Source organism: Mus musculus, chromosome 6, assembly GCF_000001635.26.
Source record: "Mus musculus strain C57BL/6J chromosome 6, GRCm38.p6 C57BL/6J".
NCBI classification, from domain to species: domain Eukaryota; kingdom Metazoa; phylum Chordata; class Mammalia; order Rodentia; family Muridae; genus Mus; species Mus musculus.
In genome coordinates this window covers 141,518,058-141,590,146 of record NC_000072.6, presented here as the reverse complement: position 1 = coordinate 141,590,146, position 72,089 = coordinate 141,518,058, and the positions used below count along the sequence as shown (strand labels likewise).

General features: G+C 40.2%; 1 protein-coding gene and 1 pseudogene across 3 annotated transcripts; both read right to left on the bottom strand.

The window, feature by feature from the left end:
- Window positions 1-19,969: 19,969 nt before the first annotated feature.
- On the bottom strand, window positions 19,970-65,793 carry Slco1c1 (solute carrier organic anion transporter family, member 1c1). 3 transcript variants are annotated; one of them, NR_149743.1, is made up of 15 exons: window positions 65,405-65,793; window positions 58,541-58,693; window positions 57,364-57,505; window positions 50,835-50,967; window positions 49,964-50,097; window positions 47,909-48,055; window positions 45,316-45,414; window positions 43,225-43,470; window positions 42,213-42,377; window positions 34,960-35,155; window positions 30,241-30,365; window positions 26,937-27,121; window positions 25,568-25,632; window positions 22,576-22,693; window positions 19,970-20,841 (listed from the first exon to the last, which is right to left on the bottom strand). NR_149743.1 is itself a non-coding variant. In NM_021471.3 (15 exons), the coding sequence occupies exons 2-15, from the start codon at window positions 58,667-58,669 to the stop codon at window positions 20,619-20,621; spliced, it is 2,148 nt and encodes a 715-aa protein (NP_067446.1). In that variant the 5' UTR covers window positions 58,670-58,693; window positions 65,405-65,793; the 3' UTR covers window positions 19,970-20,618. The 3 variants fall into 3 exon arrangements, 2 of the variants coding, with proteins under 2 accessions (NP_067446.1, NP_001171243.1); NM_021471.3 differs by having other exon boundaries at window positions 30,241-30,406; NM_001177772.2 differs by having other exon boundaries at window positions 22,576-22,690; window positions 30,241-30,406.
- Window positions 65,794-68,002: 2,209 nt separating this feature from the next.
- Window positions 68,003-70,334, bottom strand: Gm52854 (annotated as a pseudogene).
- Window positions 70,335-72,089: the final 1,755 nt, after the last annotated feature.

Sequence of the window (72,089 nt, the reverse complement as noted above, 5' to 3'; positions counted from 1 at the left end):
AGGCTACAGGTGTTAATAACCCAAGCCAGCAGTCTTTTACCCTCAGAAAGAGCAAGAAAGTTTTTAGGACTTCTTAGAAGTTATCATTAGCAGTTTAGTATAATTAGAGAGCTAGAAAGCCCCAGATCCTCAGACTTTAAAGCCATCACCAGAGTCCTACTCTGTGACTCCTTGGCCTCGACCTGGGGGCTCCTGGCATAGATAGAAGATTAACTCAGAGAAATAAGTAGCCTTCCTATACATGAATGATAAATGAGTTGAGAAAGAAGTAAGGCAAACAACACCCTTCACAATAGCAACAAATAATTTAAAATATCTTCTTGTAACTCTAACCAAGCAAGTAAAAGACCTGTATGATAAGAACTTCAAGTCTTTGAAGAAAAAAATTGGGCATGATATCAGAAGACTGAACTATCTCCCATGTTCATGGATTCATAGGATCACCATGGTAAAAATGACCATCATATCAAAAGGAATCTACAGATGCAACAGGATCCCATCAAAATTCTAAAACAATTCTTTATAGGACTTGAAAAAGTGATACTCAACTTCATATGGAAAAACAAAAAATCCAGGATAGCTAAAATAATTATGTACAGTAAAAGAACTTCCCTGATTTAAAGCTCTACTACAGAGTTATGGTAAAATACACACACACACACACACACACACACACACACACACACAGAGAGAGAGAGAGAGAGAGAGAGAGAGAGAGAGAGAGAGAGAGAGAGAGAGAGAGAGAATGAATATTGGTAGAATAGAAACAAAGACCTAGACATAAATCCACACCTATTTTTGACAAAGAAGGCAAAACAACTCAAAAAACCATCTTCAATAAATGGTGCTGGTCTAACTGGATGTCTGCATGTAGAAGAATGAAGGCCCAGTCCAGTGAGCAGAGGGATGAAGATATGAAGATATCTCTCTCTCTCTCTCTTTCTCTTTCTCTCTCTCTCTCTCTCTCTCTCTCTCTCTCTCTCTCTCTCTCTCTCTCTCTCTCTCTCTCTCTCTCTCTCTCTCTCTCCCTCTCTCTCCTTTCTGTTTCCTCCCATCTACAAGACAAGTTCTTCAAGTTCATAAAGATAAACTGGGGAACAATTATCACAGGGATTCAGGAGTGTTGAGAAGTGGTCAGGTGTCTAAAATGCTTTTGCACCCAAGGAGAGCAGAAGGGTTAACACATACTGACTTGGTGATGTCATAGGCACACATTAGATAAGGTTTTGAGGAGGTCCACACAAGGCAGGAGCAGGGGATAGGTCGAAGAGAAGAGGAATGCCTTGTGCTTTTCTTGTGGGTAAGGATCCATGGAGGTAAGTATCTTTTCCAATTGAAATCTTTCCTTCAATGGGACAAATCTTCTTAGGGGGATTAAGATCTGTTATGGGGAGGGGGTTTTGTGGGCATTCATTCCTCCAATGCCCTATCTCTCCACATTTGAAGCAGATTCCTTCTGTTTTTTACTACTGCTTCAAATGCCTGAGCCACAGATGTAATCCTGAGTGATGTGGTTCCTATATCTTGGTTTGTCACAGTCTGCCTATAGTGGTTGTCCACCTGGAGACCCTGCCAGGCCAGTCTGGGTACAAATATCATGCCTTCCCACACAATGGTTTTAAGAAGATCTCTGGTGTGGGGTTGGGGATTTTTCTTTCCAGACTTGTGTTCTAGATCTGAGAATAAAATCAAATACACACACACACATACACACACACACACACACACACACACACACAGAGAGAGAGAGAGAGAGAGAGAGAGAGAGAGAGAGAGAGAGAGAGAGAATGAGAATGGAGGAGGTTGGGTCTTGTGAACCTGGGAGTGGGATGAGACTATCTCAAGCTTGGGTTGCACTGAGGCATACCTGTTGATAATACCCTGCTAGCTGTGTTGCCTGTTATGCTCTATTGGAAAAGTCTTTCTGGCCAAAGAATTCATCAAAGCCTGAAGAGTTCATCTACTAATAGGGCCTCCCATTCCAAGAACAATTGGGCCAGGCAGGAAGGAGCAGCAAATATCCCTCCAACCTTGGGACGTATTAGGTAGTCAATATGGCTCTGTAGGATTTTGTCCAGGGTGCATGGATGCCATCTTCCTTCATTGCCTGCATGAGTTCTTTTAGGCCCAAGGCTTGGAATGGGTACCAGTTGAGTGGTTTTGTTCTATAGGGATTAATATTAATGGGGAATGCTCACGTGTTTTAGGGTTCTAGTTCCATATTAGAGTCCTGGGTAGCATAGGAGTTGGAGTTTGTTTTTGCAAGGAAGTCACAAAAATTACAAAGTTTCTGTGTGGTAGATGGTTGGGAATAGAGGACTATAGCATTTAGTGGTGGTTGTTGTTGTTGTTGTTGTTGTTTGTCTAAGAATTTTGTAGGTTTTGGCTTTTGTGGCTCAGGGAAAGGGGAGGAGAGATATCTATCTCTGGTTGGGTGAGGAAGATGGAGTAGAGGGAGAGGCTGGTGGAAGCTCACTTGTTTTTCTAATTGAGCCCTGTTCTTGGGTGAGGGAGGGAGCAGGTGGAGCAGATGATTTATTTAGAATTACCTCTGAGGGATAAGGAGGTAAGGGTGGGTAAATGGATTTTATTTCCCTTATTAGTTGGGTAAGGGCTGTGAGATCTGAAATAGGTAGTCTTTAGGACCTTCATCTGGCTGAGGGGGCTCAGGGGCTGTGTTGCTATCAGCCTGTTCTATTTTAGATGGCCATAGGCATTGCTTAGTTGTAGTTAAGATCAGCAAAATAAATAAATAAATAAATAAATAAATAAATAAATAAATAAATAAATAAATCATGGGAGGGGGAATCTTACCAGGCTTCCTCTCATGGTCCAGTCCCACAAGGAGGGAGTTGAGGGAAGGAAGGCTTAAGTAGAGATGGAACTGGGTAGATGGGCACACAAAGGGTATATTGGCCACTTTTCTGTTGTGTTAAAACATTCTGATCAAAAGAAGCTTCAAGAAGAAATGGTTTGTTTTGGTTTTTTGGTTCCCAGGGAATAGAGTCCAACATAACGAGGGGAGGCATGGTTGGGAAGCCATATTTCCACACACACATATGAGAAAAGAGACAGAAACGGAAGCGGAGTGAGGCCATCAACTCACAAAGCCCATCCTCAATTATGTACTTTCTTCAGCAAAGCTACTCATCCTAAAGGTTCTATAATGTTCCCAATGTACAGTAAACTGGGTCCCAACTGCAAAATACCTGAGCCCATGGAGTTCATGGAGTTCATTTCTCATTCAGACTACCTCAAAGTGGCAAGGAATTAAAGGAAGCTAAGTGTGTATGATAAAACACATGGACACTTGAGAGAGAGAGAGAGACAGAGACAGAGACAGAGAGACAGAGACAGAGAGACAGAGACAGAGACAGAGACAGAGACAGAGAGACAAAGAATAACCTGTATGTCTGGGCAATGCTACTTCTAAAAGCCAAATTTATTAACCAAAAGCCCTCATGCCTAGTATAACATAGCTTATACTTAGAATAAGATACCCCATAGGCTTCCAAAACAGTATAGATACTTGCCACTCATTTTGGTAGACCGATAGAATTAGTTTACGTTTGCTCATACTTGGTCACCATAGAGATTGGTGATCAAGTTTGGTGAATCTTCTTGAATTAACAAGAAAACAATGTTAGGATGCAGATCATCTTTTCTAATTCTAAGTGTAGAATCCCTGAGAAGAATTCCAGGAAATGATCACTAGTGTGCATGTTCATGTGACTATATGAATATATATATATATATATACATATGTGTGTGTGTGTGTTTATAAACCCATGTCTGCATACATCTAAGTGAACTCCTATTTCTTGCTCTCTGCATGTCTGATCCATGAGTGACCTGCTTACATTCAGCTCCTTAATGGGACATCATGAGCAGAAGTCAATAGTATGGTATTTTGAGGTTTTAAGTAGCTCTGTGATAAATTTCATATTTGTTTATAATACCTCCTTCTCTTTCTTTGTCTAGTATGTATTAGAAATTTTATTTTTAAACCACTGATACTATGTTTGGGAAAAATGACTTCCAGACTGATATGTTTTAACTGAAGACACATTGAAGACAGTTATTTCACCAACAACAACACCTGGCTCATACTTCAATGAACTAACTTCTGCTTGCCCACTGGCTTCCTGTTGATGCAGAAGGAAGCTCTTCATGGGTAGCAAAGGAAAGGACCTATGGTAAATATGCTAAATAGCTCACATGTGTTGCTGTGAGAATGGAGCCTGGGATTAAAAGGAGGATTAATGGTTAGCATAGCAAGGTCTGGATCACTGAGGAAGTTGAAGAAAGTTGTGTACAAGATACTACAGATAAGAGAAGTGGCAAAGCTTTGGTCCACTTAGAGCAGGTCAACCCCCACTGCCACCTCAACCACACTGTGTGAAGCCCTTAAAGGAACATAGGTAAAGCACAATTGTCCATTCTTATATCCTGTCTCAAGCACAGATAATTGTAGCAAATATACTTGTAAGTAAATATGGTTACTCACCATTTCTAGACATCTTCTCCTAGAACACTCTTCCCCAGACCACCTCATAGGCAATGAAATAAGTATAAGACAGCCAAGGAAGACTACACTACAGCATCATGATTGTGATGCAGTTAGCACACTGTAGTGGTAAAGTTACAGGCTAATTATGCACATATGAAAACAACACAATCTAGTTACCAGCCAGAGAGAAAGCCATAAGGTGGTTGGTAACATCCCTAGCTGGTAATAGTAGCCATCACATAGCAAATAAAAACACATAGCACATAAAACACAAATCAGAGATGGAGATGGAGTCCTTCAGAACATAGCTGTCTCCTTGGCTGGGTCAGGTGGACACATAAAGAGCTTCTGGGCTTTCCATTGCATCAGCCCATGACTCACCTCTGGCCTCCATACACATTGACACACATAGGTAGACATATATATTATTCTCCCACCCACCACCCCCTACACACACACACACACACACACACACACACACACACACACACACACAATATTTCCTTTATCCCAGGCTAATGTCATTGTGACTTACCCTCTATTCTATTTCAGGGTTGAAGTGTTTTTCAATATTTGTGAAGGCCAGATGCAAACAGCACTGTGGGGGATGGTTTCCTTTTCTTACAATGAAATCCAGATGTGAAACAGCAGTGCAGCGTATTACTTCCTTACAGTGAAATCCAGATGTGAAAAACAGCAGTGCAGATGACAATTTCCTTACACTGAAATCCAGATGTGAAGTGGGATTGCAGGGGACAATTTCCTTACAGTGTGTCTTAGTTAGGGTTTTACTGCTGTGAACAGACACCATGACCATGGCAACACTTATAAGGACAACATTTAATTGGGTCTGGCTTATAGGTTCAGAGGTTCAGTTCATTATCATCAAGGTAGGGAGCATGGCAGCATCCAGGCAGGCATGCTGTAGGAGGAGACAAGAATTCTACATTTTGTTCCAAAGTCAAATAGAAGACTGGCTCCCAGGCAGCAGGAACAAGGGCCCTAAAGCCCACACCCACAGTAACATACCTACTTCAACAAGGCCACTACTACTCCAACAAGGCCTTACCTCCTAATAGTGCTACTCCCTGGGCCAAGCGTATACAAGCAATCACACAATGAAATCCAGTTGGACTCACTTAATATTTGGTAAGAGGGGTCGCCATCTTGGTTCCAGGACTCAGCAGAACTTAGGAAATTAGTCTGAACAGGTTAGAGGGTGCGCCAGAGAACCAGACAGCTTCTGGGACAGGCAGAAGCACAGAGCCGCTGAGGCAGCACCCTTGGCGGGCCGCAGACAGCCGGCCACCATCCGGATCAGAGGACAGGTGTCCGCCTGGCTTGGGAGGCAACCTCAGCCTCAGCAGCAGCGGTCACCATCTGGGTTCCGGGACTCCGCGGGACCTAGGAAATTAGTCTGAACAGGTTAGAGGGTGCGCCAGAGAACCGGACAGCTGCTGGGACAGGCGGAAGCACAGAGCCGCTGAGGCAGTACCCTTTGCAGGCTGCAGAAGCCGGCCACCTTCCTGACCAGAGGATAGGTGTCCGCCTGGCTCGGGAGGCGGCCTCAGCCTCAGGAGCAGCGGTCGCCATCTTGGTTCCAGGACTCCCTGGAACTTAGGAATTTAGTCTGCACAGGTGAGAGTCTGCACCACAGAAGCTGACAGCTTCTGGGAACTGCCAAAGCAACACAGCTTCTGAGAGAGGCCCTGTTTTGGGCCTTCTTCTTCGACCAGGAGGAGGTCCAAAAACAAGATATCTGCGCACCTTCCCTGTAAGAGAGCTTGCCAGCAGAGAGTGCTCTGAGCACTGAAACTCAGAAGAGAGAATCTGTCTCCCAGGTCTGCTGAGAGACGGTAACAGAATCACCAGAAGAACAATCTCTAAACAGAGTCAACTATAACTACTAACTCCAGAGATTACCAGATGGCGAAAGGTAAACGTAGGAATCCTACTAACAGGAACCAAGACCACTCACCATCATCAGAACCCAGCACTCCCACTTCGCCCAGTCCAGGGCACCCCAACACACCCGAAAACCTAGACCTAGATTTAAAAGCATATCTCATGATGATGGTAGAGGACATCAAGAAGGACTTTAATAAATCACTTAAGGAAATACAGGAGAACACTGCTAAAGAGTTACAAGTCCTTAAAGAAAAACAGGAAAACACAATCAAACAGGTAGAAGTCCTTACAGAAAAAGAGGAAAAAACATACAAACAGGTGATGGAAATGAACAAAACCATACTAGACCTAAAAAGGGAAGTAGACACAATAAAGAAAACTCAAAGTGAGGCAACACTGGAGATAGAAACCCTAGGAAAGAAATCTGGAACCATAGATTTGAGCATCAGCAACAGAATACAAGAGATGGAAGAGAGAATATCAGGTGCAGAAGATTCCATAGAGAACATCGGCACAACAATCAAAGAAAATGGAAAATGCAAAAAGATCCTAACTCAAAATATCCAGGAAATCCAGGACACAATGAGAAGACTAAACCTACGGATAATAGGAGTGGATGAGAATGAAGATTTTCAACTCAAAGGACCAGCAAACATCTTCAACAAAATTATTGAAGAAAACTTCCCAAATATAAAGAAAGAGATACCTATGAACATACAAGAAGCCTACAGAACTCCAAATAGACTGGACCAGAAAAGAAATTCCTCCCAACACATAATAATCAGAACAACAAATGAACTAAATAAAGATAGAATACTAAAAGCAGTAAGGGAAAAAGGTCAAGTAACATACAAAGGCAAGCCTATCAGAATTACACCAGATTTTTCACCAGAGACTATGAAAGCCAGAAGAGCCTGGACAGATGTTATACAGACACTAAGAGAACACAAATTCCAGCCCAGGGTACTGTAACCAGCCAAACTCTCAATTACCATAGATGGAGAAACCAAAGTATTCCACGACAAAACCAAATTCACACATTATCTCTCCACGAATCCAGCCCTTCAAAGGTTAATAACAGAAAAAAACCAATACAAGAACGGGAACAATGCCCTAGAAAAACAAGAAGGTAATCCCTCAACAAACCTAAAAGAAGACAGCCACAAGAACAGAATGCCAACTTTAACAACAAAAATAACAGGAAGCAACAATTACTTTTCCTTAATATCTCTTAACATCAATGGTCTCAACTCCCCAATAAAAAGACATAGACTAACAGACTGGCTACACAAACAAGACCCAACATTTTGCTGTTTACAGGAGACACATCTCAGAGAAAAAGATAGACACTACCTCAGAATAAAAGGCTGGAAAACAATTTTCCAAGCAAATGGTATGAAGAAACAAGCTGGAGTAGCCATCCTAATATCTGATAAGATTGACTTCCAACCCAAAGTCATCAAAAAAGACAAGGAGGGGCACTTCGTTCTCATCAAAGGTAAAATCCTCCAAGAGGAACTCTCAATTCTGAATATCTATGCTCCAAATACAAGGGCAGCCACATTCATTAAAGAAACTTTAGTAAAGCTCAAAGCACACATTGCACCTCACACAATAATAGTGGGAGACTTCAACACACCACTTTCACCAATGGACAGATCATGGAAACAGAAACTAAACAGGGACACACTGAAACTAACAGAAGTGATGAAACAAATGGATCTGACAGATATCTACAGAACATTTTATCCTAAAACAAAAGGATATACCTTCTTCTCAGCACCTCATGGTACCTTCTCCAAAATTGACCACATAATAGGTCACAAAACAGGCCTCAACAGATTCAAAAATATTGAAATTGTCCCATGTATCCTATCAGATCACCATGCACTAAGGCTGATCTTCAATAACAAAAAAAATAACAGAAAGCCAACACTCACGTGGAAACTGAACAACACTCTTCTCAATGATACCTTGGTCAAGGAAGGAATAAAGAAAGAAATTAAAGACTTTTTAGAGTTTAATGAAAATGAAGCCACAACGTACCCAAACCTTTGGGACACAATGAAAGCATTTCTAAGAGGGAAACTCATAGCTCTGAGTGCCTCCAAGAAGAAACAGGAGAGAGCACATAAGAGCAGCTTGACAACACATCTAAAAGCTCTAGAAAAAAAGGAAGCAAATTCACCCAAGAGGAGTAGACGGCAGGAAATAATCAAACTCAGGGGTGAAATCAACCAAGTGGAAACAAGAAGAACTATTCAAAGAATTAACCAAACGAGGAGTTGGTTCTTTGAGAAAATCAACAAGATAGATAAACCCTTAGCTAGACTCACTAAAGGGCACAGAGACAAAATCCTAATTAACAAAATCAGAACTGAAAAGGGAGACATAACAACAGATCCTGAAGAAATCCAAAACACCATCAGATCCTTCTACAAAAGGCTATACTCAACAAAACTGGAAAACCTGGACGAAATGGACAAATTTCTGGACAGATACCAGGTACCAAAGTTGAATCAGGATCAAGTTGACCTTCTAAACAGTCCCATATCCCCTAAAGAAATAGAAGCAGTTATAAATAGTCTCCCAGCCAAAAAAAGCCCAGGACCAGACGGGTTTAGTGCAGAGTTCTATCAGACCTTCAAAGAAGATCTAATCCCAGTTCTGCACAAACTTTTTCACAAGATAGAAGTAGAAGGTACTCTACCCAACTCATTTTATGAAGCCACTATTACTCTGATACCTAAACCACAGAAAGATCCAACAAAGATAGAGAACTTCAGACCAATTTCTCTTATGAATATCGATGCAAAAATCCTCAATAAAATTCTCGCTAACCGAATCCAAGAACACATTAAAGCAATCATCCATCCTGACCAAGTAGGTTTTATTCCAGGGATGCAGGGATGGTTTAATATACGAAAATCCATCAATGTAATACACTATATAAACAAACTCAAAGACAAAAACCACATGATCATCTCGTTAGATGCAGAAAAAGCATTTGACAAGATCCAACACCCATTCATGATAAAAGTTCTGGAAAGATCAGGAATTCAAGGCCCATACCTAAACATGATAAAAGCAATCTACAGCAAACCAGTAGCCAACATCAAAGTAAATGGAGAGAAGCTGGAAGCAATCCCACTAAAATCAGGGACTAGACAAGGCTGCCCACTTTCTCCCTACCTTTTCAACATAGTACTTGAAGTATTAGCCAGAGCAATTCGACAACAAAAGTAGATCAAGGGAATACAAATTGGAAAGGAGGAAGTCAAAATATCACTTTTTGCAGATGATATGATAGTATATATAAGTGACCCTAAAAATTCCACCAGAGAACTCCTAAACCTGATAAACAGCTTCGGTGAAGTAGCTGGATATAAAATTAACTCAAACAAGTCAATGGCCTTTCTCTACACAAAGAATAAACAGGCTGAGATAGAAATTAGGGAAACAACACCCTTCTCAATAGTCACAAATAATATAAAATATCTCGGCGTGACTCTAACGAAGGAAGTGAAAGATCTGTATGATAAAAACTTCAAGTCTCTGAAGAAAGAAATTAAAGAAGATCTCAGAAGATGGAAAGATCTCCCATGCTCATGGATTGGCAGGATCAACATTGTAAAAATGGCTATCTTGCCAAAAGCAATCTACAGATTGAATGCAATCCCCATCAAAATTCCAACTCAATTCTTCAACGAATTAGAAGGAGCAATTTGCAAATTCATCTGGAATAACAAAAAACCTAGGATAGCAAAAACTCTTCTCAAGGATAAAAGAACCTCTGGTGGAATCACCATGCCTGACCTAAAGCTTTACTACAGAGCAATTGTGGTAAAAACTGCATGGTACTGGTATAGAGACAGACAAGTAGACCAATGGAATAGAATTGAAGACCCAGAAATGAACCCACACACCTATGGTCACTTGATCTTCGACAAGGGATCTAAAACCATCCAGTGGAAGAAAGACAGCATTTTCAACAATTGGTGCTGGCACAACTGGTTGTTATCATGTAGAAGAATGCGAATCGATCCATACTTATCTCCTTGTACTAAGGTCAAATCTAAATGGATCAAAGAACTTCACATAAAACCAGAGACACTGAAACTTATAGAGGAGAAAGTGGGGAAAAGCCTTGAAGATATGGGCACAGGGGAAAAATTCCTGAACAGAACAGCAATGGCTTGTGCTGTAAGATCGAGAATTGACAAATGGGACCTAATGAAACTCCAAAGTGTCTGCAAGGCAAAAGACACCGTCAATAAGACAAAGAGACCACCAACAGATTGGGAAAGGATCTTTACCTATCCTAAATCAGATAGGGGACTAATATCCAACATATATAAAGAACTCAAGAAGGTGGACTTCAGAAAATCAAATAACCCCATTAAAAATGGGGCTCAGAACTGAACAAAGAATTCTCACCTGAGGAATACCGAATGGCAGAGAAGCACCTGAAAAAATGTTCAACATCCTTAATCATCAGGGAAATGCAAATCAAAACAACCCTGAGATTCCACCTCACACCAGTCAGAATGTCTAAGATAAAAAATTCAGGTGACAGCAGATGCTGGCGTGGATGTGGAGAAAGAGGAACACTCCTCCATTGTTGGTGGGATTGCAGGCTTGTACAACCACTCTGGAAATCTGTCTGGCGGTTCCTCAGAAAATTGGACATAGTACTACCGGAGGATCCAGCAATACCTCTCCTGGGCATATATCCAGAAGATGCCCCAACTGGTAAGAAGGACACATGCTCCACTATGTTCATAGCAGCATTATTTATAATAGCCAGAAGCTGGAAAGAACCCAGATGCCCCTCAACAGAGGAATGGATACAGAAAATGTGGTACATCTACACAATAGAGTACTACTCAGCTATCAAAAAGAATGAATTTATGAAATTCCTAGCCAAATGGATGGACCTGGAGGGCATCATCCTGAGTGAGGTAACACATTCACAAAGGAACTCACACAATATGTACTCACTGATAAGTGGATATTAGCCCATAACCTAGGATACCCAAGATATAAGATACAATTTCCTAAACACATGAAACTCAAGAAAAATGAAGACTGAAGTGTGGACACTATGCCCCTCCTTAGAAGTGGGAACAAAACACCCTTGGAAGGAGTTACAGAGACAAAGTTTGGAGCTGAGATGAAAGGATGGACCATGTAGAGACTGCCATATCCAGGGATCCACCCCATAATCAGCATCCAAACGCTGACACCATTGCATACACTAGCAAGATTTTATCGAAAGGACCCAGATGTAGCTGTCTCTTGTGAGACTATGCCGGGGCCTAGCAAATACAGAAGTGGATTCTCACAGTCAGCTAATGGATGGATCACAGGGCTCCCAATGGAGGAGCTAGAGAAAGTACCCAAGGAGCTAAAGGGATCTGCAACCCTATAGGTGGATCAACATTATGAACTAACCAGTACCCCGGAGCTCTTGACTCTAGCTGCATATGTATCAAAAGATGGCCTAGTCGGCTATCACTGGAAAGAGAGGCCTATTGGACACGCAAACTTTATATGCCCCAGAACAGGGGAACGCCAGGGCCAAAAAGGGGGAGTGGGCGGGTAGGGGAGTGGGGGTTGGTGGGTATGGGGGACTTTTGGTATAGCATTGGAAATGTAAATGAGCTAAATACCTAATAAAAAATGGAAAGAAAAAAAAAGATTTGGTAAGAGATACATCCTATTGGCAACTCCGGATCTAGGGCTCAGAAGAAAGTTTTGCATTAAACATGTCACAAAAGACAATGATAGAACAAATATTCAACAAGAGGAGAAAGAAATCCTTTATAGGAGTTTGCAGGCATGATTGGTGACCCATGGAAAGTCACAGGATAGGTGAAGATTAAAAGTCCAAAAGGAGACAGAGTCGTGAGAGATAATGCCATCATAGATGGCAAGAGAATAGTTAATTTAGAGTCTTCCCTTCCTTCCTTCCTTCCTTCCTTCCTCCCTTCCTTCCTTCCTTCCTTCCTTCCTTCCTTCCTTCTTTCCTTCCTTCTTTCCTTATTTATTTCTTGAGTGAAAAACACTTAGTGTTGGAAATGCAAGCTAAGTTTCAGGTACGGACCTGGCACACTTGTTATCTGGTAGGCTGATCACTGCAGGACCATTAGACTATTCAGGGTGTGTGTTTTGCCTAGACGTACAGCACAAGTCAACTGTTTCAAAACAAAGAGCAATATAGTTGTTTAGCTGGTTTCTACAAACTCAAACATTCTCTCATAGAAAGAGGAGCCAGGCTTCTAGACTGGCTCAGCTAGATTAACTTCAGAGCACAGAAAGCTCAACAAATGTATACAATGCCCCCCTATGGAGTCAGGGAAACAGTAAACAATTGGTGGAAGGGGAGATCCTAGTAGAGCCTCCTGCAGGTCATTCAGGGACCTCCAAGGCTAAAACTCTTTTGAATTCTCACCCAGGTTGGCATGGGATTTCAGGGATGCAGGTATCTTTGAGTAATCTCAACAGCCTCAGTTTCACACACTAGACTCGGGTGCAGTCATTTCTTTAGTCTGTTGGGTAGTAGCCTATCTGGAGTCAACAGACATTTGTTCATGTCTCCTCCCCCACCCCCACCCCCCAAAAAGTCACACAATAGATGGCAATCTGAAGTCCATGCTTCTGGCTTCATGGAATTAGATGGCCTGTGAATCTCAACAACCTCGTGAGTAGCACCTGCAGAGATTGTGGACATCCCTAACTGTAAGGATCATCAGGTTTGATGACTGCACAGGGGCTGCATACCGTGTTTCCACACATAATGATTGCCAATATTATATGGAAATATTTTTGGAAGCCTGTTACAATAAAATCAGAAACATAAAATACACTAGAGGGCACTCTAAGACCAAAAGAGACACTTTTTTTTTCTTTTTTTTTTCCCTTTCTCTTTTCTTTCTCTCATTTTTTTTTAAATTGCCATCTCCTTTGATGTAGATTACCTTGAGATGGAAACTCACTGTCTAGTGATACTTAGACATATCAGGAGGGCTGAAAACTAGAGAACTTTATTGCAAACTTGGGGGCATTAGAAACAGACAGCTTCCTCTGCAGAAAACACCAAAAAGATACTCCAAAAGCTAATGGTAGGAAGGTCCTCAGAATGACTGTGGAGTCACAGATCCCAGTGTCCTTGGGAAGCTTGGTCGTTCCTAGAGACTCCAGAATTGTCTTAGACATAGTGAAGGTGAAGTGCAGACCCAACCCTTTGCCAAATCACAGTAAACGCAGTTTCAGACTTGGAACATCAAGAACTGCATCTGAAAATGGAAACTACAAAGCATAGAGCAGTAAACACTCCACACAGGAAGACGCGGGACCAATGACTGCTTTCAGGATGGCCAGGGTTCTGGCAGACTTTTTAAAAGTGTTTGAATAAAGACAAGCAGATCTACTTGTCAGGCTTCTGAATCTCTGTCTTGGAGTCAGAGTGCTCACTGCCCTGCATTTTTCTTAGGGGACAGGGTGTGCTTCAGTGGTGTTAGCGAGAAATAAGTCAGTGTGTGGATTTTCAAAGGTGTGTTTAATCCAAGCCAGACCTGAACCGGAGCACTGAATAACGGGAACTGGAGATGTGCCGATCAGAGCTGGGATGCTGGAAAATGCCACTTATTAAAGGATTCAAGGTACACGTACCCTGGTTAACCCTGGCCTTAACTGGAAATGAAACCCAAAGAAAGTCTTTTTGTAAAGAGCCACTTTTCTAAAACTTTGGTGCTAAAAGTTGATTAGCCACCATCTGGATCTTGTATTCAAGAGAAAGCAGATGGCTCTGTGACAATGAAGCCTCCTGGGCCCCAGACCTTTACTCGATAACCATGCGTCAGCCAGTTTTCACTGTTTGTCTGATTTTTTTTTACAGTGGGAATAGCCATTCTCTGGAACTTTGTGAAGCTTTTAGAGAATAAATTGGCAAGAAAGAAAATATTAAGTAGTGAACATTACTACTAAGAAGAGGTCAGGCTAATGAGACAGAGGTACACACTGTTCTAGGCCAGTATCATTAGGGAAAGTATCCAAAAAGGCAGTGATCGAGTTACAGGGAGCATAGAGACCAGCAAAGCCATGCCACAGGGAGCAACTTGCAAGTTGCAGGGCAAAAGAAAAGATTTCACAAGAGGACAGTAGATACAGCCAACCTAGGTTTGTAGAGGTAGCTTGGCTCAGTATGACATGAAACTTAAGGTCATGTGGAACATAGTGACAGCAAAATTTCAACATTGGATCTGTATATATATATATATATATATATGCCATAGTTACAGTCATCATGGTCCCTCAGAACCAGTATTTATCTCAATTTAGTGAAACTTAAATTTCAAATGCCAATCATCAACTCTAGTCAATTCATTGTCACACTTCTCGGTGGACACATCACGAGCAGCACACCAAGGCTCAGTAATGACAAGGCTCAGTAGTGACAGCACACTCTCTCTGTCCCTACTTTCCCAATTACCTTCGTTGGCCCCCACTTCTTCTGGGTTTCACCACTTCTTAACATTCTCAGAGAGAGGACCACTCTTTCAACATGTCAACTTTGGGAGGCACTCCAGATCATCTTCAAATTTTAGTACGTATAATAGAGTTGATGTTACCGAATGAAAAGCACATCTGTGGTGTGACGTTTAAGAAATATACAACATTAATGTCACTGCTACAGATTACAGAAGAAGTGAGAATGTGCAAGTGACATTAATCTTTCTCTATCAGAGGGAGCAATCAGTAGGTGTCACTCTAAGTAAACCAAGAAAGTAAGTGACATGGGGGCTGGAGAAACATCTTAGTAGTTAAGAGTACTGGCTGCTCTTCCATTGGACCTGAGTTCAATTCCGATCACCCCCATGATCGGTTGGCTCCCTACCAACCATTACTCCAGTGGCGGAGAATCTGACACTCTCTGGGCTTCCCTGGGCACTGCACACACACAGTGCATAGACATGCACGCACGCATAACACCCAGAACATGGAAAAAAATGTTAAAGAATAGGGATGTGGCAGCACGGAGGCAAAAGACTGTTACTTCTTATTTCGAATAATTTCATCTGACCCTTACTAACCTTGTACAGGTTTCAGTTTGCTTAAACTTTTCTAATTTGGATAAATGAAGCGGATGTTTCTCTTGAGTGGACCAAGCTATGTGTTAATAGTGAAGCAACATCATGTCATCAACTCTTGTAAACCTGGGTTTAAATATTGGCTCTATCAACTGCTAAAATCTGTTGATTTGGGCCAAATCAACAAACTCTACTAGTCTCCACTTCTTTTTTTTTTTTAATCAGTTAGTTTCATGCATCTCAGACTAGCCCAGACCTCAATATGTAGTCAGGGGTTACACATGTGAGTCATCATGTTTAGTTTTCACAGATGACCTAACCTGGGGCTTCATGCATGTTAAGCAGTCACTCTACCAACTGAGATACAGAGACTGCCTAAAGCATTCAGCACACATACAGAGCACTTAAAGCAACCGTTATAGCCGCAGCTGTTCTCCACATTGTAAACAGGATAGTTCTCAAGTACATCAGCATCAGCACAATTTTGAGTATCCCTTAAATATGAGTACAGGTACATGATGCTTAAACAGAAAACCTCAAATGGTCCCTGAGGTTCTCTCTGGGATTTTGATCATTTCTTTTACCTGTTTTGAGCCCTCAGGATGTAGTTTGTCTGAGTGCACCTTGGAGAAATCACTTCATCTGATGTAAGTCACTGCCAGTAGAATCGCACCCTTGGCACACAACCTGCTCCATTAGGGAGAATCATCTATTCACTGGACACACGGCACCACTAAGGCCCATAGCTGTGGAATAGAAGAATACTATGGCCCACTGAACATAATCAATTGTGAAATCCCATATCAGTGAAGTAGAACCCCACAAATCAATCAAGTGAAATCCCACATATCAATCAAGGCCCTAAAGTTTTGGGGAAGGTTTGTGACATCTGAAATGGGGTGTGGATTAAAAGTGGACATTGTGTCATACCAAATATCTGCTTACCTCTTAAATAAAACATCCAGATTTTTTTCCTCTAATAAATTCAGACTCCCATTCAATGATATCTTCCAACACCGTAGAGTTGCATTCCATAGATGAAATTCTACTGACTGTTGAATTGATGGTTATGTATAAAATCTTGTTTCTTTTCTGTTGGCATTTGGTATTTTTACAGGAGAGACCATTTTTTTAAATTAAAATATACTTACATCTTCTCCTTCTCATTCTTTTCTCTAATTCTCCCCCCTCACACATACACACATACACACACTGTTGCTGTCTCTCAAATTCATTGACTCCATTTCTTTAATTGTTGTTACATTTGGAACACGTGTGTGTGTGTGTGTGTGTGTGTGTGTGTGTGTGTGTGTGTGCGCGCGTATATTCCCAAACTTCTAAAACAACCTCTCCAGTCTACATTCTATCATTTAAATGTATATGATTTCAAGGATGAGCACTTGATATTAAGTAATCAATCTGGGGGCTCTTTTTCCTGTTCTCAGCATTTCTTAGCTGTTTATAGTTCTTTCTTTCAAAATATGGTTTTATTTTTCAAATCATGTAAGAATAAATTAATTATGATGCTCTCGAGAGATTTACCTACAAAGAAGTTATGCGTTAACTACAAAAAAAAAAGCTTTGAAAAATTGAGAAGTTGAGGGAGCTATGGTAAAAGATTTGAAATTTTAGTTCATATATTGAGACAAGTTGGAGAAGGGTACTGACTCCCTCCCTTCACTCTTCCAGGGCAAAAAGAATTCCTGCTCAGAAGGTGACAGGGCAGCAGTCTGGATGGTGTAGGCTGTTTGCCAGACTAAAGCTCCATTTCCATCATCAAAATCAGTAAAACATAAGGCATTCAATTATTACTAATTTCAATAAAATGACAAAGTGTGTGTGTGTGTGTGTGTGTGTGTGTGTGTGTGTGTGTGTGTGCGCGCACGTGCGGGCGCATATATGGGGTGTATGAGTGTCTGCTTAGGTCAGGAGAGGACATCTGATTACCCTATAGCTGTAGTTCCAGGGCCTGTGAACCTGTGGCTATGAGGACTGGAAAGCACACCTGGCCCCTTGAAGAGCATCAGGTGCCTGTAATTGCTGGACGCCTCTCCAGAACCATCATTGCTGTGTTTTTAAAGGACATGTCTTTCCCTCATTCTCTGTCTTCCCATATTTCCCCCTTCATCTTTGCAGAACTGATACCTAAAGAAAGAATGGAAGGCAGCCGAGAGCCGTAGGTTTGATCCTTATGACAGTGAGTAGAGCCGCCATGCTTTTACCTGGCACCTTCCTGTTGCACTTCTAATCTATGAGGGATTTCAATCACCCGGACTCCTTGGGCGTGTCCTGTTCATGCTTCCTGTTTATTCTAAAGGTTCTTTCGAGTTGCGTATCAGGTCAGGCTGGGGAGGTGGAAGACGATTTTATGTAGAAATGAACTTCATTTTCACTGTGCTTTCGCCATTGCTGAGAGATTTATGTAACCTCTCTCAGCTTTGCTACCCTTTATTAAACCGGGATTCTGGTATCATGAAACAGTGCAGATGAATCAGGTTGTAGTGTGGCTGATGTGTGAGAGTGATGGCTTCACCGTGCTGGCTTTGAGAAAGTCATTGCTATGTAAGTGTCCTCCTCAATTTCATCCAAAGCATCCCACTGTCTCACACTGAGATGACACGTCTTACTTTCTTAGCCCACCACCTTGTCTTTGGACTGTACAGGACCTACAGAAGGCTGATTTCCTTAGACTATAAGCTCCTGGCTATGATGCCTCTTTACAGGATTCTCTGGTTTATCTGTGCATGTCTTAGAGGGATCAGACCTGTGTTTAAACCAACGGTGAAGAAAGGAAAACAGTAGTTGCAACTTGAAGATTAGAGAGTGGACTGCCAAACCCACTAACTGCAGTCAGAGGAGCACCAGTACCCAGGAAAATGGATGCCTGAACAGAAGGTTTCCAGTACAGAGAAATGGAGGGCTACCTGGTGGTATCCTTCTAACTTGTCTGCTAAGCGGCAGGTAGGCATCTATGATAGCACATCCTTAATACTATTTAATCCATTCACTTTCCAGGTGTAACAACCACGGAAGTTATTATTCATTTTCAAAAACTTTGCCCCTTCTTAGAATTGGGAACAAAACACCCATGCAAGGAGTTACAGAGACAAAGTTTGGAGCTGAGACGAAAGGATGGATCATCTAGAGACTGCCATACCTGGGGATCCATCCCATAATCAGCCTCCAAATGCTGACACCATTGCATACACCAGCAAGATTTTGCTGAAAGGACCCAGATGTAGCTGTCTCTTGTGAGGCTATGCCGGTGCCTGGCAAATACAGAAGTGGATGCTCACAGTCATCTATAGGATGGAACACGGGGCCCCCAATGGAGGAGCTAGAGAAAATATCCAAGGAGCTAAAGGGGTCTGCAACCCTATAGGTGGAACAACAATATGAACTAACCAGTACTCCCAGAGCTCGTGCCTCTAGCTGCATATGTATCAGAAGATGGCCTAGTCGGCCATCACTGGGAAGAGAGGCCCCTTGATCTTGCAAACTTTATATGCCTCAGTACAGGGGAACGCCAGGACAAGAAGTGGGAGTGGGTGGGTAGGAGAGTGGTGGGGGGAGGGTCTGGGGGACTTTGGGGATAGCATTTGAAATGTAAATGAAGAAAATACCTAATTAAAAAAATAAATTTAAAAAAACTTAACTTTTAATGAGGAAAGAGTTTATTTTACTTTATAGCTCCCAGGCCACACTCTATCACTGAGGAAATTTAAGGTGGAAACTCCAAGCAGGAACCCGGACACAGGAACATTAGAAGGCATGGAGGAGTGCTGTTTACTGCCTTGTTCCTTATGGCTTGCTTAGCCTGCCTTCTAATATAACTCAGGACTATCTGCTCAGGTGGGATGGACTTTTCCACGTCAATCATTAATCAAGACGTGCCTATAGGCCAACACTGTGGAGAAACTGCCTCAACTGAGAGTCCCTCTTCCCAAATGAGGCTATCTTGTGTCAAGTGGAGAAAGAACTAACCAGGACAAATGACATCTAGAGCCTACTCTCTCTACAGGGTCAAAGTCTCTGACTGTTTTATGCATAAAGTACATATCAGCTACATAGTACATGTATAGTGTACATAAATATCTTATACTACAGACACACAGTGCAGAAATGCATAGTACCACATAGTACAATTTGTAATATCTATGTTACTATATCTTTTCCAACATTATGTTTTTATGGATTATTTGGGAATTTCATACAATGCTTTCTGATCAAGTTGACATGCAAGTCCACTCAGGTCCCCCCATCCCCAGAAACTTAACTTTTAAATATTTTTATGACCAGGCAGTGGTGGCACATGCCTTTAATCCCAGCACTTAGGAGGCAGAGGCAGGCGGATCTCTGAGTTTAAGGCAGTCTGGTCTATAGAGTGAGTTCCAGGACACCCAGGGCTACACAGAGAAACCCTGTCTCGAAAAAGCAAAACAAAACAAATATATTTTGTGAATACAATTTATGTCTAAGTACAGAGTTACCTAATTCATGGAAATTTGGGAAGTGTTTGTTTAAAAATATTTTGATTCACTGAATTCGTAAGCAATAAAGTATGGTGACATGGTGACATGAATTGCAGTGTAACCATGGATACTTCCAAAATCACAATGAATTTATGTAAATTATAAAATTACATCTTATTATATGTAAACTAATGAACAGAAATTGTCTCAGAAGACAACCCCATCATGAATGTTTTTTTTCTGTATCAGTTCAAGGAGGAGCTAAATCTGAAAGATCTCCTTAGGAAATACTCAAAGTAGATTCTGGTCAAGTGACACAATGTACAGATGACATGTCATAATCAAACATAATAGACAGCCATCCCCAGGAACACATATCACATATCAATGGAGACAATATAGCATGAAGCAGAAATAAGAAAATAATTAAAAGGAATGTACAAGTTTAAAAGTTTTAAAATAAATTTAATTACATCCTTAGAGGTTTGTCATGTTATGCTTAGAGTCAAAAGCAAAGCAGGCATACCTTTGGAAGCAGAAAGGAATTGCACATTGAAGCCCTTTTGATTATGCTTTTATTCATTTACATGTATTGGATAAAATGACCCCATATTTGTTTGTTTCCATGATTTTTTTTTAAAGTCGTGTCTCCTTGCCTGGCCAGTACTTGGGCTGCAATCCACGATCCCTTGCAGCGCATGTCTCCTTTTTGATGCTTGAAGACATCCCTATTTTTTCTCTTGTGGTTATTAAGCTGCTGTGTTTCGAGACATATTTTTTCTTTAAAACAAAAAGTACAGCCATGCTTAGGAAGACAGACACCGTGCCCAGGAGCGTGGTTAATCCCAGGTATATGTGTCTAAAAGAGGAGAGAGTCTCGGTTATAATTATTGCAGCCACTCAACTTGAAAGCAAAGCAAAACAAAACATGAAGGTTCTAACAGTGTGAGGTTGATTGCTGAGAGACACAGACTTAATGGCCTGGTGGCTATGAATGCTGGTGACCTCCTGCCAGCAGAGGCAACTTCTTAGTTGTATTGTCATTCCTGGTTACTGCAAATGATATAATAGTTCCCACTTCCTCTTTAAAGATTCCCTGAAGTTGGATAGCCATCTTCCTGCTTGCTGAGGCAGTCCTATTTAGCCCATTGCTGTCCCAAGTAATAATTTTAAAAGAGCCTCTTTCACTTTCAAAGGTGTCAAGGTTTGACTAAGTCATGTGGTGACCCTGTCTCAAATATTTCTTCAATACACTCCAAGGAAAAGCTGTGGTAAGCAATTCAAAGAAGGGGTCAGGGTTGTTAGTGGGACAGAAAGGCCTGATAAAGAACTTAGTGTTCAGCTTCCCCTCTTACATACGGTCTCTGCATCACACAATGTCCACACTGCAGTGAGCACTTAGCCTTACCAAATGAGAGCAGAAACCAAATGTCACTCCCAGAACTGGCCCTGGCCTTGGACCAAACATCCTTCACACATAATATCAAAGCCTATTAAATCGATCTTATTTGAGATGGTCTGCCTAATTCACATGCAACTTACAGGCTCAAGACTCTCGGATTTTTTTTTTTCTTTTGGTTTTTGGAGGTTTTTTTTTTTCCCCCTCTGAAACAAAGTATTCAGCGTGTAAGTCTTTGAATAAAAGAAGTCCTGCTTTTAAGCCACTGGAGTATGGCTTTAAGCAGTGGGGAGATAAAGGTTTGATGAACGGAACTGAATGATACCGTAGTGAGAAAACCGTGCTCTCCACCTCAGACACGCTCACCCACACAGAGAAAGCTTTTTACTTTTGTGCATTTCAAGTACTGGGATAATTGAACATCAGCTTGGCAATAAGAGCCGGATGGATTGAGAGCCAAATCCAGATCTTGCCCAGGGGATTAGCGCTGACGCAAATGGTACAGTTTGGCTCAGTTTAAAAAAGAATAGAATTAAATAAACCCAGAATGTGACCTAAATTTAAATGCATCTGAGTTTCAGGAAATATTTTGCCATTTGTGTGCACACATTTTCAAACCTGTATTCTAGGATTTTTTAAAAATCATTTATTATATATGTATGCTCGTGTGTGTGTGTGTGTGTGTGTGTGTGTGTGTGTGTGTGTGTGTTATGAGCCAGGGTTGCTCACTCTGCAGCCTCAGTTTAGCCTAGAACATATTATATAGCCGAGGCTGACTTCAATTAAGCATTAACTAATTCTCTTTTAGTCCCCTGAATTCTGGGATTACAGGTGTGAGCCATTTTTTCCTGCTCATTTTCATCATTTTTAAAAAATGATTACTTGGGGCAGGGAGAAATTCAAAGTATAATGATACATATATGTGAAAGTGCCATAATAAAATACATTCATGAAACGCATTGCTAACTGTGCTAACTTTAAAAAGTCAGAACAAAATAAAATAATGATGAATTCAAAATGAAATTCAATGTCAACACTTGGCAATATTTTTTCATGTAAAATAGAATTGTTCACAGTTTTTTGGTTGATTTACCTCATAAACATGGAAAGTACACAGGGAATTTTAAGCTTCAGGATGTGGCAGAAAATGAGCTGTAGGAGCACAGAGCTACATGAGTGTGCTTGGCACTGTACCTGAAAGCGTGGGAGTCATACAGCCTGCAGGAGCCTCTGCTTCCACATTTCTTAAATCCCCATTTGAGGCATGAAGTGTCAATCAAAACACCAAAGTACACAGGGGCTGGGATTCCTGCTGTAAGAAACATAAATGATCGCTTCTAAGTTTTTGGCCATAAGAAGTGACCCAGAACCACTTACCTTGAGCTCAGGAATCACTGATTAGGTAGTGAAAACCCACAATTCTTCACTGAGACCTCTTTCTATGGCTCAGAGTTTGGTCACAAGCTCAGGACCCATGCAGTAACTGTCAGTGGTTTAGGTCTAGATGCATGTCTCCTGGAAATTCACACTCAATGTGAACACAACTTCTCCCTCACCAAGTGGCCAAGGCAATGAACCTGGATGCCACCTCTGAGCCCTTCTCATTTTAAAACCCAAGCCATAAAATCTCTTCCTTAGGTATATATCCTCCTCTCTCTGCTTCTGCTCTGATGTAAATCTGAAGGAGGGTGTGTGTACAGCTCACTGGTAGAGAATTTGTCTAGCATACATCCAAGCCCAGGGTTTAATTCCTAGACACCCCACCCTAATAAAAGCAATAGCCAAGGGTTCTTTTTTGCCAATTCCCTTAACTCTCTCTACTCTATTTACTAAGCAAATAACCACACAGATAATTGCCCAAGGTATTCCAAGACCAAACATGACATGTCTGGCCTCATCTGAAGTCATATTAATTGTCTTATGTTTCAGATACCTGCTTCCCTGAACTTTTTTCAGTGATTAACATGCTCCACCCTCTTGCCGAACGCCCCGAGTAGCTTTCTTTATCTGAAGCTGATTTCATCTTCTTGCCTCCTCCTTTTGAATGTGCACATACCCTTTGCATCTCAGTTGAAATGGTTCCCTTCAGAAAGAGCCATTCCAATGACCTAAAACTGCATTCATTCTGCTCAGCAGCCTACAACTTTCCTCCCTTCCACAAACCCTTAGTGGCCTTTGATTGTGTGTTCTCAGAAAACCAAGCTATGCAACCACAGGATAGGCACAGGATGGTTGGCTGTCTTACTCATTATACTTCGCAATAACTGATCCTTCTTAGGGACAGAAGATAAATTCTCATCATCAACTTTCAACAAAAGTCCTCTGGAAGGATTAAAATGTGTTCACAACTTCACTTCTATTTTGTACGTTGCAAACAGATGGTATTAAAATCTGGTTTGCACAGGGCTGTTTGTTTGTTTGTTTTGGTGTTTGTTTGTTTGTTTTCCTTTGAGTAGCCAAAATTTTTACAGCTAATAAAGGTGAGTTTATTTTGGCTCACAGTTCAGGGTATTTGAATCAGCCATGGTGGGGAAAGTGTGTCTATGCAGTAGGGGCATGTTTGGTAAATAGATAAAAGCAGAAAGCAGAGAAAACTCAGGCTACAAGTTGCCAAGTTGTAGACTTCAACTCCTCCACTGCAGCCCAATTAGAGATCTCTTCCTGCTAGGACCCACCTTCTAAAGGTACCCCAATTTTCTATATGTGACACCATCTTGGGATCTGACAAACAGATAGAGCACACTTCATATTTAAACCACAAAACCACAGCATATAGTAATAAGAAAATAATTTATTCTTCCTAAAGCCATCCTAATGTGTATATGACGCCATCAAGACAAACAGTCCTTTGATAACAAGTAAGAATTATTTTTTAAAATATTGCTTGCTTAAAATTCCACTGAACTTTTGGCCTGAGCGTGGTCATACATACCTTTAATCCCAGCACGTGGGAAACAAAGGCAGGCAGATTTTGTGAATTCAAGGCCAGCATGACCTACAGAGTGATTTCAGTATAGCTAAGTCTACACAGAGAAAAATTGTTTCAAGGAAGAAAATCCACTAATGTTTTATAAATAGTCAGTATATAATTGATTTAATATAGAATCATTTACAGTCATTTCAGCTTCAGGTAAAACATATACCAGAAATGGAATAATGACTTCACATCATCTCACAGGTCACTTATTAGTGAGAAATGACCTTTATTGTGGAGATGGCTATGACCCTCGATTTTACCAAGAGACCATTGTCCAGGGATGGTCTACACTAAAGTCAGGTCTGCCTGACAGAATGGGCAAACTGACACAGTTCACTTGTACAGTTTATTACCTGCTTATCAAAAGCAATCAGGTAAATGAAAAAGAAGGACCATTCATAAGATGATCACACTTGCCTAACTAGAATAAGGAAGGATTGTTAAATGCTGGAAAGGGTAGCTAGCTGTTAAATACAAGGGCTTATTTCCTTCAAGAATAGAAAAATGACTGATGTCTTTCTTTTTACCAGGAAGTTTTACATGAATGAGGTCTAACAAACTGGTGATCTTTTTGCTAATCTATGGAACCAGTCTTCCTAAATAACCTGCAGAATGCTGAGCATCGTTTGGGCCCTGTCTCTTGGTCTCTCAGGGAACGAAACCATTCCTTACGATAGAGGCATGCTCCATCAGTAGAATACCCTTACGCATATAGAATAGCCTTATGTGTATAAAACATCCTGATGCTTATTACAGGTCCTTCCTCCTCAGGTCCTTACTTAAGCACTGTTTATCTGTCAAGAGAACACATTCTTATTGTAAAGGCCACACATGCTTTGTTACTTTGCCAGGGAGTCTCCAATTAGCTATTGCTGAAGCTTTGTTGTGATAATTGTCATGTAGAGACTTTTCCCCCAAAGTGTTACTATACTTAAGTGTGTAAGAAACATAAACTGCGAGGTCAGACTCCAGAAGTTTCTGACCCTGTACCTGCTACAGTGGAACTGACCATAGTTTCATTTATCACCTTATTTGGATCATTCCCTACAAGCTGTGATGCTTGCAGGGCCTCTGATGATAAACCAAAATAAATACACACACACACACACACACACACACACACACACACACACACACACACACACACACACACACACACACACAGTGTTGAAAGAAAGAGGAGAAAAGTGTTCTTCTCATTATACTTACCAAGAACTCTTACTGCTAAGGTGTAGATACCCAGAGCAAAAGACTTAAGTTGTGGTTGAATGCACCTAAAATTTTAAAAAGCACTATTTTAAAAACGTGGCCTGAGAGATTTCTCAGCGATTAAGTCAGCTGCCATACAAGTATAAAGAGGATAGACAGACAGACAGATGATAGATAGATAGATAGATAGATAGATAGATAGATAGATAGATAGATAGATAGAGGCTTAGAAACCTGCTGTATGTAATTCCAGCCTCAGAAAGTGGAGACAGGCAGTCATTAGAGGAAGATGGCACTAAGACTAACCTTGTTGATAAGTTCTAACTGGGAGATCCTGCCTCAGTGAGTGAGGTGGAGGGACCCTGGACAAGCACCTGAGGAAATTATCATCAACAATCTAGGGCCTCATATGTGCATACTACATAGCTATTCACTATACACATGTACTCATATAATACACACACATACACTTTTCATAGAACCTTTATCTGGTCACAATCTTTATCTTACCATTTATTCTTTAAGATTTGTATTTTTATTTAAAGAAGTGAGGCAAAGTTTAAAGTTCTCTTATTTTTAAACATGTATGATTTAAAGCAGGAATCAGTGCTTAATTTATATTTTAATTATTCTTAAAAACTTATACCCCAATTAAAATATGCAAGAGAGTGCATATTAAATGGTCTAATATGTAAAGTTGTTTTAAGTCATTTACGTAATACTTCGAGATCAGAATCCTCAGTTGATTTAAAAATATCACAGCAAATTCGAGTCTTAGCAGGAATATGCAGAAAATAATAGCCTGTACATCAAAATGATCAATTCAAAACACTGTGTTATTAAGCATATCTATAAGGTATCTCACAAATATTTATTGCATACATTTGATGGAAGCATACTTAATTTATGGTACATTTTATCTGTGTTAGTTAATACTGTCACCAACATCAGAAGACAGGACATGATGTTTACTGAAAAACTTCAATGATATATGTTGTAACCTTGATCTAGGTCAAGGGTTCTCAAACATGTTGAATTAAGAAAACTCTACTCAGCTACATTTTTATAGAGAAATGTAAAGTGGGGTCATACGACAGTGGAACCAGGGGCTGGGTCAATTATTTCAAAAAGCTATCAAAAACCATGGCTCCACAAAGAAGATAGTTAGAGATAGATAGATAGATAGATAGATAGATAGATAGATAGATAGATAGATAGATAGATAGATAGATGATAGATAGATAGATAGATGATGATAGATATCATATATATGATATGTATATAATATATTGATATACCATATATATATACATATATATATATATATATGAATGATAGTGAAGTTGAAGTGAGGAGACTTGACACTCACCTCAAGAGTAATATATATCCAGGTATGCCACCTAGAGATAATGTATATGATGTGATGACTGAAATCACAAGGAAATAAAGAAACATTTGGGAACATCCATTATCTTTCTGACACCTGCCCATCATGCCTGACCAGTTTCCTGACTTGGGGGCTGCAAATCCCACACAAGTGCAGTTAGAAAATATCTGTAACACAGTAGAGAAAAGTCCAATTATTGAGGTATATTTAATTAAAGCAGAAGTTACATAATTTATTTTAAAATACTTTTAGTACATTTTTGCTGCATTGAAATATATTTAAGAGAGAGTATTTCATTGTTCAAATAGTGACTAATCCTACAGAAGATTTCTTAGTAAATTCTAAGATGTTCACATAAATCTTGCTTCCTTCATTCTCACTTTCATTCTTTCTTTTCTTTCTTCGGTAAAACACACTTCTGTTATATGTAGAGCTGGGTTCCTTGGTTACAATTTCCTTTGTGTACTTTGGCCTCTCCCACCTCCTACTCCTCACCCTCTGCCCCCCACTTCCTTTCCACTATTGTATTCTTTGATTGTACAGTGGTCATTTTGTGCTCAGATTGCTTCTTCTCTTACCAACCAACCTGCTTTCCACATAGGATGAAAGTGCATGTTCAAAACTGATGGTCAAATTCTCTCACTGTTCTCAACTTTGCCATTAGTGTTCTCTGCATACTTATAAGGATCCCAAATCACTGTTGTGAATCACCCATTCTCTATTCCACTCTTTCTCTATCTGTAGCTCCCAGATCCCACTCCAATCTCAGTAGTCAACAATTTTCCCTCTTTCTCTGCTTGGACACAAATGGCTCCCACAATGGCAATTTTGCAGGTCTGTTTTATCCTAGAAACACATCACTGAACACAGCAAGTTCACCCATATCTCATGGTCTTGCTGCTCCCTACCCAGGAAGGTTTCTTCTTGCCTGGTTGGTTTTTCCCTGTCTGCTCTGAGACTTCATTGGAGAAAACATGCATGACTTCCCCTTGTAAACCACATTCATACCTCTGTCCTTTCATCCTAACGCTGCTCCTGCTGCTGAGCGTAAGGCTATTTATCTTTAAGATTCATCCTTCTACTAGAATACAACTTCTATGAAAGTAGGATCACCCCACCTTGTCACTAGTGTGCATCCAGAACATAAAATTGACTTTATTTTCATTATTTAAGTGTGTGTGTGTGTGTGTGTGTGTGTGTGTGTGTGTGTGTGTGTGTGTGTGAGAGAGAGAGAGAGAGCGCACGCGCATGGGTATGTGTGTTATGTCAGGAGCCAACAAACAAATATCTAGCAGGTGATCTTCCTGAGATGAGTCTGTTTTGGATTGATAAATAATCCAAGACAGATTCATTTCCATAGGCAAGTCCCAGGATAAAAATCATTTTAGGAAAGATTCCTGCTGTTAACATGCTTTTCCTGTTATTATTGAACATATATAACATTCATTATGTATTAGCACACTCTTTTGAGCAGATCTCTGCAGAACTACAAAGATATACTATCTTCTAGTGGTGTATACAAACAAACTGATGACTTCTTAATCCTTAATGACAATCCTATAAGAATTTCTAAAATTATGTCAGTATTTACTAAGCTAGATAGAACAAAGGCTACATTACATAAGCTCCTGCTGTTAGGCTACAGGTGTTAATCACCTAAGCCAGGAGGCTTTTAACCCTCAGAATTAACAAGGCAGTTTTTAGGACCTTTTAGAAGTTTTCATCAGCATTCAGTATAGTTAGAGAGCTAGAATGTCTAGAGACCATCAGTCTTTAAAGCCACACCAGAGTCCTACTCTATCATTTCAACACACTCCAGGCCAGGAGGCTCCTGGCAGTTCTGGTAAAAATATTTTCAGTCATAATCCATCTTCTTTTATTGTTGTTATCTTTTCCTGCATCTCACTGTCATCTGGGATGTTCTCGTCATGTTTGCACAAGCATTCATAACTAGCCAACAGAGTATTTAAATATATGTGTTGTTCAATCTTTACAGAAGACTATTTGACCCTGAAGTGCAAAGGTGTGACTAGAGGGGAAGTTGGTTATTGTCACGTCCTTCACAGATGGCTTCTGTTGCGTACTGAATGTCCATTCTTGGTTCCCTCATTGAAGTAGCAAGCTTCTGTACAATAATATTTGGAGGTAAGACCCTTAGGAGGTCATGAAGATATAGTCCTCAGGAATTAGTATCCAACAAGAAGAAACCACTTTAAGGTTTTTGAGGTGGAAACCTAAGGGCTCTTTGGAAAGTATTGGATGTTGTTTTGCTGGGGCAAAAACATGAAGGAGTATTTTCCTGAAGCAGGCGCAAGTAAAAGGATGTTCTGCTAAAGCAAGCATGTGAAAGGACACGTGATAAAGGATTCTTTTCCACTAATGACAAGCATGTATTGGTCCACCTTACATTGTGTAGTTGAGCTTCATGTTTTAGGATTCTATAATGAGAAACACACAAAAAAACCTTCTTGTGGTGTGCTGTGGTTTCTTCCTGCTTCCCCTGACTCAGGCTGATTGGCAGAGTGATGTCAGGTGAGACAGATCATGTGCTGAGGCAAGACAAGTGGTGAGGAGGGCACATGATGTTTGGAGGGAGTATAAATAGGACTGAATGGACAGTGACAGAGGTTGGATAAACACAGAGACTGGGCAATAAACTGAACATCATTTCTGTATCTGTGATGAGTAAATGCTTACAGTTTAAGCCACTCATCTTAAGTACACATGTGATTCCACCTGAACAGACTGAGCAAACTTCCTACATAGAGTCCTGCCTCCTCTGCCCTACAGATGCCCTGCAGCCCAGACCATCTACTTATCATCATCAAGCAGAGCTGCCTTAGAATCATCAACTTCCCTGGGATCAGTTGCTAGCATTCTGAATCCCTTTCTCTATATACAGAACTCTTAACCTCCTATATTTGTGCTGTGCCTGAAACCTTCTATGTCTTCTGGCCTTGAGCTTCAGCTCAGGAGACACCAACTCTAAAGCAGACTTTTAAAATGATATGTTCTGGTGTTTGGAACTTTCTTATTCTGGGCTAATACTTTTTACCATAAAATGGGAGTGGTAGACTAAACAAGTATGAAAGTTGTTGTACCTGTTTCGTGACTAATTCTTTCAACTTCAGATCCACAAGAATGATTTAAATTATTTATACTTATACATAAGAGTAGGGTCAGAACGAGAGCTTCCACCTGGGTGACCTCCTGAGCCCCAAATGGAGGTACATGGGACTACTGAGTAGCCATTTAACAAACAGACATGTTAGGAGATATTTCTTACAATGTTCTTTCCACTCCGGCTGGAGGATTGACAGCCAGCAAGACAAGCCGACACATAGGTAATCCCATTGTCCCCACACATGGGCTCCCATTTTGAGTCTGAACATTTACATCTTGAGTTGCAATCTGAAAAGAGAGCTCGTTCATGATAAGAGACAGGTTTGGTTCTGAAAAGAAATGTAACAGTATAAAATATTACCTCTTAGCAAGCCAGACCTTAGTTTTAAAATTATCAATGTTCTTGAGTCATATAAATGCTATGATATTGGCAATCATGTTTGTTTTTTGAAAATACAATTATTGTGTTAAAGACATCAGCATCTAAGTGTTAAAAATGAGCCCACTGTTAAACGTCTTTCCCTTAAACAGTACCTTGATATTATAATGGGCTTACCCAATATAATTAAGTCCATGGTTTAGTGTAAAGGTCATATTAAAGTCTTCTGCTTCTAAGTTTCTTTAATGAAAATTTGGACAGAGGTGGGTTTGTCCATGGTTACAAGACAGAAAAGTATAATTCTAGGGCAATTTATGACATTGTGCCTGCTGTCTTTGGACATCCAGTATGATGAGTATTGCTTTTAGTAATAAATGAAAGCAGCCAAAAACAAACACTTTTCTTACATCCATTGTGACTGCATATCTACTTGCATATGTCTTTCCAAACAATGCATCATGCATCTTTTGTCTCCATATTCTCCCCATATTCTGCATCCTACATCATCTTTGTGCATAGAGTTTCACATCATTCAGTGAGTTACCAACTCATTTAGCCACAGGTATTTACTGGAACTCTCTGAAGTACTAACTTTGTGAGGATGGAAAATGTTTATAAATCTTAATAAACAATATTTACCCTCCAAGTGTTGGCGTTCTTGAATTTTTTTTTCTTTTTCTCTAGTCTCTCCATGGGGCACTCACCCATGGGAATGTTATTTTGGCTTCATGTTAAGTGTTATGCCCATAGAGTTTTCATAATCCTGTTTCCTCCCTCATTTTACTTTTTTTCTGTTAATTTCTCAGTTTGCTGAATTTTGTTTTATGTGGATATTTTGGAGACTGAAATTGACAAACAATATACTGACATGTGCACTTAGTGGAGGCCAGATCAGTCTGCACATTTACTCCTACGATGCCAGTTTCAAATACAACTCTTAGCACATAGTAGAGTAAGAAAGATAGTCTACAGGAACTGATTCATGATCTTGCTATGTAGCCTGAGTGAGACTTGAACTCTCTGACCACCTGCTTCAGCCTCCCTAGTACTAGTGTTGAAATCATCCAAAGGTGGTATTTAGGGAAAGAAGCAGTGATGTGTGCCCTTGCTTCTAGTGAATATTTCCTATATTATTGTAAGGGCAATTTCTTAATTTAGGTAACAGTCCATTTAGTTGGGCTGCTGTGGATTAGACCATCTCAAAGATCACCCCAAACAGAACAAAAGGGCATTTGACTAGGTCTCAGGAATGTCCACTGGGAGCATTTAATCTCCTCTTCCATGAAATGTTGACTGCTGGCTGAGATGATCAGTTTTATCTGTAATAACTAATGTTTTTGAAAGCCCAGCATCAGGCCCCTAGAGGTCCTGTGAGGCCAAGGTCCCAGATGATCAGACATCCAATGAAATGTGGTATAATAGAGGCCACCCACTCCCTTGCATGTCAGGAAAGCCAGGTTAGGGATGGAATTTGCTAGAACGCACACCATTTGTCAGTGACAAACTTAGGAGTGAACCCCTCCCAGGCTTCTTGCATCCAAATTCTTGTTCTCATAACAGCATTATGCTCCTAACTGTAGAAGAAACATTCCCCCAATTGTCATATCTCAAGCTTGTCAATAGAGAACCTTTCTAGTGTCTAAAATCAAAATAGCCTTTACAAACAAAGCAATTCCTGGGGAGAATTTTGCATAAAATTAATTAGTTTACATTACTGAGGACATGTTTACTTTGCAATCTAGGGCAGATTTTAATTGTAGAAACATCTTATGGAATATTTTTTGGACAGTATGGTTGTGGATTAAAATTTTAATTGTAAAGAGTTTCAGAAAACACAGCAGAGAGTTTATCCTTCAACAGGAATTGTCTTTTAGAGAGCTGTGTTGAGAGGACAGAGGCTCCCTAGTGGTGTTGCAGGTCTTTGGCTGCTTTCAGTGGCAAAGCTATTCTCAAAGGTTAAATCTCTGCCATTGTGAGGGAGGTTGTAAAAGTATGGAAAACAGTTTTGAAAGAGGAGTTCAGAATGCACCAAATAATGACAGCATGAATATAGTTCAGCTTCAGTCTCTCAAGGTGACTGACTACTGAAGAGGCTGGTACTCAATGGCGTCATTATCTTTTATTTCTATAAAATACTTCATCTTTTATCATGGAAGTGCTCATAATATGAACCTCAAATATTCACAGCTGTTGCCTATGTATTTCCTTTTGCCTTAGAAATAGCATGATGTAGAAAGATGTAAACTCTGAGCCCTGCCTGTGCTCAAGGTCAAGATTGCCTTTGATAGACACCAAGTTTGGGAAGCAAATAGACTTTTTAAATCTCCCTTTTCTTCAAAGAAGGTTAGGAAAAACTAATTTGTATAGGAGTATAAAGGACACACTTAGAAAATGAAAATTATTATGTTTTATAAATTGAAAAATACAAATGATTCCTGAATGCTGGTCTATATAATGAATATGAAAGTTACAGTCAAAATGACACAGGACTTTTATCCTCTGCAGAATCTTCTAGCAATTATTAGTTACCATTGACACTTATCATATTCATTGCTGACCACAGCAGACTCTTCAGCCTCACAGTCCTGGTAGTCATAGTTTTTGTTTTTTAAATTAAGATTGTATTCACTAATTTTTCATTTTAGATGAAAGAAATTATAGTGTGTGCATAGTTAAAAGTAGAAGAAACTATGTTGGTGAAAAAAATGGAGGCTAGAAATGGGGAGCTGTAGAGATAGAGGCAGGTGAGGAACAACAGAATAAAAGATAGAAAAAGAAAATGTAAAATGTCTGTCTCCTATAAATTTATATACTTAAATAATTGGGTCTACCACTATGTGGAGGTCTTTGGGAAAGCTGTGGAAGCTTTGGGAGGTGGGGTCTGTAGGTCACTGGGTCAGAAGGCCTGGAGGGTGTAGCACAGGCTTCCTTCCTGACCCACCACAGCCTCCTATCTGTTGATTTGTGAGAAAGCAATTCCCATGCACCCATAAAGACATGGGATCACCTACTGCTATGCTGTCCCCACCATGATATACTGTATATGCCCCCATAAAACTGCAAGCCCAAATAAACACCTCCCTTTTTAAGTGGCTTTCATCAGGTACTTGGTCACAAGGCAGCCAACCATTGGCCTGAGCTTGGGTACCCCAGATGGAGGAGTTAGAGAGGGAGTGAAGGAGCTTCAGGGGTTTGCAGTCCCATGGAGGGAGTAACAGTGTCAACAGGCTAGACTCCCCGGGAGTTGCCAGGGAATGGACCACCAATGAAAGAATACACATGGAAGGACCCATGATGCTGACCACATATGTGGCAAAAGATGGCCTTGTTGGACATCAGTGAGAGGAGAGGCCCTCGGGCCTGAGGGTGTTCAATGCTCCAGTATAGGGGAATACCAGGGCTGGAGGATGGGGGTGGGGTGGGGGGCATCCTTATAGAGGCAGGGGGAGAAGGGGTGGGATAAGGGGGTTCTGAAGGGGAGACCTGGAAAGGGAAAAACATTCGAAATGTAAATAAAGAAAATATCCAAGAAAAAAATAGAAAAAAAAAAAAAAAAGAAAGAAAACCTAAACAAAAACAAGAAAGCAATGAATACAAGAGATGTGCAGAGTCTGCATTTCTGCCTCTGCAGGTCTTAAAGCTGTCCGGAAATTTAATCTCTGGCACATGCTAGAGGTTCAGTAAGATCTATAGATGAGCAGTGTAGAAATAGCTAGAAGGATGCCGCTGCTCCATCTGGTGGAGTGACAGGAAGAACTCGTAAATGGAATGGTGAAATGTGTCCTCCAAGATCCAGGTTTGCGTTAAGAAAGAAACAAGAAATGGTATAATCAAATCACTGACCACATATATGGTAGCATAGGAATGAGGCCAACAACAGGAAATGTAAATTATTCATGTTCTCTGGACTCAGGACACGATGAACAGCTAAAGACAGCTGCAAGGAGACAGCCTTTCCCCCTGACTCTTGCAGTGATTCTAACACAGCAGAGGGAGAATGTTCTAGACACCAATCCAGTTAATTAGGAGTCCAGAGGAGAGAAGGGGAAAACTTCTTCCAGCTATTTTAGACAAATACTAACCACTTTCTTTGTATGACATTATTTAGGTCCTCTATAATCTTAATAGATAACTAATGCTTTTTTAAATTAAGAAAGTTATAGCCAGATTGGTTCAACCGATTAACCATTACTTTACTAAGAACTCAAGGCTGGTATTTCCATAATTACACTGTTTCTCTTGTCAGATTAATTTTCTAATGTAAGATATAGATTCAGCAATTTTTATATTTCTATAAGACAATCAAATTCAAATTTGTAATAAGCAACAAATTTGAGTGACAATAACAGATTCTGAGTCTTAAGTTCTGTCAGCTATTCAATTAAAAAAATCTCTTCATATAAATATGAGACTTAAAACATTAACATCATCTTATTGGAAAACTCTATTGACAATTGAATTAAACCATTCTGTCTCCTCAAATAATGCCATGAAGGTACATACCCTTGGTAGGAGACAGTCAGTCCGGCCACACTAGAATTTTCACATCCCAGTGCAAACAGAGAGAGGAAGAGGAGGTAGCCAAAGACAGATGATCCCAAGTAGAGTTTTGTAGCTTCACAAATACCCAGCCTGAATTTTTTCATAACTATTCCCCCAGAGAATATTCCAAGGGCCACTGCAGGAATGTTGATGAGCCCTGCAGAATAAGAAAAACAACATGAGATCTCTGAGCATCACACATGTGGCCATAGTGATTGCTGAAACACATCAATGGTTCTGGCGTATTGAACTGTGTTGCTCTTTTAATCTATGAAAATATTCAGTCGCTATTTTTGGTCCACATTTACCAAGGGTCTGTGAAGAGCATCAAGGTCATGGGTTGACCATAGCACAAGTCTAGTCTCACGTTCTCCATGACACAATGAGCAACACAAGGACAACTCTACCAAGGCCGAGTGAGTCACTGGATGATGAAGGTGCCACTCAATCACATGGCAGCTGGGTGGAGATTAATGTTCTTCAATGCTGCCCATAGAATGATACTCATGGGGAATGAAGGAAATGAGTCTGTTTGTTTGTTTCATGTTTTACTTTTCATTTTCTGGCTCAAACAAAATCTGACTTTGTTGACCCAGCTCCTCAGTCTCTTGCTTGGCTGGTCTCCTTACAGCTACAATGGTGCATGTTACTGTTTGCACATCATGTTCTAGGTGCTCAGTGAAGCATTTGATATGCTACTTATCACATTGAGCCTTCATCACAATCTTAAGGGTAGGCATATCATTGTCCTCTATTTAGAGAGCAATGTCCTTGTGATTTTGGTTAGTGATGAGTAAGCCTTAATTCAAATGTAGGGAAGCTCATGTCAAGTCCCCTGCCTTCCACCACTAGGTTCTATTAGTTACATCTTTTTAAGGTAATTAAGGGTTGGAATCTGAGACACAGAGTTAGGCAACCTTACTAGTCATCAAGTAAACATGATTTAAAAAATGGAGAGGATATAGCTGTCTCATGTGAGACTATGCCGGGACCTAGCAAACACAGAAGTGGATGCTCACAGTCAGCTATTGGATGGATCACAGGGCTCCCAATGGAGGAGCTAGAGAAAGTACCCAAGGAGCTAAAGGGATCTGCAACTCTATAGGTGGAACAACATTATGAACTAACCAGTACCCCGGAGCTCTGGACTCTAGCTGCATTTGTATCAAAAGATGGCCTAGTCAGCCATCACTGGAAAGAGAGGCCCATTGGACACACAAACTTTATATGCCCAGTACAGGGGAATGCCAGGGCCAAAAAAAAATGGGAATGGGTGGGTAGGGAAGTGGGGAGGAGGGTATGGGGGACTTTTGGGATAGCATTGGAAATGTAATTGAGGAAAATACGTAATAAAAAATATTTTTAAAAATGCAGAGGAAATAGTCGCACCAGGTGATAAAAAGTACACACTCTGAGACACAGGTGACTGGATTTAGGTAACATCACTTCAGCCACTTAACAGCTGTACAACTGCAAGGAATTTTCTAAATGCCCCCAAACCTGCTTAATTTCTTATAATAACCGCCCACGTCTGCCTGAGTATTCCTTATTTAAATACTTACAACTATTGTTGTTTTGAATTTTGAAAAATTTTAGAGAATACATACATAACATATGGTCCCAGAGATGTGACCCATGTCTTGACAAAAATTTAATTTTATGGATCATATACATAAAATAATAACAGAGTCTGCAGGTAATTTTATACAATGTCTTCAGTGTGTCTTTATTCTAAATGAGTGCAATCACTCAAGGCCAGGTGTGGACTTTCCCACTTGTGGTCTCATATTGTCATTTTCCAATATTTTTGATTTGAGATGTTGTGCCTGAAATGGTGTTGAGGTGGTGGAATGATGCTATTCATGATTGACTCTTAGCACAAAATCTAACACAAAAGCATTCAATTCATTTCTATTGAATTGGCAAAGATGAAAATAATGTAGGGTGTGTGTATCCTCTGTATGAGAGAAAGACCAGGCCTGGGATAAAAGCTTGAGATCCAACCATGCAGGAGGCAGATTCAGGGAGGTTATGAGGCCTGAGGAGGCTGTAAAGACATTGAAGGACAATCTGAGCAGTTTAGTGAAATGCTGGAGGTATCGGAGCTGCTGCTCACTGGTAGAATTCTTGGTGGGCATGTGCAAGTGCCTGTATTCAACTCCTACACATCATAAAAACAAATACAAGTGAAGGAAGATATCATTCCTACTCTATACTTTCTTTCATTTTATAATTTATATACTTGATCTTTTAAGTAATCTGCATAGAATTAAAGGAGGCATCTTTCTTCCCTACTCTTATTTCACCTTCTGTTTGTAAAATGTATCCACCAGCTATCAATAGACAAGGGCACTGAGTCTATCTTTTTTTATTTGACTATAGGTTGTAAGTCTTAATATTAAAGCTGACATATTAGGAACCAGCCTAATCTGGCTAAGGACATAGACTCAGACTATGATAGATACTGGCTCACATTCACAGGGCATGACCTCAAATTTAACAAAATGGAATAGAGGAGGCACTACTTTTGTTCTCCAGCTAAGCAGGGATGTGTGGGGTGTAACAAGTGAAAGAGAGAAGCATCCTGGGGTTTTGAAGGGAGAACCATCAGCTCAAAGACACATGGTTGCCATTTTATAAGCAAAGACACATGGTTGCCATTTTATAAACAAAGAACAGATGCTAGGAAGAATGTAACAGATCTGGCTACTTGTAACCCAAATTCATTCATGAACAGGATCTAATTTTTAAAAAATTCTAAGTGTGGAGATAAAGTGCGCTCTCTCTCTCTCTCTCTCTCTCTCTCTCTCTCTCTCTCTCTCTCTCTCTCCCTCTCTCTCTCTCTCTCTCTCTCTCTCTCTCTCTCCTCTCTCTCTCCACTAGGTGCAGGCTGTGAGAGTTTAAAGCTTTATTTCAGTTCCACTTCTCTCTATGTTTTGTGCTTACACTTGAAGCTCTCAGCTCCCTGCTCCTGTCACCTCCATACCTGCCACTTGATCTCATGGCTCTGCTCAGCCATTATAGACTCATTCCTCTGGGATGGTAAATCAAACTAAGCTCTCTCTTCGCTAAGTTACCTATGATCATGCTGTTTTATAATAATAACAGGAAAAATATGCAATACAGCCCCCATTTTTATTCACGCACATACAGTAAATACATAAAACATTGTGCATTGAGAGTGTTAAGAACTTCCCAGTTATCAGTTCTCTGGTCATGACAAGATTCTGCACTCATGAACTCAAAGCTGCCACCCCTGCCTACATAAGAGAATAGCCAAAATGCCAGTATCAAAGACTCAGGAGACCCACCTCTAATAGAGGAGCTATTGACTATTGATGGCTTCTAGGCAAGAGACAGTCAGTCGCCTTTAAGAGTGTGGCTGCTTGTTGGTCAACCATGTTTCAGTGTATGGTCCCTTACCCATGATCATATGGGCAGCACATATTGGACCCAGTAGGGGTATATATAAATACACACATACACACTACCCATCTATATCCATATATGATGATCATATATATCATTCTATATCTTTTTATATCACATATATATGATATCTATATATATGATATATATAGGGGGAGGGAGTAGGGATGGAAAGTACGTCTAGGGTAAGTTACAGGCAAGAGTGCAGGTGTCTATGATTGAAACATACAAACATACTATATGCATATATTAAAGAACAGTGCAGGCCTCTGTGAACACCATAGCCAGCAAAGCAGCAACTGGGGAAGGAAGGAGGTCATTCAGTTCAACAACTCAGTGACTGATGTTCATTCACATTGATAGGTCTGATCCCAAGTAGTTCATTTTAGGCATATGTAAGCACAGCACAGTTTGGTGAAATTTTTTTTCTAGTGATAATTAATTCAATCCCATATGCACAACAAAGCTTAAGCTGTAACTACATCAAAAATCTTTGTAAGGTATACGTGACATCGTCCATAACAATGTGTTCTATAGATTAACTGAGGAAATTAAGTGCATGGTAAGAACGCAGCGAGGATCTGGTGAAGTCTCAGCCACACAGATATCACAAAGGTCTCCAGGATACTAACCACTTCCTAGCCTTCTGGGCAGAAAACAAGTTTTACTTTTCCCTTTGAGAAGACAACCCTGTGTGTTTAGTATTTCCAGCACCTCTTCTGCTTATATGTGTGCACAAGAACCTCTGTGCCTCCCACAAATTTTTATTTGTTTTGAAAATATCCCAGGGATCGTCCTTTGGTCTCATACCTGCTGCAACTACAGATGCCTCTACCCACTGAGCCATTTCTTCAGCTCTAGTTTTCTATTATGAAAATCTCCCTCTAAGTAATGTTCTTAATTGTCCTTTATTAAAAACAGATTTCCATTGGAAATTAAAAAAAAAAAACATCATTCATGACTCCAGTATGGAAGAGATCAAGTGCCCGAATGCAGTGTTATATGGGATTGAATAATGAAGAACACCCAGGTCTTCAAAGACATGAGCCTTCATGCAAATTCATGGGAAGAGATTCAGGCTCTTTGCTTTATTCTGATTGAACCTTGTCTTTCATATTATATAAAAACTTGATTACAAATGGATTGTTCCAATAACTGAAAACTGAAAGAATTAAATTTTATCATTAGAAATATTAGAAAAACATTTCAGTGATTTGGGGGCTTAATATAGTTTTCCAAACGGAATCAAAATGACACAAGAAAGAAAAAGACTGAAAAATTGGCTTGCTTAAAAACATGATCATAAGCGTTATCAAAATCAAAAGGCTTTGTTGACAAATCAATGGGGAGGAGCTGGGGTTGTAGAGGGAAGGAAAACTGCATTCAGTTATCTTGTACGAGAAAATCATCTGGGTTTAATAAAAAGGAAAAGTTAAAAGACAAGGTGAAGTGTATGAGAAATGATTGCAATATTCATTGAAGAACTCGTGTCAAAAAAAATTGCAGTATCCAGAAATTACCAATGAGAGACTGATAAGCAAAATAAATACATAATGTGGGAAGATGACTTGTACAGAGTTAGCAGAGGAGACAATTGAAGGGACCAGTGAACCTGTGCAGGCAGATACAGCATAAATGGTCACAGCTGAATGACACGCCACTACTGTGAAAAGTCACAATGACAAAGGTTGACAGCATCAAGGTCTGGCAAAAAAAAAATGTTGTGGGGAGACTAGCAGGCACTAGCACTTCCAGCGGCTGTTCAAATGTCCTCAGCAAGTTTTTTTCTCAGCAATACCTACTGCATCTATCACAGACTGCACTCTATGCACCAGCCAAAGAAAATGAACACACCCAGAGACGTAGTATGGCTGTGAAGTCTATTGTAGCCCCACAAAATAAATCAATCCAAAAGGCTATCAACAACAAAGTGGTTAAATAACTCATGGTACATTGGTATCATAGACTATATGCCATAGTAATGAAGTATTACTACCGTGGATATTCAGAATTGTGAATGAATGTGAACACCAACTGTTCAACTTACAGGGGGCTCAAGAATAGGCAAGACTAGATTATGAAGATTTGCTCTACAACTATTCTAGCCATGAGGGAAAGTATGTGCTGGTAATAATCTTGTTAGGTAATATGAAGCTATAGATGATGGCTACTTCATAGCACACACATACACATGTGCAGAAATATAGGCATGACGTGTCCAGTTAAACCACACAGGGGACATCTGCAGGCTTAACTGTTGATTGTAAATTATGCCTTGACATATAAAACTACATATAAAGTAAAAGAGAGTATCTCAAACTCCATACCTTATTGGGTCTTCTTTAACTCAATGTACGTACAGATAGACAGAGATGGAGTGCTGAGAGAAAATTCTAAAATATTTCTTTTGCTCACCCAGGAAATAATACAATTGAGTTGTGTTGAGTCGATTGATATTGAAAGTGTAACAGGTTCAGTGATCCAATCTTAGTAATTCTAGAATGTCAGAGAATAGACCACACATGGTAGTCACTTTCACATCCTCTGAGTGCCCATTATTCAGAACTTGTCAAAAATTGCATCTTCCGAGAGATAAACTCAGCTTCTTTTCTCCTCTCTTCAGAGACAGCTATATACAATAATCTTTAAAATATTGCATGAAGATGGGCTGTAGAGATGGTTCAGAAGTCGATATTTGGTTCCCAGTACACACAATGGATGGCCCACAACCACCTGTAGCTTCAGGTCCAGGAGATTTTTTTTTTAATTTTTATTTCATGTGCATTGATAGTTTGTTTGCATGTGTTTCTGTGTAAGGGTGTCAGGTTCCCTAGAACTGGAGTTACAACACTTGGGATCTCTCATGTAGGTGCTGAGAGGCTAGTGTTCTTAACCACTGGGACATCTCCAGCCCTCCAGGAGATTTGACAGCCTCTTCTGACCCTCATCGGCACCTGTGCTTATGCACACACTCATGCACCCACACCCACACACCCCTATGACACATCTATACCCATGCACAATGATAACAATAAAATAAAGCCTTTAACTTTTTCTATGAAGAAATCAATTATTTTTAGAGTCTCATAACTTAATGGAATATGTCCCAAGAAGCAGGATACATTTACTACCTCAAAATGGTGACTTTAAAGGATACATTTATGGAGAGGAGGGGACAATCCAGGTTTTAATCTCTAATTTTATACACGGTTATAGCCCGCTATTTAAATATTGCTCTCTTTTCTTTTACTTCTTTACTTTTGTTTTGGTCCTTGAATGGTGTTCTTGTTATTGGTTACATAAATATACTATAAGCACAACTACTTTAAACAATCTATCTGAGTAAGAACTAAGCTTTGTTTGAGTAAGCACAGTCATGCTGTCTAAACATCTGCTGCATGCAACTCCAGACACCATAATGCAACTTTTCCAATGTAAGGTTTCAATAAAGTTTAAAACATGCATACTCAACATAAGCAATCATCTAAAAAGAATTTAGGCTAGATTCACTTATTTTTACTTATTTAAGAACTGTGGAAAATTGTCTTAAAGCTATACAGTCACAGCTATAAACAATTCTTATTGCAAAGTTGTAATACATACCCACCATGTATATATTCATGCTACTAGATATATTTTTTTTTACAAAAAGTTACTATTTGACTTCATCTAAAATACCTGAAAATACTTTAGGTTAAAAATTGGAGCAATATAATGTTACTGAGAATGTGCTAGATTCATCAAATCAGTTTCCATGGGAACACATGACAGAAAGGTGGACATACCAATGACAAAGTTGGCTTTGGAAGAAGACTGCCCATACTGCTGCTCAATGTATTTTGGTTTATATGTGACCATGCCAAATAGAGAATTGAACTGAACGGTGCTTGCACACAAGTATAAGATGTATACTGGATTTCTAAAAAGAGTCTTCAATGATGGAAGAAAATCTGTAAGACAAAAACAATATAGAGTCCTTGGAGATAAGGTCTCAGGTGGTATATATTGCAGTCTGCAGAGCTGCAGTCTGCCTGGGCTTGAATCTAGGCATGCACACTCCTACAGGAAGACTATAGAGGCCACGCAGGTGAGTCAGGGATCTATCCCACCAGCTGATGTGCCAGTGACATGAGACCAGCATATTTCTTCTCATTCTCCTGCTTGGGACTCTAAGATGGATCTCATGAACAATCTGTAATCTCTTTCTCCAAACACAGCTCACAGATATCTCTTTGCATGACTGCATCTTGATCTTAAAAGGACATCCCTCCTCTCCGCCCCACAACCCCACCCCCATGACTCACGCAATTAACCTCAACAGTTGAAGGCTGCTGATAAACATAAATACAGGATTGTTTAAAAAGGAAGAGATGAGGTCAATTTCTCAGCCACTGACTTTCCTGAGGGGAACTCCTGAGAACATGGCTGGCCTTTGCCTGGATCCCACTTACACCCTTGCCAGGACACATATTTTTATATATTGTTCAAACAGGTGGGTCTCGTGTGAAAGGCTCTCGGACAAGAAGTTGTAGCCTCTTCGGTTCTGCCCACCCAGGCTTACGCTGAACAACTGCTGTGGACAAAAGCAATCCTGACTGAGGAGGTTGAGCTAATCCAACACCCACCTGCATAACCTTCTCAATAACGAAGATTTCTTCTCTCCATTTCTGCTTCCTATGCGATTTCTTAAGCTTTCTTTCAGACAGGGAGGGGATACAAGTGCTGTGGCCCATACACCTCCTCTAGCCTCACTAGGAAGATGTACGGTAGCCCATGATCAAAGAGAATCTGACTTACCTTTTGCCATTTCCATGATTTTCATTTTATCGTCTCCAGGGGCCATTTGGTAGTGAATAGGGTCATCTATGAACTTGGATTTCTCAGATGTGGAGCCAGAGTTCTCTCTACTTTGGGATCTTGGTAGAGTCTTGGGTAAGCACCAGAAAGGAACAGCTGCAAGGAGACTTAGGAATCCAGCTATTAGGTAACCAAGCCACCAGGCCCCGACCCACTGAGGATCCTTTGGGGTGATTGTTATATGGTCTGAAAAAGAGAGGTTGGTTAACCTTCAAGGTTAGGGTGTTGAAATGAGTTACTGAAGAAAACAAATTCTAGCAACAATTCTACCACATCATAGAAACTACAGGAGGGCTTAAGATCAGATTGCCTAGACCCTTTATAAATGCCAGATGGGCCTGGGTGCTAGCCTTTACTCCAACCTCCAATGGTAGAGACAGGAGAGCCACAGAGCTAGCTGGATAGTTACACTAGCTATATCGATGATCTCTGAGTTTGATTGAAAGGCCCTGCCTCAATGAATAAGGGAGAAAAAAAAGTTTAGGGTGATTCCCAGGATCAACTCCAGGTCTTTACATGTACGCACAACCATGAGCATGCACTCCCACACATATTCCTTGCCCAAACACAAGGAAACACACACACATGTATATACCTATGTGCTCACAAACATACATATCTATGTGTTCACATGTTCACACACACATATGAACATACCTATGTGTTCACATACACACATACCTATGTGCTCACATTTTCACACACACACACACACATGCACATACCTATGTGTTCACATGTTCACACACATGAACATACCTATGTGTTCACATGTTCAAACACATGCACATACCTATGTGTTCACATGTTCACACACACATGAACATACCTATGTGTTCACATGTTCACAAACACACATGAAATAGAAAACATCTAATAATCATACTTGGCACTCAGCATTGCCCCTTACCCCTGATCTCTAGAAAAGGTGTTTATGGGGGACTTCAGTTTCACTGTTTGAATCATGATCTAAAAAGTCAGAGACTGAAGGCTGTAAGAGGCCCATGCCTTTACACCATGCTCTGCGGAAGTGCCTAAAACTCCGGGGAGAGTCGGGAGAGTAAAACACCCTAGATCCCTCTGCCCCTTCAGAAGCAACATATCTGATTCACATTGAATGTCTAAGATCCATCTGTCCTCAAGGAAAGATGGTTACCAGTCCCCAAGATAATTGCCTAGTTGGGGAAAGGAGAGCAGAAAAGAGAGGCTGGGACTAGAAGAAAGAGAATTTTGGTCGCGGTGACGTTCACTCCTATGTTTGCTTTGTCAGTTGATGTCTCTATCATAAATGTTGACACATCTGAGACCGGCAAGAGGTGCCAGGAGCCACAGTTTTGATTCTGAACTGGGCTGGATACATTTGAATTGGCAGCTATGGGAGAAGAGGCTCTGCCTTAATAAACAGCCCACAGGTTACCCTTTTCTAACCACTAACCTGTCCATCCGTGTGCACCGATCAACGCTTGCATCTTCAGTATCAAAGTGTATTCCATGGATTATTTTTACTTAATAAAGAAAGAGTACCACCTTGACATTATATTAAAAGCAAAATCTGGGGGCTGGAGAAGTGGTTTAGTGGTTAAGAGTACTTGCTCTTCTTGTCGAGCTAGGGTTATATTACCAAACACCCACACAGAGGCTCGTAATTGTCTGTAACTCCAGTTTCAGGGATCTGACACCATCTCCTGACCTCTTCCACAAGCACTCACTTACTGCACATGCATGCAAATATTCATATGCATACATTTTTTAATTAAAAAAGATAAAATGTAGTATCTTTCAAAGTCCCATTTAAAATTATAGTAGTTGAAATTTATGAGTAAATACAAAGTGAATCCAGCCAGTAAGGTGGCTCTGTGTGTAAAGGCACCTGTAGCAAGCCTGGACACCCAAGTTCCATTCAGGACGCACAAGGTGAAAGGAGAGAATTGATTTCTACAGGTTGTCCTCTGGTCTTCACAAATGAATTATGGCATGTGCACACACAGAGAGAAGTGTAAATAAAGAAATATAAACAAATAATCTACTTACCTAGATTCACAAAGCCAATATCAACATACAGTTTTGCGCATAATGAGCCCAAAAGGAAGCCAAAAATGGGTCCTATAATTGCCACTGTCTGCACACACCCTGTACAAAAATAAAACCAAGCCAATCCAAAATAAAACATTAAAAGTGGGGATAAGAGGAAAAAGGAGAATAGCTGTCATTTAGCTCTGCTTTGATAAACTGATAAAATGCAAAGTAGGAAATATGAGAAGCCACTGGTATTTGGTTTACTTCAGCATTTCTTTTGTGAGCGTTTCCTCAGTTAATTTTTTTTATTCTTTTTAAAAATTAGATATTTTCTTTATTTACATTTTAAATGTTATCCCCTTACCTAGTTTCCCATTCTGAAAATCCCCTATCCCCTCCCCCCTCCCCCTGCTCTCCAACCCATCCTCTCCCATTTCCTGGCCCTGGCATTCTCCTACACTGGGGCATAGAACCTTCACAGGACCTAGGGGCTCTCCTCCCATTGATGACCGACTAGGCCATCCTCTGCTACATATGCAGCTGGAGTCACGAGTCCCTCCATATGTTTTCTTTGATTGGTGGTTTAGTCTCAAGGAACTCTGGGGTTACTGGTTAGTTCATGCTGTTGTTCCTCCTATGGGGCTGCAAACCCCTTCAGCTCCCTGGGTACTTTCTCTAGCTCCTTCATTGGGGACCCTGTGCTCTGTCCAATGGATGGCTGTGAGCATCCACTTCTGTATTTGCCAGGCACTGGCAGAGCCTCTCAGGAGACAGCTATATAAGGCTCCTCTCAGCAAGCTCTTATTGGAAACTGTCATAGTGTCTGGGTTTGGTGGTTATTTATGGGATGGGTCCCCAAGTGGGGCAGTCTCTGGTTGGTTGTTCCCTTCAGTCTCTGCTCTGAACTTTGTTAAATTTTTCAATTGCACTGGCTCAGGAAATACATCGTTCTCTTTTTGGGGAGAAAACTAGTACATTTAACATATTAATCAGTTCACAGAAATAACGCCAAGACTCTGACAAAGCTAATTTGCAAACATGAATCAAACTTCAGTTGCAACTGGTATGGCTGTGCACAGGTTGGGCAAGCACTTGAGGGCTGGAGGACAGAGCTCGGGGCCACATGAGACAAAACCAAACAGGTCAGAACTATGCTGGTTTTGTAATCTTTCAACCATGTTTTATCATCAGTGATGAAGCATACAGTAGTTCTGTTTGGGTTTTCCCACCTCAGTAAGAAAGCTTGCTCACTCACGCGGAGCTGGGGAGGAAGCCCTGTGGGCAGAGTGCCGACTCCGGAAGGAGCTAGCAAAGAGGGTAGACTTTGGAACAAGTTAAGTTTATCTAGAAAGCTCATCACAGGTCAGAGGCAGCCTGAATAAATGGCAGGAGCAGGTTATCCAGAGGGCAGTGTCACTAGTAAGCAGAAAGGCTGTCCTGCTCAGCTAAGTGTCGCACATCTGCCATTCATTTCACGGCAGAACTCAAACAAGTATATTCCTTGGAGATGACATGAGCTGGAGGCATGAAGAGACATCGTTCCCTGGCCTCTTTTGGGACAGAGGCGAGTATACGATTGTGTGTAGTCCCCGAAGACCACCAGAGGAAGGTAAATCCTTCCCAGTCCCCAGAATAATTGCAGTTTTCCCTATGTAGTTCTTTTTTAGGTTCTGAGTTATGCATGGTATAGCCTTCATTAGAGACAGAGTCTGTGGCTAAGTTAAGCCTCTTTGAGCATGTGCAGGGCTTTGGGGGTTTCTGTGGTGTGTAGCCAGAAACAGTAGTCCTTAGTGTAACCGCTCCTCCAGTCTTACCCTTTGTCCTTTAAAGCTACACCTTCAAAAGATCAGAATTCCAAGAATCAAAATTGATGTATTAAATAGAGGACACACTGTAGTCATCCCTGCCGCCGTGATTTCTAGCTGAATTCCAGGGCATGAGGGACACCAATTAAATAGTGTGTGAATGCATCTGAGCTTACTAGTTCATTCCTACTGTCCATTTTGTGTGAGAGATTTTCCAGTGCTTTCCCTAACCCTTTTATAGTAGAAAGCGGTGACCACGGCTGCTCAAGTGTCCTCTGGGATGGGATTTCCTTGCTCCACTCCTCGCTTATGTTTTCTTTATATTTCTTTTCTATCATTTATACCTGCTTTAAAGATCTCAGAGCCCCTTCCTATCTCAAACAGGAAAAAAAATGAAATAAAAGATCCTTTAGTTAATTAGGGCTTATAGAATGCAAGGCAGTTTCTAGAACTGCAAAAACAACACACAGTCACATACACAAATACACATAGACATACAGAGGCGCATAAGCACACACACACACACACACACACACACATACACACACACTCATTAAAAGCAATCGCTAAACTCTGAAGCCCTGAGGATGCTTTTATAAGGTCCCATGCCATTGAGGTCACAGCTATTTAGTTCCGTGTTCTTTGCTTCACTCAGCAGAGGTTGATTAAAGTGCCTTGACGGCTCCCAGTTAACTGAAGCAAGGGGACTGAGTGCTCAAAACTTCCATGCTGAATTTGGAGTAGATGTGAAGGGCTCGGACCAGGCACCCCAGGTCCTGAGCTGAATGAGGTAAAGGCCTTACCGATGTAGAAAGCAGCATTGTCTTCACTGGCAAAGTCATCCAGATAGGCGATGCCCAGGGGTTGGATAGGCGTCTCCCCTAACCCTCGGAGAAGATTTCCCAGGAAGACATAAACCCACATGGAGGAGCTGGAATCCCCTACACATTCTTGAAAGAAAAGCAAACAAGCTAGCTCACTATCAAAGTTAAATGCTTAATTCTACATTTCTAACTGAATTAGAGAGTGGAATCAGAATTTGCCACAGTGCTAATCTGATAAGCGTTTGAGTGAGCCTGGAATTCGTTTTGATTTGTGACTTCTGTCTCTCTCACAGATATGTCCAGGGGCCTAAGAGGTTCTTGCTTCTTGCTATGTCTTTAACTTATTCTCTCTCTTCATCTCATTTTGTACCTACACAGAGATATTTGTCCTTTTATACCACAGTGGTTTTCAGCTTGCTATCCAAAGCAAAAAAAAAAAAAAAAAAAAGACATGATCAAACAAATGCCTATCCACCTCTAATTTTTCAAACCCAAGTATCTGCCATTGTTGCCCAAGTTCTACTTGAAGTTCCAGTATTTATGTGGGCGATAATTGCCTACAATTATATTTGGTAGCAATCAACAATGTTTAGAATTCTGGGAATAAGTCGTATAAAAATTATACATCTTATATTCTTTAGCAGTCCATCTCTTACCAAAACAAGGTTTGACAATACTTTTAGAGTTGAATCTATTTAGAGCTGACTGTTTAAGGATACATTAATAAATGCCATGCTCTAATCTGACTGTAAGTGGCAGGGTAGTTACATCAGTCATGCAAATGAAAGACCACTTCCCAGAGTCTATCTAGGCACTGTAATAAAGTTTAAGATGCTGACAGCCTTCTGTAACCACCACATCTAAATGCTCTCTCCCAGGCGCATGCTGGGCTAAGTGGTTCTCAGGTATTTTTAACTGGAGGTTTCTTGGCAACATTGGGAGGTGGAAGTTATTTTTAGCATGGTGTGAAGAGGATAAAGAGAAAATTAAATTTAACCCTGGGAAAAATCACATTTCTTTTTTTTCTAATCCTTTAGATTGGTGTTTCTATTTATGAAATTCATTTTCTTTTCACTCCAAGGCCCACCTTACTCAGAATCACTGGTAGATGTTGCCAGTCACCAGTAAGGACTTGGTAGTCTTTTCCATATTTGATCACCAGAATATCCTCGTGTGTGTGTGTGTGTGTGTGTGTGTCTGTGTGTGTGTGTGTGTGTGTGTGTGTGTGTGTGTGTGTGTGTGTGTGTGTGATCATAGCACACTGCTTTATCCCTCTGGAGCTGTTTAGTTGTTTGTGAGTTCATACAGTGTGGACAAGTACACAGGCCTATCCCTGTATGCACTCAGATGCCAGAGCACATTGGGACCTTTCTCCTGGTGGGTACGTTGATACATTTCTCTAGGTGACTCTGGCTTGTCAGATATTCAACTTGCTAAATAGCCCCAGATAGCCTTGGAGTCACAGCCTTTCTTCCTCAGCCTCAGCCCCAGCCTGCGGAGTGCTGGAATTATAGGCATTTGTTTACATATGTGTTTACATATGTGTGTTTACATATGTGTGTGGTGTTTTGCCTGTGAAAATACAAGGCTGTGTTCACAGGCTGGCTGGCCAGTGAGCTCTGGTGATGTGCTCTAACTGTACTGTGCTATAAACTGGGGTATCCCTGCCCCATTGCCTCAAGACAAAAAAAAATCTCCCGTTGAACAGAAAGCTCATTGTTACAGCTAGGCTTGTTGGCTAGTGAATTTTAGGGACCCTCTCGCCTCTGTCTCCCAGTGTTGGATCTATAGGCATGTTCAGACACACCTAGATTTTTTAAGTAGGTGCTGGCACTTTGAACTCAGGTCTTAATGCTTGCAAAATAAGCATCCTTCCCCACTGAGCCATCTTCCCACTGTAGTTGTAGTAGTTTGGGGCACTTAAATACTTCAAATATTAATGTTTTTTCATGAAAAAACTAATATGCATACTAAAGCATATATAACAGCTAAAACTATTCATTCACACAAGTCAGTGTTTAAAAATCATCTTACCGTGACTTATTTTGTTCTGTGATTTCCCCAGGATTGAGCTTGGTGATGGACTGCTGGACTCCAGGTAGCACGGAGAGATGCTGGGAGTAACATTGGAGGACGGGGAATACCTCTCATATTTCTCATAGCTGTACCTGCATATAAAGAGCACCTTTACCCTGACAGGAGAGCAGCATGCTAAACACAGAGGTTTCCTTTGTTTGCCCGCAAATGAAGAGATCATGTTGGGTTGGCATCTTCCTTCAAATCAGACTCACCAAACCAAACCAGCACTGAATAGCAGTTAGCTTCACAGGTGGCAGTAAGTATTCATGCCACCCATGAACCCACAGCAGAAAATAAAAACAAGAATCATTTTAAGTTTTTTTAAAATAAAAGATAATGATTGTCCATCACCTATTCACTTAACACAAGAGGTATCTACCTACATTTACTAAACACCAACACTGTCTCCAAGTCAGAAAAAGAAAGAAATCAACTTTGCAACATCTTGAGGCATTAGGACATCAGAATTACAGACTTACCAGAACACTCACAGGCCACTTCTAGAGAATCTATAATATACATCATAGCTTTAGAGACATTTTCCCAGAAGGAATTCTTACTCTGGATTTCCCCTCTAGGTAATGAAGTTGGCTGGAAATTATTACACACACACACACACACACACACACACAGAGGAGACTGAAGCAGGAAGGCTGTGAATTTAAGGCTATCTGAGCTATCTACTAAGCTGAATATCTGACAAGCTAGAGCCACCTAGCACGATACCTACTTTCTGAAAACAAGACAAAATTATACTTTTTAAGACAAGGAGAAGGAGAGCCGCCATTGATGGGGAAGTTGGGGAAGATGGATGCTTTAGACTTACTTCTCCATGAAGAACTGGGGTACAGCAATGAGCATAGTTCCGAAGCCCATGACCAGGCATCCTGCTCCAATTATTTTTGGCCTGTGAAGTTTGGCACCAAAGTAGCTAACAAACGTTATGACCAGGAGATTCCCTTTGGGGGCAAGAAGAAGCATTCTTGGTCAGATTAGGGAGCCTAGGAAACAGCCCACAGCGAAAGCAAACAAATGATGTACACTGAGCAGAGCTTCACTTAAAAGAAGCCCCCTGTCATGTTGCTTGCTCCCCTGGGAGCCAAAGTAGCTGCTAATTCATGACTTTAATCACCTCATCCTTTTTTGTCAAAATATTCCAGTTACCATCCCTCTCCCATTTTGCTTTACCACGACTGACCATTTGTTCCTTTAAAAGCCTGTTATCAGAAAACTAGATTGTAGACAGAGGGCTGTAGAGATGGCTGCTTGGTGGAGAGAGCCTACTGCTCTTACAGAGGACAAGGTTTTGTTCCCAGCACCCAAACTGGGTAACTCCCTGCTCCCTGTAGCCCTGGCTGTAGGGGGTCTGACACCCTCCTCTGAACTTCAAGGACACCCACATTCGTATGCACACACCTACACACATAATTAAAACTTAAAAATAAATCTAAATTATATAAAGCTTCTTTGGGTTGATATTTAAATTTTTTTCATGACTTTGCAGCAAATTTCATTAGTTTCTTCATTAACTAATGCTTTGGATTAAAGCTTCCGTTAGTTTCCCAGTTTTTTTTTTTTTTGAAATATAGATCCTATATTATCTCTACAGCTAATATTCCCCAAAGAAAGGTATTACAAAAACAGGTGAATAACTCACTTTAAATGAAACAAAAAATTAGACCCACAATTACACAAATGATACTTTGTAATTGTTCAAAGACTTCTTTACAAAGAGACTCAATATAGAAAATTTGTCCCCACAAACAACTAACCCTCAAGGCACAAAAACCATGAATACAATATTTTTACAAGACAGCCATTTAAAAAGAATAACTGAAGAACATTGGTTTTAAAGTAGGAATTGCATAGTCCTAAAACAGTCTAATAAAACATCATGAAATAGGTTAGTATTTATTTGTACATGTTCGTGTGTGTGTGTGTGTGTGTGTGTGTGTGTGTGTGTGTGTGCGTGCACACGTGTGCTTGTGTGCACTCAAGTGCACTGATGCACATGTTGGAGGTCAGAGGTCACACTTGGGTGTCATCTCTCAGATGCTGTTTACCTTGTTTTACAAGATAAGGTCTCTACTCATCAGCCTTGGGTTTTCTTGGCTACCTACGCTGGCAGACCTATCTCCTGCTAGAATAAGAAAAGGTCCTATATCATACCTGATTGTTGTTGTTGTTGTTGTATTCAGGCATCAAACTCAGGTTGTGATGTTTACATGACACTACTGAGTGAACTGTCTCATGAGCTCTATGATTCAATGTGTCTTAAGGGAAAATTTCCCAGGCTTTGTTATATAAAAGACTCCCTAGGAGAAGCTGCAAAGGGAGATAAAAATTCTTGGCACATCCAGTTTCTGGTGCCACAGAACCATGGTCCAGTCAAGGAATTTGTGGTTGCAAGGTTAAATCAAATACAATGTTGCAGATTGTTATAGCACTACACCATGAGAAACCTGGGTTAGGGGCACATGTCTTGAGAACCTTTCACATCTTAGCTATAATCATTTGGGAAGTCTGGTTTGCAGGAACTCCCATCTAGATAAGAAGCAAACACTTCCCTATAGGCTGACTATGGGGGCTGATGGGTGGCCTGACTCTGACGCTGTTCTTGCTCTTTCCAAACAGCAGAATCATGTTTGCTTCCATCTGCAAGCAATCATCTGATTTACTACTGTTTGGACATACTGCCAGCGTTAGTCAATTGGAAAATGAGTGGTGAATTTTACAGCCTGAAGGATAATAAGAAGAATGTAGAAAACGTAGTTTAAAAAATGAGGTCTATGGGCTTGGCTCTTTGAAGAATTCAGCTCTTTAAAGTTTGCATATTACAGAAGCAATGCCTGAGAGTACTTCTTCGGCATTTGACTGGTGTAAGGACTAGGCTGGTCATGTCCTTCTGTTTGTGAGGCTGGCTTACATTTTATAGCAATACTTTTGCAGCCTATGTACTTTTTACCAAACCCTTACAATAAGGAACTGGTTTGAAGGGTGTTACTTGTTACATTAATGAATAATGCCATTTCACCACCACCCTATCTCCACAAGATTACGTTTCCTGTGCCTGCTATAATGGTAGCCTTTCTGAGTTCCCAGGAGAGATACATGGGAGAGATGCATGATTCAAAACATACAAAAAATGAATTGGAGCATCCGAGAAGAGGGCTCTGGGGCAAAGTGCTGGCTATGTTCAGATCCTCAACACCAACATATAAGCTGGTGAGAGGTTGGTGCCTGTAACCTCAGCACTAGCCTTGAGGAGGAAGTGTGGAGATTGGAAGAGTCCAAAGGCTTCCTGGCCAGCTGACCTGGATGTAAAGGTAAGCAACAGGTTCAGTGAGAGACCCTACCTAAAAAGATAAAGTGGATGGCAGTAAAGGAAGATGCTGAAAGTCTACCTCTGTTTTCCACAAATGCATGTCTACACAGTTCTTCTGTGTACATATATGCACATACACATGTATACACACATACCACACACACACACACACACACACACACACACACACTAAGTTGATTATGAAAACTCTTCCATACTTCACATAACCAATTAATAAAAAAATAACAGGTCCGTAGAGTTTAATAAAAGTTTTACCAAACTTGAAACTTTTTATGCACATACCTCCAAAATTTCAAATTTTAGAAAAGAAAGCAAATAACTGCAGTTACCTTTTGCACCAGAAACAAAAACTGAACAAGTTCCAGAGTAAGAAATGGCCATTGGAGGCCAAGTACAGTAGTGAATTTGAAGTTAAAGATCCCACTAGCAGAAGGACTAGTCAGTGCAGCCCGCCAAGTACAGCTTACTTCAGGACTGTGAGAATAGGAGCTAAGAAGAAATCTGTTAATTAAACCATCATATAACAGGTGGAAAACGACATTTTAGAAGAAATGTGTAGTGAAGCCCTCAGTGCAGCCAGACACTGAAGTATAAAAACTGCTGAGCCTCGCATGGTGGTACACACATTCAATCACAGCACTCTACAGGTAGAGGTAGACAGATCTCTATGAGTATGAGGTCAAATTGGTCTACACAGTGAATTCCATGCCAGTCAAGACCACAGGGCAAGACACCATGTCTCAAAAAATTCAAGCAATGAAAAGCAGAAAGAAGAAAGAGAAATGTGCTGAATAGATACATTTTTAAAATATGGTTACTAAAAACCATGTAAAACAAATTAATAACTAATTAATAATAATTTAAATATTTAAATAAAAATAATGCAATAGGTGAATTGCTGAATAGTGAAAATTTAAAAGCACTGTATTAAGTCAGATTCATGAGAAGGTTGTTCATTATCACCACTGCAATTCAGTATAGTCCCCAGGTCAACTGAGTAAGAAAAGAAAAAAATGGCACATTTAGATATTTTTTAAAAAATATGTGTGTGTGTATGTGTGTGTCTTCTATTCCAGTCATGTGATTTTTGCATTCAGAAAATGCTAGAATATCTATACATGATCAATTGAAATTAAAAGAATTTCAACCAAGTTTTTGAATGTATGTATTATCATATATAACTTTTTGTATATATATGTGGGGGTATGTAGTGTGTGTGTGTGTGTTTCCACACATGTTTGGGCACAAATGTATGTGGGAGTGAAGTGCACATGCGTGTGCATGTGTGTAGAGACCTGATGCTGGCATTGAGTATCTTTGTGGAGTTTCTGTCTTTTATAGTGAGGAAACCCAATAGAATGTTTATACTCCATCATTTTAAGTACCTCTAGCACTATGTTTATACATAGAAACCAAGAGTGAGAAAATTAAACTTGTTTGATGTATCATTTTTATTGGCATATCAACTTCCATGTCATAGCTCAGCTTCACTCAGTAGGCAGACATTTCCTATCAATATGCCTTTCTTCCCATAATGCAGTCTGTCACCTGATCTCACCCTTCCAAGGTCCTTCAGTTCAGGACTATCAATAGGGCAAGCATTAATTCTTGAAAGAAGGTCACACATAAGGAACTGGTATAATCAGGGTGATGATTTGAATAAAAACTGTCCCCATTGACCCATAGGGAGTGGCACTATTAGGAGGTATGTCTTTGTGGGAGTAGGTGTGGCTTAGCTGAAGGAAGTGGGTCACTTAGTGGTGGGTTTTCAGGTTCAAAATTCAAGCCTGGCCAGTGTGTTACTGTCACTTCTTGCTGCGTGAGGATCCAGATTTAGAACTCTGAGATACCTCTTCAGTGTCACATCTGCCTATATGTCCTGCCATTACAATAATGGACTAAACCTTTGAACTGTACCCAAGCCAGTGTTTTCCTTTATAAGAGTTGCCATTGTCATGGTGTCTCTTCACAGCAATTAAACCCTAACTAAGACAAATAGGGTATTTTAGAACTATGATGTGTTTCGGGTTATTGACTAACAACATTGATAACCTCTGGCAACAAGAAATGCAGACTTGCTTTGAGATATCTCAGCAGGTCAAGACACTTGTCCCCAAGTCGGATGACCTGAGTTCAATCCACAGGCCCCACATGGTAGGACATAAATGACTACCTCAAGGTATCCTCTAACGTCCACATGTGTACCATGGAACTCTTGTGTATGCACATGAAAATATACAGACTAACTAACTAGCTTAATTAATTAATTATAAATAAACAACTAATGTAATCTAAAACAAAAACAAGTAGAAACTTGGGCGCCTTCCTTATAGAATCGGCACCTGCACGTGAGCATTTCCCAGACATCTGAACAGCCACTAAAGTGTGATTCATACGGTTCCGGAACCTTTGGGAACCCATTTGCAGGAATGCCCCATGGACAAAAGCTGATGCCTTGTTTAGAACTCCAGTGGTTGGAATTTTGCGTTCAGAGCCAAATTATCTCAGGCCATCTTAATCCCCTTCGCATCTGTTTATCACCCACCTCTCTATGACATGACTTCTTTCTGACTATTGAGTAAATCCCTTTGAATATATGAATAGATCTCTAAAATTCAGCTGCTCAAAAGCTATCGCCATCAGATGGCCTCTGAGCCCAGTAGTAGAGGCTTCTCCCACTTTGCCATAACTACCAACCTGATGTTTACACCAAGATGTTGGAAAGAATGTTGATTTGCAGCTTTCTTTGTTCTTACACAATAAAATCTTCATGAAACAGTTACCAGATTAGAACAGGGTACATGTGGTAGCCTAATCTGTGCCCCTGAGCTATGGCCATACATTTTTTTTTGCCTCCAAAATAAACCACCTCCCATCCTTTTTGAAGTGAGGACTGCATTTTTGCAAAAGCCAGAAATTTTTATATGTTCATTGGTCTCACTTTCTCCATGACATCCCAAGTGAAAAATAAAATCAAAAAGCAAATTACAAAAAGAAGTTGAAGATGTAAATTCCACACACTACAGGTAAATCTGGCACTAAAACAGTTAAGAGACTTCTCTGCTGTTTTGTTTGTCCCAAATGACTTTGGTGACCACTAAGGGGTTATTTTATTAACTTTGAAAAAGCATTAAATGCCTCTCCTTTTTATTAACTCTGCTGACTAACTGGAACGACACTCTCTCCACTCTTTCAAATCAGTGACTAAAATCACTCTGTAAAGACAGAGGCCTAAGCAATTGCCAAACCAGAGATACCAAAGGGTAGAGGCTTTTCAGTCTGTTCTACTCCAGTGTTCCTGCTAATACAATCCCCCTTCTTTCCTTTCAGCAAATATGTGGAAAAATACATTGTCTACTTCATTGTTTTTAAGACTCTCTCTCTCTCTCTCTCTCTCTCTCTATATATATATATATATATATATGTGTGTGTGTGTGTGTGTGTGTGTATATATATATGACTACACTGTCACTCTCTTCAGACAGACCAGAGGAGAGCATCAGATCCCATTATAGATGGTCATGAGCCACCATGTGGTTGTTGGGAATTGAACTCAGGACCTCTGGAAGAGCAGTCAGTGCTCTTAACCACCAAGCCATCTCTTCAGCCCCCAAGCATCTACTTATTAAATATATGAACTCCATTTGTAGAGCCCCCCTGAATGCTCACAAATTCTCAGTTCTCCAAGAGGTACTTTCCACATATTCCAATCCAAAACACCAATCTTCACCTCATCTCCCCCTAAAGAAAGTCTCACCTCTGTTGGATAACTTACTTGTCTAAGCCTCAAGTAATGAATACTGGGGGCAGGAAATTTGTTTTTGCTTGTCTGCTCACTGAAAGAATAGATTTCTTTTATATCTCTACCCTTATAACATAAGGTCCTGGCAGATTAATCCAAACAGGATTTTGCAGGTTGCATCTCAGCAGACAATGATGGATGGCATTGAGCAGGCTCAGGAGAAAGACCTTGGGCTTAAAGAAAAAGTTTGGCTTCTGTAATACCTACCGATTTCAAAACTACCATCAATTATTCCCACCAGAGAGGAAGGGATCTCAAACCTTCTCTCTATCTGAGTCACGGTGCTCTTCAGATAGCCTTCTGCCAATGCTTTGGCAAAGTAAACAAACGACAGGGCACCCAAGAACACCTGGAAAGCACGAAAAGTTACACATAACCAGACTAGCTTGGCATAGCTCAGAAGTTTCTAAGGAAACAAAATTTGGAGCATCTTAGTAGGTCATCGCTTGATGAGTGGTCTTGGGAGGAACCGCAAGTGTGTTCCATTGATGGCTTGACCCAAGCACGGTTGGAGCTCAAATCAGCCCCAAGACCATGCAAAGACCCTCTCCTCTCCGCCACCCCCAACAACCCAAGTTACTTGGCAGTTGAAATGACTGTGGACTTGCATGTAAAATGTTCACAGGACTCCCCTACTCCTCCACAAAGGACATTAAAGGGAGTCTAGTGTTGGAAATAGCAGTGAGGGACAGGGGAAGAGCCATTGATGGGTAAGGAAATAAAAGAAGTGAAAATCACTACACCCAAGGACTTCCCTCAAGTCCTTGCCTATTTTGCATTTCGAAATCACAGTACAACAGTGGGAATTATTCTGAACTGAAATGTTCAGTCTACTTGAGTTGGTTTGTAGTTGTTAAATTTATTCTTAAATTTTCAGTGGTTCTTTGATACTTGGTTATAATTTAATACACATGTTTCAATTATATATGTAAAGCAGAATCCATGTGAATTCAGGTTCTCAGTTATTAAAATACAATGTTATTATGTTCTGTGGGTGTTATTTGGTATAGAGAAGGGGGGCTTGAGTTTCGCAGACACCTGTCTCTTTCTGTGTAACAAGCCAAGCCAAGTTTGCTTTCGGGAAAGGAAAACAGTGTGGAAATAATTAGTACAACCTACAGGACAGGGCAGTGCTTTTATAAATGTCTGGTTCTCTGTCTCCTCTGCTTATCTAGGAAGAGCTTTCAAGGGAGCCCAGGAGAGCCACGTAGCCTGCACAGGAGGCAAAAATAATTTCATCGCTTGATGAGTGGTCTTAGTAGTTTGCATTGAGAGCTTATTTTTAAAAAAGAAAAAAGAAAAGAAAAGAAAGAAAGTAATTTCCTCACGTAGCTTCATTTGTCAGGAAGGAAGGTCGAGCTGTAAACGACACCCAACCCTCTACCTTGAGTTTTCCACAGCATGGCCGCGCTTCCTCTGTGGACGGATATCCGACTGTAAAGGATGGCCCTCCGGCAGGTTGCGCTGAATTTTTGTGGAACAAATGGGCATTTTCTTTGGATGAGGTGTCCATCATGAGAATGTTTCTTATCCCAGCCTGTCAAAGTTGATTTTAAAAGGAAACAGCAATTTATTTCTGATCTGCATGATTTAGAGACGTTTCCGTTTCACAGAAGACTATAGTTCTATAGGTATAATTTAAAGCATCACTATCTTCTCTTACTACCGTAAGTTTGGCAACATTTTTCAATTAAAATCAGACAGGATATTTGATTAACGAATCCTGCCATCGAGACCCTACAGCCAGCATTCTTTCTCAATCTTTTCACTTTGGGCCTCATTATAGCAAAGAATAAATTTCCATGTTGCCTTTGGAATAAATAACGAGGCAGAATTTTGCTGACTTTGTGGTCTTGCCAGATTAAACTGGGCACAAGCAGGAAGGGGAAGAGAAATCCAACCTCTTGAATATTGATTCATTAGAATTAAGGCTTCCAAGACATGAATAGCAGAGGTTGACACCATCACAGATTCCCAAAGCACCTTAGCATTCCTCTGGCACCCAAATAAAGTTTAAAATGAAGCAAAAAGGAAGAGGTCCACTTTGTGTGCCGTTTGGCTAATGGGGAAGGAATGTGGACGATAAACGTCCGGTGCCTAGATTGAATTCAGATGAAAGGACAGGCTGTAGTTTGCCTTAGAGGAAGGAAAACTCTTCGCATGCTTAATTCCCACCCTCCTCTCGCTCTCTTCCTCCTGACCGAACTCTTAACAGTTTTGTATAGTCTGACCCTATTTGTCCCTATTCACATTAATATTTACACATCCTGTGCTACAGGTTGTTGGGCATTTACACGAAGCAGAGTTTGTCTAATAATTTAATGCAGGCCACAGGACTCAAAAATTAAAACTACTGTCCAACCCATTGGTTACAAGATTCCCCACTTGTACACTAAAAGGGATATCTTCCAATACTCCTTACTCTGACTAGAGACATAATATTTGGAGTAAATTTTCAAGCATGTGGTAGAATTTAAAATTGTTCTGCTCATGTTTATGATGTCTTTATTCTTTATTTTATGGGAAATGAATGAGGCTTAAAAGAGAGGGTAAGGAAGTTTTTTTTTAATACTATAAGAGTATCTGATCTTATAAACACAAGTTTTTAAAAATGAGCAAATAAAAGGGAGTGAAAGAACAAAAAATTCAAAGCAATTAAATTAGTCAACATAACTCCCAATCAAAAGATGAGGAATATGGGTAAAACTTAAAATTTTATCTGTCTTGTTGATTTTCTCAAAGAACCACCTCTTGGTTTTGTCGATTCTTTGTATTGTTCTCTTTGTTTCTAATTGGTTAGCCCTGAGTTTGACTATTTCCTACTGCCTACTCCTCTTTCTTTTTATTCTGGAACTTTCAGGTGTGCTGAAAATCTCTCCAGTATCTTTATGAAAGCACTCTATGCTATGACTGCTTTCTTTGTGTCCCATAAGCTTGAGTATGCTGTGCCTTCATTTTCATTGATCTATAAAGCCTTTACTTTTTTTTATTTCTTCCCTGACCAAGTTATCATTGAGTGGAGAGTTGTTCAGTTTCCATGAGTATGTGGACTTTCTTTTCTGTTGTTGGTGAAGTCTTGCTGTAGTTGGTGGTGATCTGATAGAATGCAAGGGGTTATTTCAATCTTCTTGTATCTCTTGAGGCTGCTTTTGTTTCTGATTATATGGTCAATTTTGGAGAAGTTTCCATGAGAAGATATATTCTTTGGGGGGGTGAAATGTTCTGTAGATATCTGTTAAATCCATTTAGTTCATAACACCAGTTAGTTTCATTATGTCTCTGTTTAGTTTCTTGTTTCAGTGACCTGTCCATTGGTGAGAGTGGGGTGTTATTTGTGGGGGTCCAATGTGTGTTTTGAGGCTCAGTAAAGTTACTTTTACAAATGTTGGTGCCCTTGCATTTGGGGCAGAATTGTAGAGGGGAGGAGGATGTTCAGAATTGTAGAGGGGAGGAGGAAGGAACAGTGGTCAGGATCAGGTATGGCAAGAGACAGAAGAGAAGCCCAGAGAGCCAGGGGACTGTATGGAAAATGTAGCTCCTGGGGTTGGGGGTTGGGGCCTGGGGGTTAGGGTGAATCTCTAGGAAGTCCCAGAGACCTAGGCTGGGGGAGCCTCCCAGGACTCAATGTGAGTGGCCTTGGCTGAAATGTCCAACAATGGGTAAATGGAACCTGAAAAGACCACCTCTAATAGTTAGATAGGGCTCCCAGTGGAGGGATGGGGACACCAACCCACCTATAAAACTTGTGACCCAAAATTGTTCCTGTCTAAAAGAAATGAAGGGACAAAAATGGAGCAGAGACCGAAGAAATGGCCGACCAGTGACTGGCCCAGTTTAGGATCCATCCCATAGTTGGGCACCACACCACCTATGACACTATTACTGATGCTTTGTTTTGCTTGCAGATAGGAGCCTAGCATGACTGTCCTCTGAGAGTCAGCTAGCAGCTGACAGACAGATGCAGATACTCACAGTCAGGCATTGGCCTGAGGTCAGGGACCCCAATATACAAGTTAAGGGGAGGATTGGAGGAACTGAAGAGGCTGGGAACCCCACAGGAAAACCAATAGTGTCAACTAACCTGGACCCCTGGGAGCTCCCAGAGATTGAGCCACCAGCCAAAGAGTGTACACAGGCTGGTCTGAGGCCAGCCAGCACATATACAGCAGAGGATTGCCTTGTCTGGCCTCAGTGGGGGAGGATGCACCTAATCCTATAGAGACTTGATGCCTAGGGACACCCTCTCAGAGGTGAAGGGGACAGGGTATGGGGAAAAACTTTGCAAGGAGGGACTCAGAGGGGGCAACATTTGGGATGTAAATAAATAAAATAATTAACAAAAAATGAAGAGAGCATTTACAAGAAAAAACAAAGTGTAATATAAAAAAAGAACAACAGAAAAATAAAGACACTTAGTAATACCAAAATCATGTATAAAATATACAGATAAGTGTAAAATGTTGACAAAATGAAGAACTTTTAAGTAAATAATATGTGTATTGACATAGTCCAGAAGAGAAAAACAGACAATGAGGAGGAGAGCTTTCAAACCATACACCAAAGCAAAGGCGCTAAGGACAAATGAAATGGCAAGACTGCTTTATCATGGGGTCCCTTTTAAGGAAAGCAAGCTGAGAATAAAATGGATTCACTGTCACTGTTTATTGATGCACACTAAAGAAACCTTCATTATAAAATCTCCCACCCCCCCCCAAAAAAAGAAAAAGAAAATCTCCCAAGGACAGCAAAAAAGAAGAAACTTCAGAACAAACCTATAGATTATAAACTACCACCCAATACTATCAAATTCAAATCAACGGCTCAATACTTCAAATTTAAATTACTCTAAAAAAGTAGCGATTGATTAATATTGCTAATTGATATCATTCAACATCTATTTCTAATAGAAAAGAATCATGAACAATAACAATAATAAAACAGCAGTAACAGAAACAAAATCAGAACTCTAAGAAAAACTGTTACTGGTCAGTGATACAAACTATACATACACTAAGTTCCTAAGACTGGTTTTTCAAAATAATGCTTTCCAGAACAATGAAAATGCTATTTGAGAAACACAGGCTTCTGCAGTGTTCAGTAGCTTTTCCAACAAGTCTACCTGGTACCTGAAGTTGAACATCTAGGAGGAGTCATTGCTTAGGATGAAAAATATCCAAATAGCCAAATGATCTAGATGGACAGCAAATTATGGTGATGCATCACAATGAAATCTTAGAAGCCACTGAAAGGTAAGGTGAAGAAGGAAATATAGTTATAGAAATCAAACAGAGAAGAGTTGATTTTTATAACAGTGCAAGGAACAGTATCTGTAAGAAATGAACTTAGATGCAGAGAATCAAAGTTTCAATAACCTTAAAAATATCACTACATAAAGTAGATAGACCAGAAAGATTTTTTAAAGCAACAACAATAATAGTAAATTTATACTTTAAAATGTGCTCCTTTTTTCTAAGAAGATTTGTTTCAAGGAAATATTGGGGGGGGGGGAATGCCGAAGACAAATGATAGGAGGATCATATGTGTACAACGTATGCCTTTTCCTTCATGCAGAGCTTGGACAGTGGTTTTAGTTGGTGTTTTGCATAGTCACACAATCAGAGCTCCTTATTGTATAAGCCGGCCTTCTCAAGGCTGGTGATTTTTTTTTTAAAGCTGTCATGTCTGACTCAATACAATAATGTCATCTTAAATTTTTGCCCCTTATTTGAATACTATAGCTACAATCAAATTAATTTGTTAAATTGTTATATTCAGAATAAATATGGATATAACATTGGTTGTCCACCTGCAAGCTTTCTAACAGTTTACTGTAGCTTGATGCTTAGCCAGTTTTACATTAGGAATTCAACATACATGATACAGGGATGAGGGTACTCAGCCGCATTAACAACTTGGAAAAAAAGAAAGAAGCAAATGGCGATGTTACAGTGAATTCTCAGGTGAACTTTCCAGTTATGAAAACATGTATTTTGCATTTGTAAATATTTTAACTGTTTTTATTAAGGCATGGACTAAACTATTCTTTGACACCTGTTGGGTAGAGTGAAAATTTAAAGCCATAATGGTAAAGGATGGCATACTGATTGTAAAATAAACAAATGATAATAATAATAATAATTTTTATGTCTCTTTCATAATATAATTTTTCTAACTGCAATAAAGCCACCGAACTTATATATTCCTGTCCTATTAAGCCCATGTTTCATTAGTAGTACACCTTATAATATTTAATTTACATTTTCTTTCTAATGTGCTTGTCTGCATGTGTCAGTATAAGTCCTAGATGGTGATTCTAGACTGACGGTTAAATAAAGTTCCTAACACGGCTTTCAGTCGGAAAATAAAAAAATGTGATCCTTGCTGAGCAGTGGTGGCGCACGCCTTAAATCCCAGCACTTGGGAGGCAGAGGCAGGCACAGGCGGATCTCTGAGTTCGAGGCCAACCTGGTCTACAGCGTGAGTTCCAGGACAGCCAGGGCTACACAGAGAAACCCTGCCTTGAAAAAACAAAACAAAACAAAACCATAATCCTTTACAAAAATGATATAATTAAATTTGACCTGTTAAGGGGTTATTGATACACTGTTTCCTGTTCAACATGATTTTAAAGCTCTTAACTAGAATATGCAAATAAGTGTTCAATAATGTCATACATCACTCTAACTAAAGCTTTCTTTAAAAGAGCAAATGGCTTGACTATAAGATGTGTGCGCCATACAGTAGCAATGCTAAAAACAATAATTCAAAATTTTGAGATGTTTCAGTATGCTATTTTCTTGTATTTGGAGATGTTACATAATCATTCTAATGGGAACAATGGTCAGGTATCCTGGTCTGGGTTGATGTTGTGATCTGGCAAAGTAACACTTAAAAAATTGACACTGCATAGTTTTGCAGAAACTGAACTGCATTTTAATGCCTAATATGCAAATCAGCATGCCCGCAATATGCTTCAAGGAGGCTCCAGCTGGTGGTTATTGTGAGTCTCTCATTGCCTTGAAAGGATAGGAAGAAATGTTCAATGACATGAATGGGTAGACATCCATGGTCAAAGCCAGAGCCCACTTCTCCTCATCTGCATTTGCATAGAAGGACTAGAGCACAGTTTGGATATATCCTTTATCTCTTGGTTCACTTGATTCTATTTTTCCAAAAATTAAAGATAAGTAATAAAAAGACAGATGATAAAGTTTTCATTCAATATTTTAGGTTAAGGTATAACAGATTTTAAAAAGAACAAGCCAAGCTTTTATTTTATTTTTTTTTTATAAAAAGCTGAATTCTCTGTTTACATGGATTGGTTTCAGAATCTAGTCTTTAAAGGAGCACAGGTGGCTAAGATAGGTTAAGTTGAGTCACACAGATGCACATAGGCCCTGTGCTCTGAACCAGTGAGGAAGATGCAGCCAATCTGCATGGGCTGTAAAGAGGCCCAGAGAGGAACCCATGATCAGTTTCCCTTCTTGAACATCTCTGCACCAGCAAAGTGTTCTGACTCTGGGAGTCTTCTCTTCCAGGGGTCTTAAAAATAACCTGGGGTTTTTTTCATGAGAAGCAATGTGTCTTACACAGAATTCCAATCTCCCACCCCTAACTACAAATAATTTTAGTATCAAACTCACATATCATAAACACCACCTCTATTCAGTGTGATATATGCATATATTGTAACCTTTAAAATAATCCCAAAACTTCAACATCATCATCTTGACTTATAAAATCATTTAGTTCACAGATGTTAAGCAATCTAACAGAAACTACCCAACTAGTAAGTAACAAAGCCTAAATCTGAAAGCAGATCTGAGTTTACCTGTCATCTTTAATCAGAATCCTCTCCTATTTCACCCAGCTAACAAGGGAAGCCATTGGCTTTTACTGAAGTAGCATAGATAAGCTAAAGCCTTGCAGAAATTAGTGTCAAATTATCAACATCTGTCCTGGGAGAACAAGGCATATTGCTCACACAAATAAAAGCAGATGATTAGATAGATAGATTAGATGGATGGCTAGATAGATAGATAGATAGATAGATAGATAGATAGATAGATAGATACATAGATAGATAGATAGATAGATACATAGATACATAGATACATAGATACATAGATAGACACATAGATAGATACATAGATAGATACATAGATAGATACATAGATACATAGATACATAGATACATAGATACATAGATAGACAGATAGACAGATAAACAAGAAAAGCCAAATCCTACCTGGAGGTAGAAGTCAAAGCTGTCCAGTTCCTTTCAGAATGTTCGCAAGGGTCTGGATCACAGAGCACAGTCTGAAACAGGAAACTGAGGCAGCACCCCACAGAAGTTGTGAACAGTTCTGGCAAGTCAAGAGAGCTGGTGGGCACAGACAGGGCAGATTAGAGGAAAGAAAAGACCAAGGGTCTGATCTCACCCCTGAGCAGTCTTTCTCTTTCGTCTTTCCAGTTGGCCTCTTTTTTTCTGGCAGTCTGCAGGGAATTGGGCACCCTGGCAAGGGCACTGCCCTGCATCTCAGCTCCCAGGGCACAGAAAGAGCTGGAGCCTTTGAGCCATTTCTTTGCAATTTGCAGCAAGTTTAAGGCCACACGTGATAAAGCTTTGTTTATAGAGGAACAAGGAAAATAAAAAAAAAAAAAAAGAAAAGACCATTTGTGATTTTTACTTGCTGATCCCAGAAAACACCATTCCACAGGGGGTTGGGGGGGTGAGGAAACAGAAGCCAGGGCAGGGAAGGAAGTTAGTAACAAAGACCCCCTCCCCTTCTCCTTCCAATCAGTCTTCCAGCCAGCCAGTCCTAAGGGACATCAAGGGGCCAGGCTTGTTGTGTTGTATTTATTTGTTTGCTATTATTTTTTTAAAAAAATATCTTGGGCCAGTTCCCTGCTTTGTTTCCCTCACCATTGGGCTTCTAGAATCTGCAGGAATACTTTCAGGTCAGGATCAAAGCTCTGCAGGATCCTTCCAGGGGGAGTTCACTTTCAAAGCAAAAAAATCAATAGCTCCATCCACACACCCTATGAGCCTTGAAATTTGACAAAATAGCAATTGGATTTTTTGGCATTCAGTTACTTACACTACCTAAGCCTAAGGAAAGAGAAAGCTTTGCTCTGAGAAAAAATTCAAACCAAACCTCTTCCCAAGAGAATGATTTTAGAGGATTTGAGAAATACTGATTTTTTTTTCCCATTTTGATTCCACCAGTAAGTAAATTTGTCACCAGGATTCTCCAAGGTTCAACTTAGTCTTCCAGGGCTGTGACTCTGAGCAGGGCACCTAATCTCAAAATGTTCTGCTATTGAGCTATGTATTTGTTATTCAGAATGAGATTTCCATGGAATATCCAAAGATTAAATGATGTCATATCTACTCCGAACAAAAATCCAAAATGAGCAGACAGTGGCGCCTTTATCACAGATGTAACTTCAGCTGCCACAATGGTTACGATGAGTAGCCAGTTGTTTTCAATTTTACTTTTGCTTTTATGTATATGTGTTTCTATAAGTTTATTTGCACCACATGCATATATAACTGCCTAGTCCAGAAATGGTGTTGGATCCCCAGAAACTGGAGTCCTAAGTGGTTGTGAGCTGCTCTACGGGTACTGAACTACAACCTTCTATGGGAGCAGCCACTGCTCTTAACCACTGAGCCATCTCCATAGCCCTATTAGCCAACATTTTCATGAGTACATTTTACTGCAAAAGATAAAAGAAGAAGGAAAGAAACTTGGGCTTATCTTAAACCTTACAAAAAAGCAATGGGCTAGGAGTGGTGCTGCACTTAACCCCACCACTGAAGAGGAAACAGTAGATTTAGCTCCGTGAGTTCAAAGCCAGCCCAAGACTGTCTTAACAAAACAAAACAGAACAAAACAGAACAAAACAAAACAAAACAAAACAAAACAAAACAAAACAAAACAAAACGGAAGCACTTGTATGTAGACTCTTGTAAGACCAAGAACATTATTTTAGCAGTCAAGCTGGGACTGCCTTGCCTTCAGAAGCAGGGATCAAACATCTTTGTGTTAAATTTTTCAATATGTCCACAAGTGGTGATTGACTATCAAAGGGGGAAGGGTGCATATCAACCAAAATGACAAAGGACTTGTTTATCTTTACCAAAACAAACCAAACAAAACTTAGTTCTCCCATTTGAGTGTACTTTGAACTATTACAGTGTTTTTCAAATCAGTCTCTAACACAACTCCTTTCCTTGCACAATCCACAGTCAACATGAGTACACGTAGCTAACATTTACACATTCCTTACAGCCTCTGGAACACAGCCTTGTACGGATTGTATACTACATTGCTGTCATTCTCACCTCCAAATTCTAAATCCCCACTCCTTAAACTGTGCACTTAACCCCCAAATGGGGTTGCCTACCTAAATAAGGGGGTTACAAAAATGTGTCAAGAGTACAAAGTTTCTAGATGTGTAACAGAGTTAATACAAAATCAAATGGGTACGAAATCTGAGGTGTTTCTGGTAGAGTTCAGCTGTGGTGAATCGTGAGACTCCACCGAAGGCTGGGCTCTGAACACACCACACATCCACTTGGCCTTGAATATGCCTGTGTGGCTCACAGTGCCCACAAACAGTGTCTGAAACACAGGCTCAGATTCCAGGCAATTTCATGGTATTCATTTGCAGGGTCTTAACTGCGGAGCTAAGTTTTCTGCCTTTTGTATGTATGTATGTATGTATGTATGTATGTATGTATGTATGTATGTATGTATGTAAGTATTTATTTATTTATTTATTTATTTTTGATTTAATAAAGTTTTATCTTCCCAAATGCTCAGCTGATTGAACCTATTCATATATCCTCATCAGCAGCTGGTGTCTCAATCCTTTATGTTTCTGGTGTAAATTACTTGGGCTGTGTGCTTAGGCTGTCTGTCCTGGCCAACGAACAGCCAATCTTCAGTAGCCCTAAGACCACAGTAAGAGAAATGAGCTTACAGTTGGGAACATCCTTACAGAGTTTTTTGTATGTAGGTTTGTCAAACAGGACAAGATTGTTGAAGTTGTTCCAAACTTTGCCTTTGGACCACTTCCTTTTGACCTTGTCACTAGACTTATATACTGAGTCTTTGTCTTCTTTGGCCAACTTTCTTGCATCTTTCTTCTTGTTGTCCTTGGGCTCAGAGGGTGACAGAGACTGTACCCTCACTAAGATGTCAGAAGTGGGGAAAATTTTCTGCTCTCATAGAAGCAAAGTGGTTTAATTATAAAACAAACAAACAAACAAACAAGAATTTCAATGCTTTCCTGATGTCACTCTTCGACCTACATCAAATTAGCCTATACATCTATTATATTATATTAAAATGTTTGATTCAACAATTTATGTTTGAGTTGCTAACTTGAATTTTATTTTTTAAAATTCTTCAGTTAATCTTAGTTTGAGATTAGGACAGAATTTCCAATAATTTCTGAAATGGCCCTAAGCATATTTCTGCCATTTTGTATCATATATTTTTATAAAATCTTATTATCAGCATTGATGTTTAAAAACTCAAAGTTTGAATCAGCTCCGGAAATTATTTAATATGCTTTCCACCCAGCAATATCAAATATTTAGCCAAAACTTATTTTTTATGTAAAACAAGTATCTCATTAGTATGCAAGATTGCTTTAATCTTTATGTTTGATAAAACTGTATTTATATCAAAGGGTTACTTTGAAATAAATTTCTTTATGGCTTAATAATTAAATTTATTTGATACATCTGTGTCATGTAAAATGTCCTAGGAAAACAAGTATAAAGTAGAAAAATTTAAGACACTTTGCCTTAGGTAGGTCAAAGGTCAACAAAGAGTTATAGCATCTCTGTCACAGCCACTGAACTCTGTCAGTGTGCTGAGAACCCGACCATGGAATGACCATGGAAGTGACCCTAGGGCTGCAGTGACAGAGGGCATGACCCTTACTCTGTCTCTGTCTCTGCCTCTCTCGCTCCCTCTCTCCCTCACTCCTCTCTCTCTCCCTTTCTCTCTCTCCTCTCTCCTCTCTCTCTCTCTCCCTCCCTCCCTCCCCCCTCTCTCCCTCTGTTTCTCTCTGTGTGTGCATGTGTGTATGTATGTCTTAATGTTACCATTGCTTTGATGAAACATGATGACCAAGACAACTTTGGGAACAAAGGTTTATTTGGCTCACATTTCCATATCACAGTTTATCTTCAAAGAGGTCAGGACAAGATAAGAACCTGGAAGCAGGGGGCTGATGCAGAGGCCATGGAAGGTGTTGCTTAGTGGCTTGCTCCCCAAGACTTGCTTAGCCTGCTTTCTTATAGAGCCCAGGACCACCAGCCCAGGGGAGACACCACCTACAATGGGCTGGGCTTTCCAATATCAATTGCCAGTTAAAAACATGCCCTAGAGCTGGATGTTATGGACGAATTTTCTTAACGAAGGTACCTGCTTTTCAGATGACTCTAGCCTGTGTCAAGTTGACATAAAACAATCCAGAACAGTGTTTTCAAGGAATGGGTAGGACTAAGCTTATCTCAGAACAGTAGAGGAAGAAACTTCCTTGTCTTTTCTACTTCCTGGGGTCAGCTGAGGATCTTTGGCTTTTTGTGGTCAGTTGGAGTCTTGGAGGTAATTTCTGCCTCTGTTATTGATATGGGAATTTCAGAGTGTCTTTGAAAACAGAGGAGCCTTCTTGACTTGTGTATTTTCTTAGGGAAATAGGGTCCTAGAAACTTTATGGCTACCAAAGCCACTGGAAGTCAGTGGTTTTGAGTGTGTTTTGTGAATCTGAAAAAATGGAATTCATAGATCACAGAAGCTGAGTTTTACAGATGTATCTTATTAGAAGTATCTTAAGAGAGAGAATGAAGGCAGAGCTCCTATATAGCTGAAGAGGTCCCTGGAATGAATGGATCAGAGACAATGGGTGTTCCAGGTAAATTGCTTTGGAGTTAATAAGGTTTTAGTGGGTAGAGGAAGATGAAGTAGAGATGAATTGGTTCTGGTTGGTCCAGTTTCCATTTTAGGTGTGGAAGTAACTAATAGTTTCAGGACAACTCTCAGTATAAATTCTAGGAAGCATAGAGGTCAGGAAACACCTCACTCCATTCTGGTACCTTCAGTCTCTGGCCCCAGCAGAACCAGAGGTGTTTTTGAGTTAGATGCGTCTAGCATTTTGACCTCTGGCGTGAAAAAGGCTGCAGACACACTCCAGGGCATTTCCAGCTTTGAGACAAGAAACTAATCACACTTTGGGGTCCTTTTACTCTAAAATGCTTAGTCAAGCTCTATCACCTGTTATCAGTATCATATGACCATGGTGTTTCCTAAAATTCTTCCTTCTTTTCTGGAAACTCTACTGAGATCGTTGGAAATTTCCAACTTGATTTAACCTGCTAAATCTCTCTTCCCAAGGGAGGGTGCACTCAGAGATACAGAGGATTAGAATCACAGCACCGAATTCCAAAGAAGCAGTTGCAGTTTCTCCTGGAACACCCATTGTCTCATGCCTATCCAGACCTCGGTAGCTGCCTGTGCTTGGTACCCACTGCTTCCTAGATGCTCTTACTCCCCATCCCTCTTTCTGTTTGTTGTTCTTTCTTGGCAAATTTCACGGACTTGAATCCAACTTTCCGTTTATTCCACTTTTATACCCACACTCTTGAAAATGGAGAACCATTCATTAACATGCCCTCAGGGTTGATTTTGTATTTATCATCACTAATTTAACTGGACAGCAGATGAATTGTTGGATGCAATACACTTTAATGATCCAATCATCTCCCCTCTTTCTTAAACAACTTCTCTAATCTTTTCCCCTAGCCCCAAACTTCAGCTAGTGGCCTAATTGAGGGCATTCACTGATGAAATAGGGACAAAAGGGCAGAATAAATATCCCAGTCCTCCACTGTGGTATCTATCATCTATCCGTAAAACCTTTAGTAATGACTGTTTTCCATCTTCTTGATCTTGTAGAAGAACCATCCCTGCTTCTAATCTTTAGTTTGAGTAGAAAAAGTTCTTGATTTTCTTTCCTCCATTGTTTTTCTACTGAAACCAATTATTGTTATATCTCAGAATTGTTTCCATCAACACCAAGGACATCTTCATTAATAAATGAGGTGATCAACTTTTGAATCTGAATTTAATTTCTAGTAATACAGTTGTAAATATAGTTGCATAGCTACATTGGTCATATTCTTTTCTTTGGCCCTTCTTCACTTGGGTTTCAGAGGGTCCCTCTCCCTTGATTTTTTTTTCTTCTACCTCAGCATCCCTGCACTTTTAATCTTTAGACTGGAATTTCCCACAATTCTTTCTTTGAATTATCTTCTTGCTCCAGCTCTCTTTCCCTCTATATTAGTCACTTTTCTGCTGTTATGATAAACACCAGGACAAAAGACAAGTTATGGAAGAAAGAGTTTATTTTGGCTTACTATTCTAGAGGGATTTGCGTCCCTGGCAAAGAGTCTGATTATAAGCTAGCAAGTATGTGGTGTGAATTAGGGATAGCCATACTCCCAATTTAATAGGGAGCAAAATTTTCTGTTCAAGGAATTTCTGAACCAAGTTTGGAGAAATTCCCTGATGGGAAGAATGGTTTGAATAGAAATGGTTCCCATAGACTCATAGGCTTGGCCCATCAGGAGTGGTATTATTAGGAGGTTTGGAGGAAGTGTATCATTATGGAGGCAGGCTTTGAGGTCTGATATCCTCAAGTTAGTCCTAATGTGGCAGTCTTTTCCTGCTGCCTGTTAATCAAGATGTCGAAATCTCAGCTCCTTCTCCAGCACCACCATGTCTGCCTGCATGCTACCATGTTTCCTACCATGGTGATAATAGTTTAAACCTCTGGACTGTAAGCTTAACCAATTAAATGCTTTCCTTTATAAGAGTTACCATGGCCACAGTATCTCTTCTCAGCAATAA

Excerpts from the sequence above, each read along its gene's own strand:
- Slco1c1 (NM_021471.3), bottom strand. The coding sequence starts at position 58,669 with ATGGACACCTCATCCAAAGAAAATGCCCATTTGTTCCACAAAAATTCA. Across the intron at positions 57,506-58,540 it reads CATGCTGTGGAAAACTCAAG|GTGTTCTTGGGTGCCCTGTC; the intron begins GTAGAGGGTTGG and ends CGTGCTTTCCAG. Across the intron at positions 45,415-47,908 it reads CAATGCTGCTTTCTACATCG|GGTGTGTGCAGACAGTGGCA; the intron begins GTAAGGCCTTTA and ends ATTTTTGTACAG.